The sequence below is a fragment of the Diceros bicornis genome, chromosome 8, assembly GCF_020826845.1.
Source record: "Diceros bicornis minor isolate mBicDic1 chromosome 8, mDicBic1.mat.cur, whole genome shotgun sequence".
Classification (NCBI taxonomy): Eukaryota; Metazoa; Chordata; class Mammalia; order Perissodactyla; family Rhinocerotidae; genus Diceros; species Diceros bicornis.
In genome coordinates, this window is record NC_080747.1 from 20,700,412 (window position 1) to 20,771,960 (window position 71,549).

Here is a 71,549-nt window from a genome sequence, read left to right on the forward strand (position 1 = left end):
AAACACAAGGGCACAGCCCAATGGTGGTCCTGACTAACCTTTAAAAAAAAAAAGGAGACAATGAAATAGAAAATTTCAAAGTGTGTTGTACATAGGAAAGTTGGTCATTGTTTTGTGAAATATTTTCTTTCAGTTGTGTTTGCATACATACGTAAATTGGGTCAGGATATAAAATGTATTTCTTACTGTGAGTCATGGTCAAAATACGAAAGTCATTGACCTAAGGGTGAGTGGAAAAGACCTGAGGACTGAGCCCTGGGGAGCTTTGATATGTAGAGGTCAGGAAGGGAATCCAACAAGAGACTCTTAAGGAGTGGCCAGCTCATGATGTAGGAGGAACATCAGAAAGAAGCTGAGGGATGAAAGCATTTCAAGTCGGGGAAGGGATCATGAGCCTCAAATGCTGTCACAAGGTTGAGTAAGATGACTGAGCACTGAGCATTGGGTTTAGCAACATGGAAAGCGATGGTGACCTTGACGAGAGCTCTTTTAGTGGCATACTGGGGGCAAAAGCCTTGTTAGAATGGGTTCAAGAGAGGATGGGATGGAGGAAAGAAGTGGAGATGGAAGATGGATGACTCTTTCAAGGAATTTTGCTAAAAAAGAAGAAAGAGAAATGGGACAGTAGCTAAGTGGGCGCTGTGAGGTCAAGGGGGGGTGGTTTCTAAAGATGGCAGAAAACCTGGCAAGTTGTATGCCAATGCGAAAGATTCTCATCGAGGGAAGAACTAAATGATGCAGGAGAAGGGAGGTCATGGTCGGGGAGACACTTTCAGAAAAGTCTTCCTGGAGCAGATGAGAGGGGAGAAGGTCTAGTAAGAGTTGTCTGTGACAGGAGCCAAGAGAGTTCAGCCGTGTACAAAGAGAATGCAGAGTATATGGGTATACATTCAGGAAGATCAGTTAATTTGGTGGAGGTATGGGAAGGTCTCTTCTTCTTTTTTTTTTTTTTTTTGGCAAGGAAGACCAGCCCTGAGCTAACATCTGATGCTGATCCTTCTCTTTTTTTGCCGAGGAAGACTGGCCCTGAGCTAACATCCATGCCCAACCTCCTCCACTCTATGTGGGACATCGCCACAGCATGGCGTGACATGTGGGGCATCGGTGCACACCCAGGATCTGAACCTGCGAACCTCGGGCAGCCAAAGCGGAGCGTGCTCACTTAACTGCTTTTGCCACCGGGCAGGCCCTTTTTTGTTGTTGTTGTTGAGAAAGATTTGCCCTGAGCTAACATCCGTCACCAATCTTCCTCTTTTTTTGCTTGAGGAAAATTAGCCCTGAGCTAACATCTGTGACCATCTTCCTCTATTTTGTATGTGGGTCACTGCCACAGCATGGCTGGCAAGTGATGTAGGTTTGCACCCAGGATCTGAACCCATGAACCTGGGCTGCTGAAGTCGAGCATGCTGAACTTAACCACTAGGCCATGGGGCTGGGCCCAGGAAGGTCTCTTCTGAGGGCTTCCATTTTCTCAGCAAGAATAGAAACAGTATTATCAGCCGAGGTGAGGAAGAAGGAATTAGTGATTCCCACTTACTCATGTAACAAAAAACAATCAAGTTCTCCAATGATTTGCAGCCTGCTACTGGAGCAGCCTGGCTGCCTGCCCACCTTCCTCCCCCTGACCTGCTGCAGAATGCTTGGACCTCCACTCTGTGGCTTTAACTCTGGCCTCACTTGGGGCTAAGTGTAGTACCCATTTTCCCATGAAAATCTCTCCCACGGGCTCCGAATCTGCCATTTATGCTCACCCACGCTAAACAGAGGTCACCAAAAAACGCGATTGTGGTTCCAAACAGAATGAAGGCAGATCTGTAGAGTCAGCCTGATACGGCTTGAAAAGTCTGCAACTACAAAATACTCCACGCCTTGGGCTCATTATTGTATGAATTGGGAAAAGATGCCCTCACGCTTGTTGGACACAGCCCCAGGTGAAAAACAAACAAAACAAAAAACCCCTATGGATGGAAAAATCAAAAACGAAGGAAATGCACCAAAACTGTCATACTGGCTATTCATTTATAGTCACTTCCCCCCTTTTTTGAAAATTCCACAATTTCCACAATGACTATAGATTCCTTTTTTTAGATTCCTTTTTTTTTAAAGATTTTATTTATTTATGTATTTTTCCCCCAAAGCCCCAGTAAATAGTTGTATGTCATAGCTGCACATCCTTCTAGTTTCTGTATGCAGGACGCAGCTTCAGCATGGCCAGAGAAGCGGTGCGTCTGTGCACGCCCGGGATCCGAACCCTGGTCGCCAGCAGCGGAGCGCGCGCACTTAACCGCTAAGCCACGGGGCCAGCCCAGATTCCTTTTATAATAGAAATCTTCAGTAATTTTTTTCTCTTCTTTTCCAAATCCAAGGACTGGATCAGGTTTTGTTTTTTTGTTGTTCATTTGTTTTTTGAGGAAGATCAGCCCTGAGCTAACATCCATTGCCAATCCTCCTCTTTTTGCTGAGAAAGATTGGCCCTGGGCAAACATCCGTGCCCATCTTCCGCTACTTTATATGGGACACCGCCACAGCATGGCCTGACAAGTGGTGTGTCGGTCTGCGCCCAGGATTAGAACCTGCGAACCTTGGGCCTCCGAAGCGGAGCGCACAAACTTAACTGCAAAACCACTGGGCAGGCCACCTGGAACAGGTTTTTAAACTGCAACTCAGGAATCCCAGAGCTCTGTCCTAATCTGCACCCTGCCCCCAGGTTATCCTCGGGCTGGAAGGAGCTTGAGAGGTGAGCGTGGGGGAGGGGGTCAGATCAAGCAATTCTGTTAACTGTTTGCACTGAAAAATCACTGAGCTGGATGATTTGTAAGGTTTGTTCCAACATAAACATTCTGTGTGTCCGTGTTACCTATAAATTGTTGAGGTGATGGCAGCAATGCGATTTCATCTGAACAAAGGTTTCCATGGAATTATACACAGGATGTACCTTAAATTCCTGGGAGAGAGGAGACAGCCTTGACAGGTTCCCTGGAAGATGGGATCAGTGGGTACCACAGTGCCTGGATCAGAAGGGGTTACTTTAGAAGCTTCTGGAAAGAAGCAAAATATGGCCAGACTTCCCATAAGTCTGATTTGTGCAGTGACCCAAAACTGGGAGAGGCCCACTTCTTGAAATAGGATGAGTCTAGGTTATGTTTGCTCCGCTGTGACCGCCCACTGCATTTTTCTATGAGTCACATTCAAGGGTCCCACCCCCCACAGATCAGAAAGAATGAAATAGCAGTTAAAAACGGCAAACTCCTTGCCCTTCCTCAGGGGTTATAAAACCTCTAGGAAGGGACAGAAAAAAAATCTCAATTTTATTGAGTTCCTTTAAGGACAAAGAACATGTATCGTTCCCAGTAACTAGGAGCTGTTCCCAGCATACAATCCTTTGGACACCTGCCCAGTGTAAACATGGATACATCATAGGGGCAAGGAGGCCCTCTCCACCCTCTGCCTTCTGTCATGGGAGAGACCCAAAGGGGCAACCACATCATCACGAATAGTGGGAAGGCACTGGGGGTTTTGGAGAGTTGGGTTGAGAATGTGATACCTGCAATCAGGTGGGCTCTTGGGGGCCTTCCTTCCTGAGATGAGCCACGTTCTGATGGAGGGGGAATTGGCACAAAGACAGGCCATGACGTCAGTGGTGTAACATGTCCTGTGTCTTTCATTCCTTTCACAAATGTCAATTGAGCTCTACTCTGAGCCGGGCACCCTCCTAGGTTTGCGGGACACAGCAATAAGAGACAAGCTCCCTGCCTTCATGCAGCATACATTCTATTGTGATCAAGAATTAAGTTCTAGGAAGAACTAAACTGATGCCAGGCAGAGGTAGCAAGCTGGCAAGCCGCTAGTGTGCTGCATTTGGCCTGAGATGTATTTTGTTTGGCTCCCACGGTTGGGTTTTTGGAGTGTTTTTAAAAAAATTGGAGCCAACATCTAAAAATCCGGAAATTTCACCTAATGGTCTTAATTTATGGCTTCTGAAATGTGAGAGAAATAGCAACACTGGCCCTCATTCCCAACGTTAACAATCAGCTGAAACTGAGCAGTGGCTGCCCCTTTTAGGAGGAAATAAGTGAGTCAGTTCACTATTCTGAGACTTGCGGTTACACCTGGCCTTTTCCACTCAAGCCCTATGGCTGCAGCCCTAGGCCATTGGCCAGAGTTCTGGCTCAGGCAGGTGTTGCACTTTTTCCGTGGAAACCACGCCCTGAGCCCCACTTTCACACATCCACTTTGATTTCATTACTATTCAACAAATATTCGCTGAGCAGCTACTGAAAACCAGACCTGTGCTAGGCAGCAGGGACACACAGAATAATAATGCACAGTGTTTGCACTTCCTCAGGGAGGGCTGCCTGGAGGAGGTGATGCAGGGGGAGGGGAAAGGTGAGACTAGAGGTATAGGCAGAGGCCACGGAGGTTCCGCTAGAGCAGAGTTTAGGTTCTTATGGGCCAGCAGTTCTCAAAATTGAGTGCACACTAGAACCACCCATACAGTTGCAGGACCACATCTCTAGACTTTCCAATCAGAAGATCCGGGGTGGGGCCTGAGAAGCTGCATTGCCAACAAGGTCCCTCGTGCTGCTGGGGTTGCTGGTCTGGGAACTACGTGTTAGGAACTATTTTGTAGATGATGAGGAGTTGTGAGTTCTCTGGCATTTCCTGCCAGCTGGCCTGGCCCTTACGTTAGTGTCCTGGCAAGTGTAAAACATCCTTGGCCATTAAGCTGTGTCTAGTCCTGCTGCTAGACCACTACCCCATGATTTAGATTCAAGTCTCCTGGCAAATTGTGCCAGTGCATGGAGCATGCTTCTTTAGAGACCACCAGCCCAGAGATTTGTGCTGCCAGAAAGCCAGGGATGGCTGGGCCACTCTGCTATGGTTTTGGAGTAGGGCAGAGGCCAGCTCTGAGCTGGGTTGGGGCAGGAAAAAATATGAAGAAGGGAGTCTACAGGTAGAGAAAGAATATGTTAGTTTCACAGAAAACCTCCAAGCTAGAATCTCACAGTGGGAGATGGTGCAGACATCAGTAACCTTTTGGGGACCTGTGGGGAGTGGCAATGTGTGCTCTTGCACAAACCTGAGAGTGAGCACCTCCATGAATTTCATGCTTTGGGTGCCTCTTGCCTCATCCTGTGCCTGACCCCAGACAGAAGCAAAAGCTTTGGAGCTAGGCAGACTGGAGTGAATCCCAACTGGTTGGGAAAGTAATGAACCTTTGTGGTCTGGATTTCTCGTCTCTAGAATGTAAACAATTAATAGAGTCACTGTGACGATGCAATAAGACAATGCATGAGGAGCTAGATTGAATGCTTGGAACATAGTGGCTGCTCACATATAACTAAAGATAAGAACCACATCTGAGTACCTACTGTGTGCCAAGCATTATATTTGGCACTGTGCATATATCCATTAAATTCCTTTTTATGACAACCCACTAGGCTAAGCTCTATGAGGACAGGGACCAGATCTTCACATAAAGCCTGACATATAGTAGGTGTTCCTTCAAGTCTTCTTGACTGGCAGCTGTAGGAGGGTCCCTGTTTCTAGAATGGAGCTGATGCCACTGGCCAGGGACAAGAGACAAGGGAGACCTCAGATTCCAGAGGAAAATAAAACACAATGATTTGTCACCCTAGGAGAGGTGGGAGGAGGAATTGGTTGTGATAAATTAAGCAAGTAGTGGTAAACAAAGAAGATAGCAGGGGATTTTAAGGGAACATTTATAATTTAAAAAAACTGATTGAAGGTAAAAGTTTGAGGTACTGAGGCCTGATTCATTAAATTGATAATTATATGTCATACCTACTATGTGTTCAATTTATGTGTATAGTGTGGTGGGAAGAGTTTGAGAGCCAGAGAGGCTAGGGTTTGAGATCCTGGCGTGCCTCCAGTTTTAACAGACCCATAACAAGAAAAAAATGGAATAATAGCTATTTACTGAGCCCCTGCTATGTACCACACACTATGATAATGCTTTATATTCATCAACTTACCAAATAACTTCTAAAATATACAAAGTTCTACAAAGTTTATTATTAGGACCTGTTAGTTATGACTCAGACAAAGCATTTACATCTCTTACGAGCACTAACAATCATTACTGTGATTGATATCCTGAGTGTCAGACCTCACACAAAGCACTCTACCCATAATATTGACATTCACCAATTTTGTAATGATGAGTCTGTTATATCTGTGACTATAACTCTCTAGGGCTTATTTGTTACCAGGCACCAGCACAGTATCTAACTGTTGCAAGCACTCAATAACTGCTACCATTACTATTCTTTGTGAGGCTTCTTGGGTTAATTTCACATAACACCATCTTATCTGAACACTCAAAACCACCTTTGGAGGTGGGTTAAGCAGGGGTTATCCTTTTGTTGAGAAATGGAGTGAAATTGCCCCAAATCTGAGGACTCAGGACCAGCACCAATTTCTTTAAAAAGCATTTACTTTTACAATCTCTGACTACAAAAGGCATTATGGAAAAGACAGAAGGAAAGTCCTGAGCATCTAGTTTGTTTCTACCTGATGGACACCATACATTTTTAACTGCTCTTCTTTCTCTCTTCTAGTTGGTGACTAGAAAATGAAAAACCAAAGTTGCCTTAACTCCAGCAAGTGTAGATCTATGTTTTGTTTCAATTTGAACCTCATGAAATTGGCTTTTTGAAAGTTTTTAACCTACAAAAAATGGCAATTTCATATGGTTCAACATACCATGCAGCACTTGCCTCTCTCCTGGCTCAGTCTTAACTTCCCTACATTTCTCTCTGCCTCTCATTTCCCACTTATTTTTAAATCAATTTTTCTTTGGCTATTCGTAAGCTGCCTTAAATCCTTTCTGGAGCAACATACAAATAGATAGAAATAGTCGCCCAATCCCACTACCAGAGATAACCACAAGGAATATGCTTGAGTATTGCTTTCCAGTATTTTTCTCTGAATACACTTGAATGTACAGTCATGTGCCATATAACCACCTTTCAGTCAATGACAGGCCGCATGTAGGACGGTGGTCCCATAAGATTAGTACCATATAGCCTAGGTGTAGTAGGCTATACCATCTAGGTTTGTGTTAGTACACTCTGTGATGTTTGCACAAAGATGAAATTGCCTAACAACGCATTTCTCAGAATGTGTCCCTGCCGTGAAGCCATGCATGACTGTACATATTTAGGCAAGGTTGAAAACAGCCTATAATTATGTCAGTCTGTGTTCTGTTCCTTTAGCAGTTCTCCATTTAAGCCTGATTCTTTGAAGTCTAGTGCTTTCTCACAACTAAGTAACACATTATTTGACGTTCCCTGAATTCAGGCTGCATTTGAGGAGACAGATTTTTGTCTGTGGGCTTGACTGAATAATTCTAAAATTATCAGCACTGCCATAGGGCCCCGGAGAAGCTCCTAATGAATGTAAAAGTTCAAAGTGGCTTTGTTCAGGTGTTATTTTTGGAGCCACCTTTTCAGGCTTTTATGGAACAATCCACTTTATACCCTTTTCCTGCAGCAGCTGCAGCCAGGAGAGCGCCAGGCTGCTTGCCCACTGGCCCCAGGGGTGGGGGCCCAAGCAAGCAGGCCTGGAAGGTGGCTGCCAACTCTCTGGGCCCAGCCTTGACAGCAGAGAGCCAAGCAGGCAGTACTAGCCACCCTCCTCTTTTCTTGCTTCAGTCACTGGCAGCTTCTTGCTACTGGGGAGTTTGGAAGGAACAAGGCAAGGCCAGGGGTTTTCCTCTCAGTTTGAGCGCCTTGGTTTTCCCAGGCCTGGTGACTCAGGGCAGGCACTGAGCCGAGGAAGAGAAACGATGGCCTAGGCTCCTGGGTGCCCTTCTCTCATTGCACAGCCATCTCCCAGGGAAGAGGGCCATCCTCTCCTCTCTGGAGCCTCTCTCTGCCACTTCCACTTTGTAAAGAACCCCAGCCCCGCTAAGTGGATTAGGAGACTGGCAGGAAGAAGCACCAGGGGGCCCAGAGGACAAGCCATGGATGCTGGTGGAAAGGGCGCTGGGCCAGGGTCCGAACACCCGAGACTATATTCTGGCGTCAGGATGAAAATTGGCAGTCCACAGACCTGCTTTTTTTTGGCCAGTAATTTTTTTTTTAATGGTAAATTTCACATAGAGACCTAGATATCTGGCTTTTCCAGAAAAGTCCAAAGATCTGATAGCATCAGTCCATGTCTCCTCAAGCCACATCTGGAGCCCTGGACAGGGCATTTCCTCTCCAGACTAACACAGAACATGATTGTCTTCCACCTGCCTGGCCTCCCCTGTGTGTTCCCCGCCCCTGGAGCCTGCCCTTAGGGAATGACTCCTGCCCCACTCTGTGCTCAGGCATTTTATCTGTTTCCTCACCAGCCAAGCAGGACTGATGGTGACCTCTAAAAGCAGCAGCACTGTTAAAAGATAAGATATTTCCTTCTCTCGCCCCTGGTGTGCCTTGTCCTTCCAAAGGCAGGAACATTGGGGTGGAGTGGAGTAAGTCAGAAGGCAGGGACATTAGGGGAGACTCTCAGGCTGCTGGATTTCCAGGGCATAGGTCTTTCAAGAGGGAAACAGTGTGAGAGGATACTGTTTTTATGGGTGAGGAGTCTAAAAGTCTTCCTCTGTTAGCTGGTCAAGTGTGGTGGGGGGGGCAGCAGGATAGGTTATAAAGCAGGAAGCGCTTCAGGAGGAGGGGAAGGCACAGTGTCATCCTGGTGCAGGCCAGGCCTCGCTGTAACCTAACCTCAAGTTGTTATATGTGTGAGAGTAGGTACCCAAAGGGGTAGAGTTAGTGTTATTTTAAATTTACTATGCATTTCAGCAGCTTTTCAGGTAAAGCAAATGGACATAACAGATAAAATTTTTTTTTTTTTTTGGTGAGGAAGATCAGCCCTGAGCTAACATCCATGCCAATCCTCCTCTTTTTTTTTTTTTTTTTGCTGAGGAAGACTGGCTCTAGGCTAACCTCTGTGCTCATCTTCCTCCACTTTTTTTTTTTCATATGGGACTCCACCACAGCATGGCCTGACAAGCGGTTCATCGGTGCGCGCCTGGGATCCGAACTCGGGCTGCCAACAGTGGAGCACGCGCACTTAACTGCTAGGCCACGGGGCCGGCCCCTGATAAAAATGTTTTAAATGCAATTCCAATCCTTGTCAATGTACAAATGCACATTTCGTAGAAGTTATTGGGGATGTGGATGGAGTAACCCGTTTTCTACATATTTAACGTAACAATATGTGTGTATACATAAATAGTATGTTGATACAATCCAACTATTATACCTTTGTGTAACTCTTTACAGTTCCAAAGCCCTTTCCTTATGTTATTTTACTAAGTTTTCATCATCTGTGAGTTAGGTAAGGCAGGTCTAAACGTTGCCCCAGTTAACAGGTGAAAACTGAGGCTCAGATTAGGTGGCCTGTCCATGCCAATGAGTGACAGAACCAAATGGATGGATGAATAAAAATTTTGAATTGTTTTTTCTAATTTTAAAATTAGTATGTATGGATATATATATATACACACATAACAATAAAATATTAAATATTACCCTCAGATTATCCGTGTTAAGGTTGGTACATATCTTCCAATCTCTTTTCTATCCATAGCTGTCCTCTGCTTTTTCAGTGGCACCCCACTGACTCATGATCGGTTCGATATAAAGATTTGGTTATATATGTATGAAACAGTAAAGATTGTTTAGCCTACATTACAGCATTATAACATCTCAATGTGAAAAAGGTTGTAAGTTTGAAGTTGTACATTCATTCAAGCAGTTTCCAATTGTTTGTGCCACCTTACGCATTACCTTTAGGAATATCTGAATACAAAATACTTTTCGGGGAGGCTCATAAGGCAGTGTAGGAGCTAAAGCAGAGTGGAGCACCATTTTTCAGCACTATCGTCACATTGGCAGCATTGTCTCCTGAGATAATGCACATACCCCTTTTTTTCATAGCTCCATCCACATTGGGTTCTATAAGGTTCACCTTTTTTTGGCAGTTGCACATAATGGGAATATGAGATGCTCTAATGGACTGTTGGGAGATCTTTCTGTGTGGGCCGGGGGCCTGGGAGTCACTCACAGCTCTTCCTTTGGCATCTCCAACCAGGCCTGTGGGACCCAGACTAGATGGAGAACAGAAGAAAGATTCAAGCCTCCTGGATGGCGTTCAAACTTAAGTTCAGAACTGTGAGTTCCTTCTTAACTTTAAATTATTACTTTATCTTTTGACTTTAATTAATTGAGAAGTAATTTTAAATAATGCTATCAAAAGTTATATATCTAATACCTTTAAATCCCTATGGTTAAAAATGTTTAAGTCAGGGGCCAGCCCGGTGGCGTAGCGGTTAAGTGCGCGCACTCCCCTTCAGGGGCCCCGGGGTTCACAGGTTCGGATCCCAGGCGCGCACCGATGCACTGCTTGTCAAGCCATGCTGTGGCGGCGTCCCATATAAAGTAGAGGAAGATGGGCACAGATGTTAGCCCAGGGCCAATCTTCCTCAGCAAAAACAGGAGGATTGGCAAGAGATGTTAACTCAGGGCTAATCTTCCTCACACACACACACACACAAAATGTTTAAGTCAAAAGTGAAATAATTAGGGAGCAAGTTGGACCCCAAATTCCAATCCCTCACCCCAGGAAGAAACCGTTTCTTTGGAGGTCTATTGCTGAAAAAAGTCATGCAACGATCTAATGAAGGGAATAAAAACAGGGTGACAATGGCTGCAGGCAAGGGAAATGCTCAATGGAAGAATGTCCACGTGAAAATCTGGAAGAATGATCTAGGCAGAGGGGGTGGCAAGAGCAAAGGCCCTCGGGTGGGAATGAGTGATGGAAGCAGAAAGAAGGCCAGAATGGCAGGGAAGCCACCTCTTCCTCCACACTGGACTCCTGTGAGCCCCAGAGTGACGATCTGGTCCACACTCATTACCCCAGACCCTCTGTATGGCACAAACTTGTTACTCTTATTCCTAACATAGTACGTCCTTGTAAAGTGGGATTTCGGTGCCAACGGCCTCGACTATTTAGAACTTAGCCCAGTACCGTGTAGTAAGAAAAAGTTTTCTGATTATCCAAAGTAAATATTATTAAGTCTAGGCAGTAAAAGATGCACATAAACAGACCAATCAGAGCTGTCAGGCTCACTTACTCCTGCTTTACACACTTTTATTGACTGTTAGTTGAATGGATAAATGAATGAAGTGAGCTATTTTCTTAATCCCCAACAGGTTAGAAATAGCAATATAATAATGATGGATGATGACCATAAAGCAGGGAGGTTACTGCTCGTATAGTTATAGTGATAACTCTGCAAGTGCCTGTAAAAGGCCCAACTGCTAACACTGCAGCAAGGGGAGTAGAAAAATTACAAGACATATATACACACACACGTATATGCTTGCATACATATATACATACACACAGACACACGCATGTGAAAAATCTAAAATCATAGTTGTCTGGGCCTATTTAGATTGAAAAACAGCTCTGAGGCACTTAAGGAGTTATAAGATTGTCATTGGATTTTGTAAAATGATCATAAGCCATCCGGAGGTTGTTGCATTCAGCTTGCTCCTGGCAGGAAAATCTATGTGTTCTATTTTGAAAGTTTATCACATAATTGGTGCTGGAGGAGGTAATTAACGATGTGACCACCAGGTGACCCTCAAGCTGGACCCAGGCGATCAGAGGCTCCTCGCTCCCTCCTCTGTCCCTAGAAAGTACATCCTGCCAACTATTCCCACAGTGGGAACTGTTCCAAGGACACAGCCTTGAGAGAATCAGGTGTTGGTGAGACCATCTGGGCAGTATACGTGACTAAACCCAGTTAAGGCCTCTATATAAAGTTTTAAGATTATGGCTGGCGGGTGCGGAAATCTACTGATCTTGCAGCCACCCGAGAAAACCCTCGTATGTAAGTTCCCTTGCTTATTAAACCTGCCACCTACCAATCTGGAGTGGCTTGCCTCTTTCTTTGGTCTCTCCTTGCCCTCCACGTAGGGGGGCCAGTTTACAAACCAACAATTGGTTAAACATCTAGTTTACCACTTAAGCATGCATTCCTGAACACTAAGATTTAGTTTGGGCTGGTTTGGGAATTTTATACAAGTGGAGTCAAACAGCATGAATCAAACACTATGTTTGTTTTTTTTTTGTTTGCTTGGTTTTTTTGTGAGGAAGATCAGCCCTGAGCTAACATCCTTGTCAATCCTCCTCTTTTTGCTGAGGAAGACTGGCCCTGGGCTAACATCTGTGCCCATCTTCCTCCACTTTATGTGGGATGCCGCCACAGCATGGACTGACAAGCGGTGCCTCGGTGTGCGCTCAGGATCTGAACCCGGGCCACCAGCAGCGGAGCGTGCGTGCTTAACCGCTACGCCACGGGGCCGGCCCCCAAACACTATGTTTGTGAGATAAGACTTATTCATTTAGTTCCATTTAAGAATAAATAAATTGTTCCTTTTAATTGATGCATATTATCTGACCACTTTTGACTACAAGAATGGCAATTTCATAATAGTATTTTATCGTATGAGTGTTCACAGTTAATATTCCATTCTATTAATGGAAATGGGACCTCTGAGCTGTTCTGGGCTGTGCTGCTATGGGCAATTTTGTGTATGTCCTTTGGTGAACATAGGTGCACATTTCTCTTGAGCATATGCCTGGGAGTGGATGTATATACACTGGGTTTAAGTTTCATTGTGGTTTAATTTGCATTTCTCTCAATAGTGATATTGAACACCTTTTAATGTGTTTATTAATTCTCCTCATCTGTGAAGTGCCTGTTCTAGTCTCTTGACCATTCTTCAATTGGATTTTTTTTCTTTTTTTTGCAGGGGAAGATTCGGCCTAAGATAATATTCGTTGCCAATCTTCCTGGTTTTTTTCCTTCTTCCCCCACCACCAAAGCCCCAGTACATAATTGTGTATAGTTGTAAGTTCTTCTGGTTCTTCTGTGGGAGCTGCTGCCACAGCATGGCTACTGACAAACAAGTGGTGTGGTTCTGCACTTGGCAACCAAACCTGAACTTTTAAACGCTAGGCCATCAGGGCTGGCTCTGGATTTTTTTTCTTGATATATAGGCATTTTTTTTTTTATTTTTCCCCCAAAGCCCCAGTAGATAGTTGTATGTCATAGTTGCACATCCTTCTAGTTGCTGTATGTGGGACACGCCTCAGCATGGCCAGAGAAGCGGTGCCTCGGTGCGCGCCCGGGATCCGAACCTGGGCCGCCAGCAGCGGAGCGCGTGTACTTAACCGCTAAGCCACGGGGCCGGCCTATATAGGCATTCTTTACATATTCTGAAATAAGCTTTTGGTCAGTTCTAGGTTCCAGATCTCTCCCTCCACTCTGATTTGCCTTTTCACTCTCTTTTCTTTTTGAGGAAGTTTAGCCCTGTGCTAACATCTGTTGCCAATCTTCCTCTTTTTCTTTTTTTTTTTTCCTCTCCAAAGCCCCAGTACATAGTTGTGTATCATAGTTGTAGAGTTGTATCTCTTCTTTGTGGGACACCACCTCAGCATGGCTTGACGAGGGGTGAGTAGGTCCATGCCCAGGATCCGAACGGGCAAACCCCAGGCCACCAAAGCAGAACGCTCGAACTTAGCCTCTATGCCACCGGGCTGGTCTCAACCTTTTCACTTTCTTAAAAGTATTTTTTATGGCTAATGCATCTTGTATCCTATTTAAGAAGTCTTTCCCTACCCTGAATTCATGAATATTTGTCTATATTGTCTTTAGAAGTCCTGTGATTTTGCCTTTCGCATTTAGATAAATTCCTCTGTCTGTAAGGTGCTAGGTAGAGGGTCAAGTTTCCTTCGTTCCCATTTGGATATCCACTTATTGCAGGCTATCTTGACCCTCCCCCTCTGCAGTGACGTTGGTGTAAATCAAGTGTCCGTATGCATTTCTGGGTTCTCTATTCTATTTCATTCCACTCATGGTACAAGTCCTTTGAGCAACTGAATAATCCTATAAGGAAAAGATAAGAAAATAGCAAAAAACTTTGCTGATTATGGGGGTGAAATTGATAACTGGGTTAAGATATTAACTCTGCCATCACCTACTAGTCCTTTAACATTGGGGCAAGCTGTTTAACTTCTGGGCCCCGTTTTCTGGCCTTTATGTCTAGCTCATGGTAGTATAAGGATTAATGACAACAAACGTAAAGTGTTTATAACAGTATTTGCACATGGTAAGCATTCAATAAAGGATCTTAGAAATCCTTATTACAAAATTTTTTGTAACTATGGATGCGGACGAATGTTAACTAGACTTATTGTGGTGATCATTTCACAATATACAAATATTGAATCATTATGTTGGAGACTTGAAACTAATATAATGTTATATGTCAACTATACCTCAATTAAAAAAAAAGTAAAATAGCTACTGATACACACAACATTAGGCTGAGTGAACAAAGTCTTTCACAAGAGAATATATACTATAGGATCACTTTTATATGGCACTTGAGAACAGGAAAAGCTAATCTGATGGAAAGCAATTAGAAGAGTTGTTGCTTCTATAGGAGTTCAAGTTTAAATTTCCTGGGAAGAGGCATGAGGGAATTTCCTGGAGTGATGACAATCCTCTATATCTTGATAAGGAGTTTGAGTTTCACAAGCTTATGTATTTGTCAAAACGTATAAGATGATACTTTTACAACTTGTGCATTTCATTTATGTAAACTTTACCTATAAAATAAACCATAAACAAAGATTGAACTCTGGTTAAAAATCTGCATGCTGAAGTACAAAGGCTGAAGTGAACTGATGCCTACAACTTTGAAATAAAGCAAAAATAATGGATTAATAGATAGAAGAATTGACAGATGGATAGAAATGTAATAAAGCAAATATAGTAAAAAGTCTATTACAAAATCTAAGTAGTAATACATGTAGATATTCAGTGTAAAAATATTTCCACTTTCAGCATGTTTAAAGATGTTTACAATAAAACTATAGATAAATAGAACACATGTACATATAATGTAAGTTACCCTATATATGTAACATATTATAAATAAATTATGAAGAAAATGTTTGGCCATGGCAATAAATTAAAATAGCAGTCACGATCTCTAATCTGCAATTTAAAAACATTTAGTGCCACACGCTAACCTAAATTGATATATAAAATCAATATTTTTATATTATCAATATTAATACATTTTTACAGTAAAAATATCAATGAGTTTGATTACAGGGTGCTGTCCAAGTCCCACTGGAGTGTCTGCATCTTACTTTATAAAAACAGATTTCTAAACTCTAAAACACACCTAGCCCCAGGGGCTTAGTAAGGGATGTGGACCTAGACCAGCTCACAGTTTTGTAGCCTTGGGCAAGACACAATGTGCCTCTGGGTGGGCCTCAACCTCACATTAACGATATCATTTAATCCAATCAATGCAACCTTAAAAGGCATAAATAAAATGCGCTGAATGAAAGTACCTTGGAAGTTTGTGTGTAAACGTAGGCTGTACATTTAAAGTTCTAAATGATGATAGTATTCCTTTTTTGTGTGTGCGAGGAAGATCAGCCCTGAGCTAACATCCATGCCAATCCTCCTCTTTTTGCTGAGGAAGACTGGCCTTGGGCTAACATCTGTGCCCATCTTCCTCCACTTTATATGGGAGGCCACCACAGCACGGCTTGACAAGCGGTGCCTCGGTGTGCGCCCGGGATCCAAACTCAGGCCGCCAGCAGCGGAGCGTGCGCACTTAACCACTACGCCACAGGGCTGACCCCAGTGGGATAGTATTCTGAACCTGAGGTGGAATGAAGACAGGAAAATATTCTGCAGCAAACTGTGTTCCTCTAAAGGGACAGATTCTAGAGCGACACACACACACACACACACACACACACACACGCCATCTCCCTTTCCTCCATTCTGTACAAAAAGTAATACAAAAACTACAATCTAAAACTAGAATCAAAGATATCATCCCTGATCTATTACTGAGATCCGTTTACATTAAAAAAAAGTCTCCTGATTGAACTAGTGTTTTGCCCATTGGACCATAAAAGGGAAACCTTTCTCTTTCCAAGTTTTTTGAAATTTCAGTCTGTCTATTAGCTCCTTGTTGGGAGTCATGTAAAGGCGATGTGAAAGCAGTTAGGTCCATGCCCCTAACATCAAAGCCCACAGTCACTGGGGGCAGGCTTGTTGGGATGAATATCCAATTAAGGCCTTCCCCTGTGAACCCCTGAGGTGTTATCCGCAGCCTGCTGGAGGGCTGGAGGAGGAGCCGAGCTCCATGAACACGTGCCAGTGGATTCCTATCACCAGTGGACTCTGCTTTAGAAGTCACTCTGTGGAAGGGTGCTTGTTGATCACTGTCTCCAAGGCTGGCTTTTAAGTCTAGCCCCACTAGCAAAACCATTGTCCCTCTAATAAGAACAGCTCAGGCCGACTTGATTTCTAAGGCCCACTCTCCAAGTGCTATGTCCTAGCCTTTGGACTGATGTGACCAACATGTGAGGCTGTGGAGTGACGACCTCAGAGTCCCCAGGTTCCACATGAGTCTAATCGAATCTTCCCACTCATCCTCTCCCAACACCAGAGGTTCCAGTGAAAACTAGTGGTTAACATGCACTGAGTGCTCATCGTGTGCCAGGTACTGTTCTTTGTGCTATAAATATTTTGCCCTGACAGAGAGGGCCCACTATTGGCATTTTACACACGGGCAAATGAAGGCAGAGAAAACAAGGGGGCAGAACAGGGAACTGATCTCAGGCAGTGTGACCCCGGAGTTAGTGTGCGTAACCACCGACTTCTCAGCCCCGGGGGGAGAGCCAGGCTCTGCCGGGTTCTGGAAGCCGTACTCCAGACTCCTTCCCCCTGACGGTGGAGAGAGCTCTTGGTTTTGGAATAAAACCAGCCTAGTTCCAATGGGGTGCTTCAACTGTTAGTTTGGGCAGCTAGGCAACTAGTAAACTCACTTTCCTCAGCTACAAAACCAGGACCATGTGGCAGAGAGAAAGGGCCTGGGTTTTGGAACAAGACCCAGGTTTGATCCCCACTCAGCAAATCCTGAGTAATCCTACGTCATGCCCCCTAACTGTAGCCTCAACTAGAAAGGAAGCGACTCCCCCCCCCCCCCCCCCCCCCCCCGAGGGAAGGCGTTTGTGTGCGCAATGCAGAAAACTCTGCCCCGAGCAGAACTGGGTAGCTGTTAGAATAAGCGTCATGACGGGCTCTCCCTGGGATAGGTCTTCTCACAGCCAGGACCGAGAAAGATGTGTGGAGACGCAGGCAATACACAGGGCAGAGCAGAAGGTGAAATACTGGCCATGGTTTGCCAAAGCCGGGACCAGCAGGTGGGGGAGAGGTTCTCCTGGTGAGAGCAGACCCCTCCCCTTCCTCAGCCTGGCTAATCCAGTCCTTTCTCGTCGCAGACCCAGGGATCCAACTGGCCAAGTGTCTAACTGCTGAGTCCGAGCTACCAGGGCAGAAAGCACCCCAAAGACTGATAAGGCCGAACAATTCTAGCTTTGTTTTGGAAGGATTTGTCCCTGACTTTCCAAATGGCCTTTATCTGTGTCTCAACGTCTCTGACCTCCTCAGCCTCAGAGGAGCTAAACTATAAGATGCAGGTTGATGGGCAGGAGAAAGCAGGGGACGGGGAGCCCCTCTAGGCTCCACTTGCTGGGATCCCCCGCAGCCCGCGATGAGGTGGGGGAGGGCGCTCCAGCGGGGGCCAGGGCGCGCAGGGCGTTCGCTGCCCTGAGGGCACCGGGGACCGTCTAGGTTTCTCCCCGCAGCCCGGCCGCCTGTCTTTCTTCGGCGCAGCAGGCGAGGTCACGATGGGCTCATTAAGCCGGCAGGTAGGCAGTGCCCCGGCGGCGGCGGCAGGCGGTCCTGGAATGTGCGAGGGGCGTGCTGACAGCAGCTGCCGCCGGCCTCTTTGCGCAACACCTTCGCTATATATACACCCGGGCCTCTGCGCTCCACCTGGGTGCCTCGCTCGGTCCATTACCTGCGCAGGGAGCGCTGGTGAGTACCGCCGCTGGGGCAAGAGCGCTTCCTTCCCTCTTTTCGCTCTTGAAAGAACCTTAATTTACTTAATTCTTTTAGATATTCCTCGATGCTGACCTCAAGGAACTTGGCTGGCTTTGGGCTGCGGAAGAGAAAAAAAATAAACCTTTCCCAAACTTTCAGATTTTTTTTTCTTAATATTACTGCTATTGCTATTATTACAACTCTTGTGACTGCTCTATTAACTACTGGCAGTGTTAATCAGCCACACTTGGGGATTCTAAAATTATAGATGTTTTGGGATTCGTGGTTTGGGGAGGAAAAATAGGGGAACATAGGAATCAGGACGACTGGGATCTTTTTGGTCACTAACTAGATGTGTGACCCAAGGCAGGCCCCTGTGAGCCCCTAGGCCTCAGTTTCCCCTCTTTACAAGAAAGGGGACAGAACCATCTCAGAGTCTTTGCTGCGCTGAAATTCTAAGTTTTTGTGGTTGCCCGGTGATGCGATGCCCCCTAGTGTGACTTCCACGTGTTCTTGTTCTTGCTTGCAGAGTTATTTATCTAAGGTGACTGGCTGCAAGATACCGTCATAGTTTGCTGGTCCCATCAGGGCAGGCGGCCATCAGCAAAGGGCCTGTCTCTGAGCGTGTCTTGGGAGAACAGAGCCTACAATTTCAGAGCCAGAGGGTACCAGAGCGCGCTGGGGAAATGGCTTACAAGATGTGCACAGGTGCAGTTGGGTTGGGAGGACCCAGCATCTTCCAGGACAGAAAGAGGAGGCACATGGTATGGAGTTAAATCAGTCTTAAGATTCCCCGGGGCACATGCCTGGACAGGCAGCTGGTGCTGAGATGAGGTGAGTTAGAATCTCTCTCTTTTTTTTTTAAGGAGGAGGCAACTTTCTCAAACATGTTGATTTCATGGAGGCAGCGTGTGGATTTCACCACTTAGAATCCCCTCTCCCTGTTTAGGCTCCCCAAGCGATTTCTGTGTTAGCTCTGCTTGCTCCGCCATGTTTGTCTGTCTTTCCTTTTGTTCCCCCTTCTGTGCCAGCAGTTCTCTAACCTGTTCTGTGTTGAGTGTTCTTGAAAAAGAAAATGTTGTGCCTTATAGGATTGACAATTGTTTCAGATTGTTAAGAGTGTTTAAATCCCTTGGCCAGAGCCAGCTGACCAGCTGATAAGGATCTCTTCTCTATTTTTGTAACTTTGCTGGCAAGAAAGGCATGCTTTGTCAAAGGCTGGGATGTTCAACAAATTGCCCCCTCCAAAATCCACTCCAAATCACTCAACCATCTCATTGAAAGTCCCCAGAGGTGGGAGGATGGCCGTCTGGGTTGTTGCTCTTAGACACAAAGCTGACATAAAAATAGCCTGAATTCAATTTAATGAAGAAAACAGCTTCTTGGGATCAGTGATTTGGAATAAACTTTTAATACCATTTTCAGCCACCTTCCACCTTGCCTTCCTCACACCACATCCCCGCCTCCACCCTGGGGACAATGGCACTATCAGCAGGGAGTCATCAGGATATCCCAGGGAATTAATTCATCCTAATGAATTAAAAAATGCAAGAGTGAAAAAGAGGGCTGCAAAAGGATTGGAATATGGTTAAGATGTTTATAAATTAACCCTTTTAAGCCTCCATACAATGCAAAATAATTAATACACTTGCAAGTTAATTACGGTATTTATTTTGAAATATCATAAATACAAATTGAAAGTGTGCTATGAGGGTGTGATTTGGTAATAGAGCCCTAGTTTAAATCTATAGGATAAATGTCTTTTTTTTTTTTTGGCTTCCTTTTTTGTTTTTTTTAGGAAGATTGATGGTGAGCTAACACATTGCCAGTCTTCCTCCATTTTCCTTTTTTTCTCTCAAAAGCCCCAGTAGATAGTTGTATGTCATAGTTGTACATCCTTCTAGTTGCTCTATGTGGGACGCTGCTCAGCACAGCTTGATAAGCGGTGCGTAGGTCTGCGCCAAGGATCCGAACCAGCGAACCCTGGGCCGTCAAAGCGGAGCACGTGAACTCAACTGCTATGCCACCAGGCTGGCCCCGATAAATGTCTTTTAAAAAATCCTATTAGTGCATCTCCCCAAAAGTCTAAACTAAAGCCATTCATCAGAGTAAAACCCAGGCCATCTGCTTCCCTGTCTCCTGTCCCACACACCTCCCTCCCACCTCCATATCCTTGGGAGATTATTTTACTTTGTGATGGTTAAAGGAAGCTGAAGAAAAGTAGCCATCGCCGTTTGGGGAATTTTTGACGTCTCTGTCATTCTTTCAAAGTATAAGAAAGTATTTCTTGAGCATATTGAGAACATCGGAGCCAGACTGCCTGAGTCTGATTTGTCTCTGAAGGCATAGTGTCTGTGGGACTTGAAGCAATTAATTTCTTTGTGACGCAGTTTTCTCTTCTGTAGAATGGGGATAACATTGGTACTTAAGTATATTTACGTACCAAAATACATAGGGGTCAGCCTGGTGGCATAGTGGTTAAGTTCACACGCTCTGCTTCGGCAGCCCAGGATTCAAGGGTTCAGATCCTGGGGGCAGACCTACACACCGCTCATCAAGCCATGCTGTGGTGGCGTCCCATATATAAAATAAAATAGAGGGAGATTGGCACAGATGTTAGCTCAGGGACAATCTTCCTCAAGCAAAAAGAGGAAGATTGGCAACAGATGTTAGCTCAGGGTCGATCTTCCTCAGCCCCCCCCCAAAAAAAAACCCTAAAAAAAAAAATACATAAAATGCATGTGAGGTTAAATGGGTTAATTTGTGTACAGGGCTTACAGCAGTGCTTGGCACAAAATGCTCAATAAACATTTGGCTGGCCACTGTACCAGAACTGTTTTGTGTGCTCTGGCTACAGAGGTCATCCTGCTTGTGCTTATGGAGGCCACCACCTGGTGGGAGAATGTGTGTGTGTCCCGGTCTCTCCGCGGGACACTGCCCCATGCTGCCTCCTCTCCCCACTTCTTCAGATGGCTGTGGGCTGCTGCTGTTCTGAGCACAGGCAGCCCCACAACAGGTCCTGGTTGGAGAGGCCCAAACAATGCTGAGTGTAGGGGTTGGGTGACTGCCAGGTGCCCTACATTTCCCTGCTACCCAGGTCTGAGAAGAGCCGAGAAGTTTCCTCTCCTTGGCCTGCAAGAGTTCCTCTTGGCAGTGGGTACACATGTGGATGCAGGAATTTGAGCCAAAAGGGTTATCAACACAGCCAGCTCAATTGCATGGACAGTGGTGGGGAGCAAGGGAGCAGATGTGTCATCATAGCCACTAATGTCCTGTCTGGGTGTTAAAAAACATCTTTCTGGGTATTAGTACCAAACTGCCAAAATGATGATTTTTCCTTTCCTTCTCTGCTTCTTCTGGCGGGTAGCAAGAGTGTGCTGGAGTACGGCCTTGGGGAAGGTGGGGAGAGGGAACAGCGAGATCAGGGGGATGAGAATGGTTCTGAGAAAGGCTTTGGAGGGGCCCAGAGGCTCCAAGACCCCTGGTAGTGCCCAAAGCCGCTCCCTAGGGAAGCAGGTTCCAGACAGGCCAGTGTCTGCCACACCCCTGGGAGCAGTGGCCTCATATTCAGGCTACGTCCGCTGTCCAGCCCATTCAATGCTGCCTCTCCTAAAAGGCTTGGCATATGCCAAGTCCAGGTCTCTGGTATGCCAGAAGCCTTTGTAGGAACTCAGCAGCCTGTCATTACAGCATTCTTGGCTGGTGTTTCTAGCCTCTGAGTGACCTGGCAGGAGTGACCCCTGAAGAGAGACCAACCTTGCCAGCTCTCCCAGAAACCCCGGGAGCCCCCAGTGAGCCTGGGCCTGAGGCCCCTTGGTGCCCTGCTGCTTTGCTGGGGCCTGGAGGATTCGTCCTCCCTTCGTCTCAGCACCTGGCTATGAGGTCTGTGGAAAGGGCCCCCAACTTTGGAACCAGCAATCCTGGGTTCAAATCCTGACTCCATCCCTAGGTAGCTCTGGAACTTTCTTAATTTCTCTGTGCCTCAGTTTCTTTGAAAGCTGGAAAGAACTTCTTTTTCATAAGAATCAGTGAGGTCACAGATCGCATCAGACACTCCCCCATCATAAAACAAACGGTAGCTCCTTTGTCGCACGTGCTTTGGGTTCATTTTTTGCACAAATATTTGCCGAGGGTCCGCTACTGTGCTGAGCACTGAGATGAAGAGCTTGAGGTCAAGGGCAAAGTGGAGTGTAGGCCACTCGTTGTTCACGATGCAATTCATTTCACAGAGTTCTAAGTGCTTACTCTGCCAGGCCCTGTGCTCAGGACCTCACCTACACTCGTTAATTAGTCCTACAACAGCCCAGTGAGGGAGATGTTATTGTCCTCATTTTTGAGATGTTGAAACTGAGGCTTGGAGAAGCTCAGGGTCACTCACAATGAGTGGCAGGACTCTGCAGACTGCGTGGTTTTCGCTCCTGGTGCTGTGTGCCAGGCACTATGATATCACCAGAGGCGGCAACTCCAGGGGCCTGGAGGAGCCCCTGAACAGCTGCCTAGTCTGATCATGAGGAGTTTGCTCCAGGACCCTACAGATCTGGACCTTTCTCCGGATCTGTAGGGTCAGCCTGCACAGAGTGCTGGGGCTTTGCTGGCCGGGAGGGCCGGGTGACTGAGGCCTTTGTGCTGCCCGCACTGCCGAGTATTGTGGTTGCGTGTCAGGTGCCCTGATTTCCTCTCTGCCCAGGTCCAGAGAGGAGCAGCTTGAGCTGGGGGTGGAGAGGACCAGGAGGGGAGTGGCCGGCGGTTTCAGAGAGCTCGGGGCTGGGTCAGCTGACTCTCCCTGCTGCCTGCCCGCCCTTCGAGGGGGCAGTGCTGAGGTGTGTGGCCCTGCACTTCCTCTCCTCACCTGCAGGCGTCAGCACAGCGAACACCCACAAATGATGGAGGAGGAGATGCATGGACCAGAAAATGAAGTGCTGTGAGAGGAAATAATTGCTTCATCAGGGAAGTGTTTATAAAGAGGAAATGGGCTTGTAACAAATGGTTGAACTCAGAATAGGGAAAAAAAGACTTCCAAGAAGGAGGAGTAGAGACATTCAATAAAGATTTGCCTTTGCTTTTTGCTGATAACTAAGTGAATGAGGATCTGGAGGTGAATGAAGCCAGCGTAGGCCTCACACCGAGTATGTATTCAAGACATTTAGCTTGTTGGATCCCTTGCCATCATATCCTAGTCCTTTCTGTTCGGTTTAGTGCAAATGGTTCTGCCCATCCCATTGTTTGTAGTAGTATAAACTACTTGGATGTTGGACCATGGGCGTGTATCTTTCTGTATTCACTAAACACTTTGTGTTCACTCCTTGAAAGAATGATTCTAATCAGTCAGAGAAATCCAGTCACCAAAAACATCATTTAAATAATAGGCAAATAATCATCCTTCTTACAACTCCTGCTGGTGAGAGTTTCCCCAATGGGGCTGCTGTGTCATCCGGGCTGCATGCCCTTTCTTGATACAGTTGCCCCACCCAACAGATCTTGGCCAACCCAACTTGCATATGGTGATGCGGGACAACCACTCATCAGAAAGATTCAGGCTGGAGTTGTTTCCTAGGCATCAACCGAGATCCAATGCGTTCCTTCAGCAAACCCTATATGTTGACTCCTCCATTCACAAACGTAAGGTGCCTACTGTGTACAGTCTACTGAGCACTGAAAGGAAAAGAGTAACAGATGGCTCCTGCCCCCCAAAATTTAAATCCAGTTTGGAAAGCAGTATGAATGTGTGTGAAATAGGAGAATAATTCTAGAGTTATTAAGATTATGAGAGAAAAAGGGATGGTAGAAGAGGTGGTAGAAATTTGACAAATTTTCAGATTTTTCCTTCAAATTTCCCCCAGAGCGAAGGCTGAGGTATGTGAACCTCTGGAGGTCTGTGAGTAGCCCAGAATAGCCCATTGCAAGCTCAAAGCAATTTATTTATTTTTTGATTTATATAAATCTTGCATGCTATAATATACCCCTGCTTGTTTTAGTTTGGTAGCTGATAATCACAAGGTTTACAATGTGCCAGGCACTATTATGAGAACTTTTAAAACAAAACGCAATCATCACAAGAATCTTTCCCAGATACGGTTATCCTCATTTTACATATGGGGACACAGGGAGGCAAAGGAACTGGCCCAAAGTCACACAGTAAATGGCAGAGCTGAGACTTGACAGACAGTTGGGATCTAAAGGCTGGTCTTTTAACCTCTAGACCAGTAGTTCTCAGCCCCCAAGGGACATTTGGCAATGTCTGGAGACATTTTTGGTTGTTGAAACTAAGGGTGAGGGGTGCTCCTGATATCTAGTGAGCAGAGTCCAGGGATGTTGCTAAATATCCTGCAAAGCACAGGCCAGCTCCCCCCAACAGCCAAGCAATACCTGGCCCCAAATGTCAGTAGTGCCCAAGTTGAGAAGTAGTTTGCTCCATATAAATATCACATCTCAAATATAAATCATCTACCAGTCACATTATTTAATATTCCTTTTCCCCAATCACGTGAGAAAAATCAGTGTTCCAGGAAGATATATTTATGTCATGGCCAAGGATGTTGGGGAATAAGGGCCCCAACATCACTGACAGGTAAGGCTGTGTTTAAAAACTGGCTCTGTCACTCACCTACCAGGTGACTTTGAACCAGTTGCTTCATCTCTTTGAGCTCCAGGTTTTCCTGTTTATAAACAGGGATGGTCATGAGCCCGTTCTTGCATCAAGATTGAAGGAGATAAAATGTGCCGAGCACTAGCACAGCACCTGGCACCTCTTTGGTGCTCATTAAATGGTAGTTGTTGTCAGAAATCAATTAAAAGATGTCACAGTGTGGTGGAGTGCTAGATGAGTCACACGGATAGCTCATGCCAGGAGCATGAAGGGCAAGACCCGAGAATCCTGGAGAACTCAGGGGGAGGGGGAGGGAGGACTTGGCCTGAGCCTAAAGGGGTAGAGAGAGATGGGGGGAGGGTCTCCTAATGGGGGAGCTGCCTGGGCAAGAGCAGAGGTGGGACTCTGGAGAGGATCCAGGGTCCTGATTTTAGGCCAGTGTGACCTGAGCAGAGGGATCATTTGGGGAAAACTGGGCAATAGAAGATGGGGAGTCCACACCATCACAGCTGTGCCTTAGGAAAGTTAACCTGTGGAGAGACACTGGGGCCCAAACCAGTTAAACAGGCTGCTGCATTGGTCTAGGCAAGAGGTGCTGAGGCCCAGCCTAGGGAGTGGCCCCAGGGACCAGAGATGGCAAACTGAGATGCTCCCAGGTAGAATCAGTAGGTCCTGGTGCTGGCTGGACTTGGGGGCTGTTGGAGATGACCTTGAGATTCTGGGAGGATGATAACAGGAATCACATAAGCAACAGAGTTCCACAGAAATGAGCTGGTCTAAGTCAGAGTGAATTTGAAGAGCTGACTGCTATGAATGGCCCATGAACGTTGAAGATAGGAGGCCTAGAGGTTCGAATGCTTTTGTACAAACATCTAGGGTGGGAGGTGCTTCAAGATGGAGATTGTGGAACCCTCACTTGCTCCTTGGATTCAGTAAATGGGACACTGACTTCTGCCATCAGAATGTTAAAGCATCTTTTCCATTTGCCTAGCACTGGCCCTTTAATCAGAATATCTCACTTTTGATGTTACTAATGCGTGACTCAGTCCTTCCAGGAGTGTTCCAGCTCACGTAGTAATTGAGAGGCAAGCACAGACTCTGGAGCCAGAGAAACTCTCAAATCAAGCCTGTGGCCTTGGGCCAAGCGGCTTTACCCCTCTGGGTGCTTCAGTTTGCTCATCTATGAAATGGGAATGGCACTAACCCCTCACAGGGCTGCTCAGGGGAGTGACGTGAACCAACTCATGGAACAGATTCTGTTCTAAGTGCTTTATAGAAATTAACTCATTGAAGCTGCCTGGTGACCCAATAGGTTATAAACTAATATAAACTCCATTTGACATAAGGGAAACTGAGGCACAGAGCAGTCAAGTGACTTGCCCCAGGTCACAGTGCATCTGGGGCAGAGCTGGAGTTTGGTTCTGAACCTCTATGCTGTGTAAAGTACCCAGCCTAGTACCTGACTGAAATTGAATGTTCCAAGATTGTTAGTTTCTTTCCCCAAGACACCGTGGCTGAGGATCGCTGTGTTAGGAGAGTCAGAGAGGTAGACACTTTACCTATAGTCAGAAACACACTGGGTGGGCCCTGTGTCTTCTTTTTAACCTTTGTGCTGTTTCGAACCCAAACTGGTTCACACACATGGCGGCCTTGAGCTGAGGTCAGAGTTCTCCCAGGTCAGCCTTGGTCTTTCCTCCGCAACCACCCGGCTCTGCCCTACTCCCCTGCCTGGGCCCCAGCCTTGTATCTCCTCTGAGCACAGCCCAGGAAGGAGCCCCATCCAGCAGGCCTTGAGCAGCAGGCTTTGCCCTACCTTTGATTGTCAGTATAAGAAGGCTTTTCATTGAGCCTGAGGGAGGAGTCCAACCTGTGACGGCATGGCAACTCCAGGAGGCGGGACAAGAGAAGCAGCCCTGCCCCTAGAAACCAGCCGAAGGGGACGCAGCAAGCACCAGCCCAAAGCTCTGGATTCAAACTGACCTGGGATCTTGGGCAAGTCACTTAGCGGCCTATTGTGTAACAGGCCCTGTGCTGGGTGCTTAAGCCGAAATGAAAGACCTGGTCTGTGCCTTCACGGAAGTGGTGACTGCTGGAGCCAGTTCCCTTTGATCACAGAAGTGTGTGTCATGCTGTGTGGTTGCATGGGGAAAGTCAAGAAAGTTCCTTGGGCTAGAGAAATTCATGAAAGCCCCTCATGATGGGACTCACAGAAGCAGCTTCTTTTAAAGAACTTTTTTTTTTAAATTTTATTTATTTATTTATTTTTCCCCCAAAGCCCCAGTAGATAGTTGTATGTCATAGCTGAACGTCCTTCTAGTTGCTGTATGTGGGACGCGGCCTCAGCATGGCCGGAGAAGCGGTGCGTCGGTGTGTCTCCGGGATCCGAACCTGAGCCGCCAGCAGCGGAGCGCGCGCACTTAACCGCTAAGCCACGGGGCCGGCCCAGAATCAGCTTCTTTTAACCCCTAGCGTCATGAACATGAATAACAGTAACAATACAGGTGTCCTTGAACCATCTTACCTTTGTGGGTTTGAGGGTCGGGCTACATCTTTTAAAAGAATTTGGAAATTTCCAACAGAAGAAAATAAAAATCACCCACAATTCCACTACCCAGTCTGAACCCCATGGAACATTTCTAGATCTTTATTGAGACTGTGCTGTGCATGAGACAAAAATGCCTTTTATTTATCTATTCATGTTTTGCTGGTAACCTTTTTTTTTTTTGTGAGAAAGATCAGCCCTGTGCTAACATCTGCCAATCCTCCTCTTTTTTTGCTGAGGAAGACTGGCCCTGGGCTAACCTCTGTGCCCATCTTCCTCCACTTTATATGGGACGCCACAACAGCATGGCCTGACGCGTGGTGCGTCGGTGTGCACCCGGGATCTGAACCAGCGAACCCTGGGCCACCGCGGCGGAGCGCATGCACTTCACAGCTTGCGCCACCCGTCTGGCCCCCTGCTGATAACCTTTTTAATAACATGCTGTCACACTGCATGGATGTACCATAGTTAATACTATACAATTTTCCTATTTTTATATTTCAACTCTGTAAATGACAGCGCAGCAAACGTCTTTTGGGTTTACATCACATTCATTTGGTCAACAAACATTTACTGGGCATTGTCAATGTGCCAGGCAGAGCTGCAGACCCCGAGGATGCAGTGAGGAACAAGACAATGTCCCTTTGTTGGTAGAGCTTGCATTCTGGTAGGCAGTAAATAGATCCATTTAAGAAAAATAAGAAAGGAATCTGACAGACCCAGGTTCTGGGAAGCCCTCTCTGAAGAGGTGATCAGAGAAAGGCAGGTATTTTTGATTTTCTGAGAAAAAAATATTCCTAGATTCCTACTTCCTAGAAGTGAAATGACTGGGTCAGAGATGTATGAAAACTGTAAAGCACTTGAGACATTTTGCCAACTGTTTTCCAGAGCTTCCAGCAGTGCTCATCTCACTGCAGCTTCTCCAGCATGGCATATTATACTTTTTTTTTTTGCTGATTTGATATCTCAGTGTTTTATTTGCATATCTTGGGTTACTAATGAGCGGAACTCTTCTACTTGTGCGTCCTCTTCTGTGAATCATTTGTTCCAGTCCTTTGGACTGCATGGTCTCATGTGTGTCTCACTCTTTGCATGGACTGCAAGGAGCGGGCTTCCAGGTGTGTCAGGAGCCACACGTCCTCTCTGTAACCGAGAAAGGCTTTGTGGAGAAAAGGAGTTATCAGGAAGTCTCTACTGCAGGCTAGAAAGAATGTGGTTCTGACAAAGGGTCATTAATGCAGGCGGCATGGCATAATAATAATTGCTACTACTTGTCAGATGCCTGCTTGGTGCCGGGCACATCCTAGGCATCACCATTAATCTTGTAACCTTACAAAGTATGAAGGATCATCCCCATTTTTTGGATGGGGAAACTGACACTTTATGCTCGGAGGCATAAAGAGGCTTGCCTAAATATACACCCATTGCTAAGTGGCCTCGAAGAGGAAACTGGAGGGGGCCCTTGGAGGATCATGAGGACTTGGTGTACCATGAGTTGATGAAGATGGATGGGTTCACATCCCCTTTTCAACTAAAGGAGAGAGTTGAGACAGAAAGAAATTAGAGAAATCAGAAGAGGTTCAATTGATTATTTAGGTTTGATGCTGGCATGAAAAAACACTGTAGGAAGTGGTTTGACTTAGTGGTGGCCTGGGTGAGTGGTTGAGGGAGGTCTACAGAAGACGAAACATGACCCTAAGATTCCACGCTTAGAAGGTATGAGCACGACCCCCCCCCCCCCCCCCCGCCCCGCACTCTCCTGATTCATTGCAGCTGCTGGTTCTCCCTGTCATGGTAACTGAGTGTGCCTCCTTTGAATGGCTGCTGCTTTAAGCTCTGTTTTCCCATCCACAGACCATGGCTCCTTGGCCTGAGGTGGAAAATGCCCAGCCCAACCCAAGTAAATACGTCGAAGGGGCCACTAGCCAAGATTCAGCTGCACCTGCAAAAGGCAAAGAGAGAGACCAAAGTAAGTGCCTCTCATCCAGCCCCAGACTGGCCTCCTGGGAGGACCCCAGGAGACACGTCCGACTCCTCCCTCATGGCCTTCATTGCTTGTTTGGGCAGATGACATCGGGACCCCTGTAACCAAGATTGAACTTCTGCCATCCTACTCCACTGTGACACTGATAGAGGAGCCCACAGAGGTGGAAGACCCCTGGGACCTGCCTGCGCTTCGGAATGCGGGGATCAAGTGGTCAGGTAAAAGTGAGGGCAGCTGGGCCAGGCTGGAGGGGACTGCCCATTGGCAAGGAATTGAGTTCCTATCTTCACAGTGTCACCTCTTTCGTGTCACCCTCCCCCTTTCCATTGTTCTCTGCCCCTTCAAACAAAGGTCCCAGCTGGGGATGCCCCCTGGCAGTCTTGGAGGCTTAGAGTCAAAGCCCGGTGTGATGACTGGGCATCTCTTGTTCTTTCTTTCATTCATTCAACAAAGGTGCCAGGCACTGGGGTGATAACCAGGCCAGACATGGCACCGGTCCTTATAATGCATTTTGTGCTGACCAGGCCCCGGGTACTGTCAAGGTGCCCTGGATAGAGCAGTGAACAGATGAGGCCCCTGCTCTGAGAGCTCCTGGGTGAGGGTCCCCACACCTAAACATGGCCACCAGGGTGGGCTTCCAGAAGACAGAGAAGGTACAGGCAGAATAGCCGGGTGCGAGCAAACGCTGCATTTCTTTTTCAGGTGCAGAATGTGAGGTCTGTTTGCAGATCACACAGCTGGTGTGGGCTGGGAAGGGAGCTTGGAGGGAGGGGGTGAGAACCACTTTAAAAGTGAGTGGAGGGGGCCAGCCCAGTGGCGCAGTGGTTAAGTGCGCGCGCTCCGCTGCAGCGGCCGGGGGTTCGCCGGTTCGGATCTGGGCGCGCATAGATGCACCGTTTGTCAAGCCATGCTGTGGCGGCATCCCATATAAAGTAGAGGAAGATGGGCATGGATGTTAGCCCAGGGCCAATTTTCCTCAGCAAAAAGAGGAGGACTGGCAGATGTTAGCTCAGGGCTGATCTTCCTCACACACACAAAAAGAGTGAGTGGAGAAGTCAGCAGCCAAGGATGTCGCATTCCGGGATGTATGAGGGCCCGGGCCCTCCCCAGATGGAGGCTGTGATTGCTACCTTGCAGCCACATTCTAGAAAATACTCTGTGCCGTTCTGAAGGTGCTTAGGAGAGCCGTTATCTCTGACCCCGCACTTAGATGGCAAGTGCTCTTAACGGCCTCACTCAGTGACCCTGGTTCGGCTGAGCCTGAGCCTCGTTTGCCTGTCTGTGCCCCAGACCACACTGAACCTCCCCTCCCCAATGCAAATCCTTTAGGGACACTTCACCACGGTTTCAACTAAATGGACGACATGGTAGTTGCTTGGAACACTGCAGCCACAGATGCGGTTGCGTCCCATCCCTAGGCCTTACATACAGAAGCTTACAGCCTCCTGGCCAGGAGCGGGGGTGGGGGAGTTCTGAGCTCATTGCCAAACTTCTCAGTGTTTCAGACACTAAAAGCCTTTGTTCCTTTCCCCTCCCCCAGAGAGAGACACCAAAGGGAAGATTCTCTGTGTCTTCCAAGGGATTGGGAAATTCATCTTGCTTCTGGGATTTCTCTACCTGTTTGTGTGCTCCTTGGATGTCCTCAGCAGTGCCTTCCAGCTGGTTGGAGGTATGGAGGAAAGGGTCAAAGTCTGGGGTGGGGGTGGGGGATTCTTAGTGAATTTGGTTCAGACCGTCAGAATGCAGCAAGCCCTCTCCAGCTGTAGCCTCCTGGAGTGTTTTAGGGCTGGAAGCCAGCTCAGAACATCTGGTGAAGCCTATGCCCCCATTTTACAGAGGAGAAAACTGAAGCCTATAAAAGGGCTATGACTGGCTGAGATGGCTTAGGCCAGGAGCCAGGGCTGGAGCCAGTTCCAAGCTGTCAACTCCTTGTGTTTGTCCACAAACCCTGGACAGGAAGCTGTTGGACATGAAGCCTTATCTAAGGGATCCCTGCTGTCTTTGGGCCTCCCCACCCGAGGAGATTATTGGAGAAGAGTGTTCTCTTAGGCCAAAGCAACCTCAAAAATCAAAGCTGAGCCTTTGCTGGAGAAGGACAGGGGTCCCCGGGCTGGGGGAATCTGCATCCATAGCAGTTGCCTAAACATCTCCCAGGACTGAGTGCAGCTATGCAGTGTGAGGGGGACCCAGAAGTGAAATCCTGTGCTTGGTCACCTTTTGTACCCAAAATGGGTGACAACAGTGATAGCCAGCACTTTGAGTGCCTGCTGGGTGCAGGCATTTTCAGGGGCACTGTCTCGAACATTCCTTCCCAAAGCTCTTCCTATTTACAGAGGAGAGGACTGAGGCTCGAAGAGATCATTGCCTGGCCCTAAGGTTCACAGTCTGTAATTGACATAGTGGGGTTCAAACTCAGATCCGGGTGACACAGAAGACCATGGATTTCTGCACCCCTTGGTGCCTCTCTTGAGAACTCAAATCCTTGTGACCTGGGAGAATTGGGGAGAAGAGCACTTGTCAGGGAGCGTGAGGGGTGGACTGACTTCCTGGAAGCCACTTCTGGTCCTCCGGCTCCAATGCAGCATGAACGAGGGCTTCACTCTCTGACTGTCACAGACAAGTCACCTCCACTCTCTAGGCCTCATTCAATTATAGGCTGGGGTTGGGGGCTGGAAGGCTGGATAGATAAGATCCGCTCCTGGGCAATAAATCTTCTAAATTGGGAATACATCCCAGAGACAGGAATTAGGGCATCAGGAGGCTCACTGGCACCCATCGGGCCAAGTACAGAGTCGAGGCCAGGTTCATGACCAGAGAAGGCCAGAGGACGGCTTGCTCATGGAGAGGTAGACGCTTAGGAGATTGAGGGGATAAGTGGAACAACGGGTGGGGAGTGGTGGGAGTAGGTCACAGAAGTGGAGACATGGCATCAGGGCAGCACTAGGAAGAAGCATGAGGAAGCAAGACGCCATAGGTACAAGCATGGCTGGGGGCTAGGCTCCCCAACCCACAGCCAGGTGGCCTTGGCTGGAGACTTCTGTGTACTCTGCATCCACCCAACCCCCATCATGTGCCATGGGTTTGTTTTTCAGGAAAGGTGGCCGGGCAGTTCTTCAGCAACAACTCTATCATGTCCAACCCCGTGGCAGGGCTAGTGATCGGGGTGCTGGTGACCGTCCTGGTGCAGAGCTCCAGCACCTCCTCATCCATCATCGTCAGCATGGTGGCCTCCTCACGTGAGTCCAGGCACCCACCCACAAGCCCAGACACAATCCAGGCATTTCCCTGTCCAGCTGGGGAGCCTGGGATTCACTCTGAATACGTGCAGGCTTGTCACCATTATCTTCCTATCTTGTCCAACTGTGATGTCTTGCACTTTCAATCCCAGGCAGCCTGCTGTTCCCATTTCCATAGCTGAGTCTGATAATAGACCCCAATGCTTGAAGAGTCAGCTCTGAATTATCTAGAACTGTGCCGTCCAGTCCAGCAACCACTAGCCACATGTGACTATTTAATTTTATTGAACCTTAATTGATTTTAATTTAAAATATAAAATTCAGTTGCTCAGTTGCACTAGCTATCTTTCAAGGGGTCAGTAGTCAAATGTGGCTAGTGGCTGCCATATTGGACAGTGTGGATATAGAATATTTCCATCCCTGCTCTCACTGTTAAGAATAAAGATCTCGGGGCCGGCCCAGTGGCTTAGCGGTTGGGTGCACGCGCTCCGCTGCTGGCGGCCCGGGTTCGGATCCCGGGCTTGCACCGTCGCACTGCTTCTCCGGCCATGCTGAGGCCGCGTCCCACATGCAGCAGCTGGAAGGATGTGCAGCTATGACACGCAACTATCTACTGGGGCTTTGGGGGAAAAAATAAATAAATAAAATTAAAAAAAAAAAAAAAGAATAAAGATCTCTCAGGGGCCGGCCCCATGGCTTAGCGGTTAAGTGTGCGCGGTCCGCTACTGGTGGGCCCGGGTTCGGATCCCTGGCGCACACTGACGCACTGCTTCTCCGGCCATGCTGAGGCTGTGTTCCACGTACAGCAACTAGAAGGATGTGCAACTATGACATACAACTATCTACCCGGGCTTTGGGGAAAAAAAAACAAGGAGGAGGATTGGCAATAGATGTTAGCTCAGAGCCGGTCTCCCTCAGCTAAAAGAGGAGGATTAGCATGGATGTTAGCTCAGAGCTGATCTTCCTCACAAAAAACAAACAAACAAACAAACAAAAAGAATCAAGATCTCTAATCACATCACACGTTGGTTTTGGGACAACTGAGCTTGCGGAGCTGGTGCTCCAAACTTGAACCTGCCTGATATTCCTAGTCTGCTGAAATGAGACAGACCCCCCGAAGGGGAACCAGTTTGAACTGGTTGATTTTCAGCCCAAACCAGCATTTTAGCCAAAATTAACTAGAATCTTTTCTGAGCCAAATTAGAAAAAGGTATTACTTCAAAATACATTATGTTCACGTGTCAGAACATTGTGGCAATATACTAATTTTGTTAAAAAGAGAAATTATACTGCTGAGAATCTGCCATAATAAATACACAAGTATTTAAACATTGTTTCCTAGTCTCCCTTCAGCTGGCCTCGCTTCTGTCACAGGGGGCAGAGAGGAATTTAGAAAGGCACCTTTACACTGGGATCCACAGAAGGGCTTCCTGGAGTCTGTGGATCCCCCAAAATTAGGTACTGGAAATTTTTTTGGATACACGCGCACATTTCTGTGGTGGGCTGCCCCAGCTTTTATCAGATTCACAGTGAGTGAGGTACAGACCCCAAAGAGGTTAAGAACTGCTTTAGGGAATTACCAGGCTGAATGAGGAACATCAGGAACACGGTCAGCTGCCTCACTAAACTTGCTAACTTGCCAACCTCCTCTTTCCCCACCCTCCAGTGCTGACCGTGCGGGCTGCCGTCCCCATTATCATGGGGGCCAACATTGGGACCTCAATCACCAACACCATCGTGGCACTCATGCAGGCAGGAGACCGGAATGAGTTCAGAAGGTAGGAGGCTCAGAACCAGCCTTTGCCACCATCAGGCCCATTGGTTTGGCCAGTTTGTTGTAACTCCCTTTAACTAGCCAGTGAGAGCGTGCTTGTCGTTCCTGGAGCTCGGAGAAGCAGCCGCAGTGGAGCACAGCTGGGGGCTGGGATCGCACGCCTACCAGCAATTAAGCTCAGCTTCCTGGTCTGCATGGCAGGGATAATAATGGTATCTATTACCACTGTGTTTTCTAAAGGATTAAACACAACCATACAGGTAAATGCTTAGCAAGGTGCCTGGCAAACCCTAGCTAGAAGCTTACCTCCAGCCTGGTGTAGTTAAAACAAGGCCAGTTAGGGTAGGCTTTACTGTCCCGCTTAGTCCTAAATAATTATAACCTCCAAAAGCTTCCATTTTCAGCTAACTCGACACATGCCACTTTTTCTTTATCTTCACTGCGTGCCAATAAAAGGCAAAACATAGGTTTCATGGATGTGTGAGATCTGAAAATGGGGCAGGTTGAATATAGGCAAAGGGAACCCTTTGCTTCCAAAAGGTTAATGTGAAAATTAAACACATTTCCCAGCCTCTCTTCTAACTGGTGAGGGGCTTTTTGCAGAGTTTATTAAAGTATAAAAGCAGTTACCAGCTTGTCCGCGTGATGCGCTCACTGTGCGGGTCAGGCAGACGGCGTTCAACAGGTTGGTTGGGGAGCCAGCACCGTCATCCCTAGTCCCTCGGTGAATCGGCAGGCAGCGATGTCCTCAGAGCCATCCACTTCCTCTGAGACACCGCTAACCTCCTTTGGTCCCTGATGCAATGTCCTGAGAATTGCAACAATATTACACATTATCCAGGGTGTTTGTGAATTTGATCTTCTCGAGAAGTGGAGTAGGCTTTTTTATGCCCCATTTGTTAATGTGGAAATGCAAAGAGGTTAAGCAACTTCACTGAGAGAATCGATCCAGGTTTTCTTATTCCAGATTTTGGGTTCTTTACACACTAATTTTTTCTGGATAACCTATGAAATATAAACATAAGATCTGTGAAGGTGCCTGCACATGGGAATATAATTGACCTAGCTCCTCTCGTGTGGGATGTTTGATTAGATTGCTGTTGGGGATGTGTATCTTTCTTTCCTGATGGTTTGGATTATGTCCTTAGATAGATTCCTAGAACGATAATTACTATATCAAACACCTGCAAAGCTCTTAAAACATTTTGCCAAACTACTAAGAAATATTTGTATCACTTTATATCAGCAGTATATGAAAAAGTCTTAAATCACCCTCTCCAGGAAGAATAAGTTACTTTTTAAAATATTAGCTAATATGGTAAGTGAAAATTTGTACTTGCAAGTAAATGAATCGCAAATAAATTTCTTTTACTACTAGTGAATTTAAGCATTATCCCTCACGTGTTTATTAGCCTCTGTCTGTTCATATCCCATGTCCCATTTGGTTTTGGGTGTTTTTTGACATGCAGATGTTTTTTAAAGGGAAATATTTTCATTGAGGAAAAAACTAGAGTTTCTTAGTCTGGAGGTAGATAGGATGGAATTCAGGGAGAATCTGTGAATCTTCTCAGATAGATGCAAATTGTAGTATATATTAGCCTTGTTTCCTGTGGAGACTGTTCAGATATTTCATCAGAGTTTCAAGATCTTAAAAAAAAAAGGTTGAGGAGACCGGTCCGCTGGCATAGTGACTAAGTTCGCAGGCTCCTCTTCGGTGGCCTGGGGTTCACATGTTCGGATCCCCAGCACGGACCTATGCACTGCTCCTCAAGCTGTGCTGTGGCAGCATCCCACGTATAAAGAAGAGGAAGACTGGCATAAATGTTAGCTCAGGGACCATCTTCCTCAACCAAAAAGACAAAGATTGGCAACAGATGTTAGCTCAGGGCCAATCTTCCTCACCAAGAAAAAAGGGTTAAGAATTCAGTGGTGTAGAGGGCTTTGATGGTTACCATCATACTGGTCCCCACCTTTCCAAAGGAAGGGTGTCTTCAATATGCATGATTCAAAAGTGGTCTTGATGCAATTCTTCCAAACAGTGGTCACAGAACTAATTATTATAACACATCTAGTTCCCTTTTTCCCAAGAGCAGAGCACTGAGTGCTGTCTGATCTTGTGGGAAAGGCTCTGCCAGACAGTGGGACGCAAGGATCCTGGACCCAGCACCCATGCAGTGGTCTTCAATTCCCCTGTGCTTGCTGGTCCCTCAGTTTCCTCATCTGTCAATGGGGATATTGATATCACCCACTTTGGAGAATGCTGTGAGAACAAAAATGACGTTGCACACATGTGTGTGCACAGATAGGTGACACCTGGCAGATGATACAAGTAATGACCTGCCTAGATTGGTACCCACTTGCTCCTTGACTAATCTGGCCATTGGCTCGGGGTGGGGTTCCCCTCCCATAGGGCTTTTGCGGGGGCCACCGTCCACGACTTCTTCAACTGGCTCTCCGTGTTGGTGCTCTTGCCCCTGGAAGCTGCCACCCATTATCTGGAGATCCTGACCGACGTGGTGGTGAAGAGCTTCAACTTCAAGAATGGAGAAGATGCCCCAGCACTTCTGAAAGTTATCACAGATCCTTTCACAAAGCTCATTGTCCAGGTACCCAGCTTCCTTCAGAGAGGGAAAGGAGCTAACTCCCTCCCCATTTCCCCCTACCGGCCTCAGTGCGGCAGAGATGGTGGAGAAGGATGATTATAAACACTACTCTGTGGCTGCCTCTGAAAAAGGCCAAGGGAGGCAGAACTTCCTCTGGATAGAGTCATTGGCCTTTTTGGTTTCCTTGGCTTCAACACGTGTCATCTTTATTGGGGTGGGGGCAGACGGGTGACAGTGCCTCTCAAGACTCAAGGACTCTCCATTGGACACTTGGGACCACTTTGTTCCTACTACTGACCTCAGCATCAGTGGGCTCACCAATAAAGTATTATCCTACTCCTAGCCAAAGAGGAAGTTTCCTGCCCTTTCCTTCCATCTCACCCCTCTGGTCACCAGAGTCTGTCTGTATTATTGAAATAAATGAAAGAAGGCTTTGTGGATGTTGCCTGGGGAGAAAGGGGCAGCTTCGAACTTGTCCATTCACTCTTACCTTCTGGTTTTCTCTGTCATTCACTCACCAGTGAATATCTTTGGGCTGCTTCCTAGATACCAGTCTGTTCTTCACACAGTCCTTTGTTTATTTATCAAGCACCTGCTGATGTCTGGGTGCCGTGCTCCATCCTGGGAGTGCAGATAGAGAGTCCCAACTCACTCCTGCAGGGGCTCACAGTTGGGTTCATGTCCTCAGAGCCCCTCTTAACAGCAACCCCCACATGTCCACCCCATATCAGTCCGGAGGACATGCTGACTCTTCTGTCTATTGCCTTTCTCAGCTGGATAAAAACGTTATCAACCAAATTGCGCTGAATGATGAAACAGCCAAAAACAAGAGTCTGATCAAGATTTGGTGCAAAACTTTGACCAACGTGGTAAGTTTCTAAGAACATTGCAGGGTGGGTGAATTCTTGGTGTCCATACTTTAAGCAAAACTTTTCATTCAAAGTGGGAAAGTGGGCAAATAAAAGGTAAGGGAAAAGAAAATTAGGGACTCCTGAAAAATCAAAACTGGCCAGTGAGAATCCTTAAGGAAATGAGTCCGTAAATGCTGGATGGACAGACAGAATGCAGTAGGACAGACAGACCCCCTTTTGCCCCATCCTGCACCACGGACACATTATTCCTGGCTTGTCATTATTTTCATGGCTCTTGGCTTATCTCTGGCTGCCTCTCTGTTTCCATTTATGGAAGCACCCATGGAAACAGCACACCGAGCTCACAGATGCACACACTGATGTGTGTCTCCCTCCTGTTACCCGCATTGCATGCCACTCCCTACCAAAAGTGAGTGCTGTGGACTAGATACACCCTTTCTCGTATTTACCATCCAGACTCAGATGAATGTCACCGTCCCCTCGCCTGAGAACTGCACCTCCCCTTCCCTCTGTTGGACGGATGGCGGCTCCACCTGGACCATCAAGAACGCAACCCACCAGCAGAACATTGCCAAATGTGAGTGGAACTCGGCAGAGCATCAGCTGCCCGGACGGGATGTCTGGGGTACTGATGGGGGTTTCTTCTCTGTGTGGAGCCCCAAGTGAAGGAAAGAAGGGCAATAAGATTCACTGAGCACCAACCCGACACTGGGCAATGAGCCACGTGCTTTCACAGTGGAGGAAACTAAGGCTTAGGGGTCAGGTGACAAGCATAAGATCCCACGGTAAAGGGTAGAACTAGCACTTGAAGCCCAGTGCCTCTGGCAGTTCCATACTGTCTGAGAACTCACCAGCAGACTCCAGAATGCTCCTCCGTGTGCTTCGGTATCCCTTTGACAGTAACTTTAGGGAGATGACAGACAGATTTGAAGAAGATGTGGGGCCCGCAAAGATCAAGTACATTGACCCTCAAGTCATGAGTCCCTACTGTCCAGCAGGCCCCGTTCAAGGCACTGAGGCTATAGTACTGGACAAGGGAGTGCGTCTACATGATGCTCCGAGTCTTTATGTATGATTGCCCCTGGAATCTTTTCCCACCTAGACATCATTAGTTCTTCTAATTATTCCTTTTATACCCATTTGTATATCTCTGCATCTCCTCCTCCACTCCATGCCCCCCACATTAATTCTGAGCAGTATACCTTGACACTCCAGGTGTGGTTTACCTCATAGAATCCAGTGAACTTATCACCTCCCAGGTTCTGGGTGCTATACATCCATTGGTATAACCATGTTTTGCTGGAGCCGTCATGGGGACACACAGGGACTTTTAAAAAACAAGAAGTTTTACAATTAGCAATAGTTCCTACTCTGACTTTCCCATCCTACTCCACTTTGCTCTTCATTTTGTTGTGAGTATCCTCAGTATCATGAGTAAAACACAGCATGGGATTTAGAGATAGAAGAACGGGGCGGGAGGCCTGGGCCTGCCCCTGCCTAGCTGTGTGACTTTAGATTTCACTTCATCTTCCCGCCTCATGAGATCCCATGGGCAGACCATAGCCTCAGGGCTACACTTGGCTCTAAGGGAGGCTGGGAAGTGTGATCTTTATTCTGGGCTGCCCTGTGACAAGCTAACAATCAAGATTCTGTTGCTATGAGACAGAAGGATGTTGGGGAATAAATAACAATCTGTGGACTTGGGGGGCTCCATGCCCTCCTAACAAGAGCTTTCCCTGCTCTCTTCAGGCCAGCACATGTTTGTGAATTCCAACCTTCCGGATCTTGCTGTTGGCATCATCCTGCTGATACTCTCCCTGCTTGTCCTCTGTGGCTGCCTGATCGTAATTGTCAAGCTCCTGGGCTCCGTGCTCCAGGGGCAGGTGGCTGTTGTCATCAAGAAGACCCTCAACACTGGTAGGTGCACTGTCTCCCATTCTGGGCCTTCTAGGGGATGACATCGCTGTGGCCACCCCAGGGGGCTCCTTGAGATTCTCATCTAGCTATGGCCTCTGCATGGGAGTTTCTTTCTGGATCTGACAAGCTGCAGAAGTTAAGATGCCATTCGCCCTTGAAATCTTCCTTGGTGTCTTGAGCAGGTACAAGCCTCCATCACAGGTTTACAAGGTCCTGAGAAAGAGCCATCTCAAATCCAGAGAGCTGTGACATAGGCCTTCCTTCCTGGCAGTTTTCCTATATGCTAAGGACTTTACTGGGTCTGTCAGGATCCCTTAGGAAAAGGATAACAGATTCCCACCCTCGTCCCCACTTCCCTCCTACTCTTGGGAAGAAGATGTGGTTCTGGATAAATACATCAGCATTGTGAGGCAGCCAGTGTGATTCTACCAGCTAAGAGGAGCTCCTGCTGAGCACGGCATCCTGGCCAATGAGAGGCAACCTAGCCAAGGACACCACAACCCCGTGAAATCTCAGTGAAACGGGGCCAACTGTATCTACCTCCTGGGGTTGTCATGAGGTTGTCGTGAGGGTGAGCTGAGTGGCTCTGGGTGCTCGCCGGGTGTGCAGGGCCTGATCCTGTGTCAGTGGTGCAGAGGGCTGGGTTTGTCAGACTTCCAAGCGGCTGCATTTCCTCGGTGCTCCTTTAGGTGGAAACAAAGGTGGGGGGTATGCAGTGTTGGGAGGCCAGGACTGGAGGAAGGATGGAGGTCCAAGTGCTCCAAGTGCCTTGTGGGAGGGGGGTGGTTATCTGGGTGGTGTCTTAGTCCGTTCAGCTGCTGTAACAAATGACCATAGACTGGGCGGCTTAAACAACAGTACTTTATTTCTCACAGTCCTGGAGGCTGGGAGGTGCGAGATCAGGGCACCAGCACGGTCGGGTTCTGGTGAGGGCCCACTTCTGATTTACAGATGGCTGCCTTCTCAGTGTGCCCTCACGTGGAGCAGAGTGGAAAGGCAGCAAGCTCTCTTCTGTAAGGGCACTAATCCATTCATGGGGGCTCCACCCTCATGACCTAATCACCTCCCAAAGGCCCCACCTCCTAAGACAATCACATTGGAGTTAGGGGTTCAACATATGAATTTGGGGAGGACACAAACATTCGGTCTATAACAGATGGGTTCAGCATGTTTCGCCTCTGACCTCCTGTGAATATGTGTTTTTGTCTTCATAACCACGTCCTTGGTTCCGCCATCTGAATATGCAGGGTGAAAGGATTCTAAAAATCCAATTTGCAATTTCAGACCATGGCATGGGGTGGGAAGGCATCTATACAACCTAACCTTCTAGGCCAGCACATGCCCCCTGGGTCCTGTGGAGGTGCCAGCTGGGCCTCCAACCCATGCCTTCTCCAGAAGGGTTGTAACAGATACATTTTCCTCCCGTCTTCCAGATTTCCCCTTTCCCTTTGGCTGGGTGACTGGCTACCTGGCCATCCTCGTGGGGGCGGGCATGACCTTCATCGTGCAGAGCAGCTCCGTGTTCACATCTGCTCTGACCCCACTGATTGGTGAGTCTCTCCCTGGCTTCTCCCTTTGGCTGCCACTATGCCACTACCATCTCCCATCATCCCTTGGGGCTGATGCTATGGGCTTTGTATTTTTCCTCCAGGTATCGGTGTGATAAGCATTGAGAGGGCGTATCCGCTCACGCTGGGCTCCAACATCGGCACCACCACCACCGCCATTCTAGCCTCCTTAGCCAGCCCAGGCAGTACTTTGAGGAGCTCACTCCAGGTCAGGAAATGCTGCATGGGCCAGGGCCTCTGTGGGTGGATTCAGCCCCATCCGTGGTATTGCAAGCAGATGGTTTCTAACAAGAGCCAAGCTTTTTCCTGTTATGTCCAAAACTGTAATGTGGAGGAGACAGATTTGCAAACAGTCAAAGCCATCTATTCCTCAGAGGGGTAGTGAGACTTCCATCACTAGTGGTTGTTTAAACAAAGGTGGGGTGGCCACTTGATAGCTGTAGAAAGAATATTCAGGAAGCATGGACACCACTTCCTGTCTCCTTGCCCCGTCTTGGGGAACTCTGCCTGGACATTGGGAGATCACCTGTGGCCTAGGCCTGGCAGTACAAGAAGAATCAGGGGGACCTGCCTTGCCTGGATCAAGCAAGTGAACTTGAGCAAGAAGGCTTTTGGCATTTGAATCCTTGTCCCTCCACTTGCACACTAAGTTACCTTAGACAGGTGACCTAACCTTCGAGCATCAATTCCGTCATCTGAAAAATGGGAACCATGATCCCTATCTCATTAGGATTATTATAAAGATCTGATGGGGTACTGTCTGAAGTTGTGGTGTCCAACAGAAATATAATGTGAGTACAGAATATAAATGTGAGCTGCCCGTGTAATTTGAAATATTTTAGTAGCCACATTTTTAAAAAGAGAAAAGAAACAGGGAGATCAATTTTAATAGTGTGTTTGATTTAACCTGCTGTCCTTTCAACATGTGATCAATAGAAAAAAATTGGTGAGATGTGTTACATTCTTTCTTGGACTAAGTCTTTGAAATCCAGTGTGTATTTTACACTTACGGCGCATCTCAATGTGGAGTAGCCACATTTCAAGTGCTCAGTTGCCACACGTGGCTGGCTAGTGGCTAATGTATTGGACAGGGCTGGTCCAAAGTCCCTAGCATGATGTCTGGCCCCCAGGGGGCACATATCGGAAGGTGGTACAGTGTGTGGCCTCTGGAGCCTGGCCACCTGGGTTTGAATCCCACCTCTACCATCTGCCACCTGTGTGACTTTGGGAAAATAGCACCTCATGGTGCCTCAGTTTCCTCCTACATCAAATGGGGACTAGGAAGGTTGTCATCTCCTAGGATATTTTTTGACGATTGAAGTAATTCACATAAAGTGCTTAGAATAGCTGCCTCGCACAGTGCGAACACTCCATAAACATCAGTTGCTGCTGCTATTATTTTTTAATTAGCTGTGACCATCCTTCCTGCACTCTCCCTTCCCAGGAGTGGGGCCATTGAGCCAAGAGAGCCAGCTATCCTGTAAGCCTTTCCTTCTGCCCCGCCAACTCTTAACTGCTCACCTGGACGCCACAGGGCCAAGACACTGGGTGTCAGTGGGCACATTCATGAGGTTCATTGTTAGATTTTGCCTAAAGGACTTCAGGATCTGAAAACTAAGCTGTGATTCAGTGGGTCACCTCCCTTGCCCTCCCTCCCCTTGCCCCCAGACATATAGTAGGTCCTCAGGTGATGCAGGTCTCCCTCTGGACTGAGCTATGAAGTCAAGGAAGACCCGTGACTCTCTACTGATGCCCACTAGGTGAAGCCCTTCTCCCCGCTCCCACCACACAACAGACCCATTCACCTGTCCAACCTCTTGTGTTTCAGATTGCCCTGTGCCACTTTTTCTTCAACGTCTCAGGCATCTTGCTGTGGTACCCAATCCCATTCACCCGTCTGCCCATCCGCCTGGCCAAGGGGCTGGGCAACATCTCAGCTAAGTACCGCTGGTTTGCCATCTTCTACCTGATCTTCCTCTTCCTCCTGGTCCCGCTGGCAGTGTTTGGCCTCTCCCTGGCTGGCTGGCCGGTGCTGGTGGGCGTGGGGGTGCCCATCGTCTTCATACTCCTTCTGGTGGTGGTCCTCAGGCTCCTGCAGTCCCGCTGCCCACGCGTCCTGCCCAGGAAGCTCCAGAACTGGAACTTTCTGCCCTTGTGGATGCACTCGCTGAAGCCCTGGGACCGCCTGATCTCCCTGCTCACCGACTGCTGCCGGACGCGCTGCTGCTGCTGCTGCCGCGTCTGCTGCCGTGCCTGCTGCCTGATGTGCGGCTGTCCTAAGTGCTGCCGCTGCAGCAAGTGCTGTGAGGACCTGGAGGAGGTGCAGGATGTCCCCGTCAAGGGCCCCCAGGCCTTCGATAACTTGGCCATGAGCAAAGAGGCCCAGGATGAGGTCCCCAAGTCCCAAGTGGTTGCCCTAGAAACAAAGACCACCTCCAGCGGCACAGCCTTATAGGGGCTTCCCAGCGGTGGGAGGAGGGGCCCCAAGTCCCATGTGCTCATGCTCTCTTCTGGTTCTACATGCTTTTGTCCACCCCATGAGGATTTGTCCCCCATTGAGAAATGGAGTCGACATCAGTCCGGACTCTCATTTCCCTTCACCCAGTGTATCAGCCACGTAGTAGTTTCATCTCAGCCCCTGTGCCCTGGGTCTTCCCCTCCCAGAAAACCACAGAACAACACTGAAAGAGAATTAGACAATGGAACCCAGCTAGAAGAGATGATCACACACACCCCTGCACACAGCTGGATTCGTCAGTAGGACTTATATTCAGACTCAAACCATCCTCTTCCAAAGGAAAAGCCCCAAGGGAGGAATTTATGGAAGGTTCTCAAAGCTGACATACATACATATATGCTTTTCTTTATTGTGATAAAGCTCAGACATCTCTTTTACCAAAGCCTGGCTTCAACCAAGAGCAGCTGCTCCCAGGCGTCCTTGCCCCAGACCAGCCCAGGTCAGGGGAAATGATGTATTTGTTTGGAGAAGACCACAGGTGGGGATCTTTCCCACTTCCCAGTGCTCCCCAAATCCCCTGTCAGGGGTTTCTCACCTGGGCAGGTATAACTGGCCCAGCAGTTTCCCCTCTGTGTCCTCAAGTTTCCAGGATGGGAGCCACATCTGAGCTACAGAGAAAGGTTCAGGACACGCTTTGGCTCACCTCTCGCTCCATCTTCCTAAGAGAGTGGTCCTGTTCCTGATCTGGGCAATGAGGATGAGAGCTAAGTAATGGCGAGCGTGTGAGGGAGATGGTTTATCTACCCAAAGGGCCTCGAGTTCTTCTTAAGTTGTCTGATTTAGAAGCCAAATTGCCATTGTGGGTAAAGCCTAGTGCCGCTCTCTTGGTCAGATAGAAAGCAGCCCTGTTGAGTCTTCTGGAATAAGATATGCAGGTTCCCTAAGTCCTCTCCACTGCTGCCGCCTGAATCCCAGGAAGCGCCTGATTGTGGAACAGCTCTACGTTTCTCTCTGTCTCTAGCCTCCCTGTGCGCGATGACTGTCTGAGTCAGCTTTTGGTGGTCAGCTTCCATCCAGCCATCCACCCAGCCATCCAAGCCAGAACCTCTTTCCACACGTTCTCCCATATTACCGTAGATAGACGAACTTTGATTTCCTTCCCCCTTTCTGTGCCTGCAAAGCTCAAAACTTTTCTCTGAGGGCGAAAAGCGAGGTGTGCTGGACTGCCCACAGAACTGTGGTCATCATGTAGCAGTGGAGGTCTGTGTGTGTCTGTGAGTCCAAGGGACATGCTCCCTCTTGCCCCAGATGCCTTCTCTGTGCCTTCTCGAGCCTTTTGTTGTATTTACACCTCCTCCCTCCACTGCTCCTCACCCTAAGCAATTCCAGTCCTCCCCAGAGACCGATCTTCGACCGAGTCTGGGAAAGGGAGGTTGGTGTAGCCACACTCTAGACCCTACCCTCCCCCATTTTAGCTTATAAGTCATCCTAACAGGTTGGGGAACCAAACTGAGCCCTCCCCGAACCTTCCCCCGTGTAAATACTGTTTCCCAAACAGAGCCATTTATACTCTATATTTATGGTTGCACACTTGTACAGCATTTTTCGTAAGTTATACAGTAAATAGTGTGATTTGTGTTTTATAGTGCTCTCATTTGGAAATGAGGCTGGGTTCTACTATGAAACAATAAAGAAAGACTGCCTTTGTATATTTTGTAATACCACCTTTTTAGCATGTCTCTGTAGCCATGCCCTTGCCACACACCCTGTAAATATGTAAGTTAAACCTGGGTGGGGCTGTGGCCCTCTTTGCACTCTGATTTTTAAAAATTGAATCTTTGTATCTGTGTTTACTGTATTTTTTTTACTGGTTGTGAGAAGGGAGAAATAAAAAATAATCAAACCCAAAAGGAATGCGTTGCTTTCAATTACAGGGAAATAGGGGCCTCCTTTATCTATTTCCTAGAAATGTGAGTTCTCTTCCCTCACTTAATGTCACTACCCACCACCCCACCACTAAGGCCAGCCACATAATTTCTGGCCATGACAGGTACCAAATATAAAGCTCTCCTTTCTTCTATGGTCTCATGATTTTTAAAAATTTGCTATTTAACGCTATTTAAAGTAAAAAAATTTAAATTATTACATGAATTTTACAGTTCATCTTTATATTGTATGACGCCAATTTAAAATTCAAACATAAGAGCTTCTAACTTGTACACAGAATGGCTGGAATTACACAACTCATATTTTGTATCTCACACGTGTATTTCATTCCTAACAGAACAGCGGAAACTGCACAAAGCTAACTCAGTTGTTTCTATTTTTCTTCTTGATGTGTGCACGTTCTACCTGTACTCTGTACCTTACCGAAAGTAAGGAAGCAGTGCAAGGAGGAGGAACTAGGGGCTGCCCTTTCCTTCCATGTCATCATTTTCAGCCGAAGTGGCTGGCTCGCACAGGGAAGTACTCGTGAGAAAGGATGTGATAGGGTTCCTTAGTGATTTCTTTTGTAGTGTTCAAAGAATGTTCTTGTTTGAATGAAAAGTATGGCCTCTTGGGGCTGTCAGTGCCCCCACTCACTCAGTTGTAGACATAACACACTCACCTTGTACTTGATTATGAGTCTTACCACCCTCCCTCTCGTGGGTCTACTGGAAGTCTGTACTCCTGGAGCATTGCCAATGCTATGTGTGAGTGAGGTGGCAAGGAACTATGGGCATATATATTGCCCATTCTCTGCTCAAGTGCCTGTTCCCTTGTCCCATCGGACTTCACTTACAAAACTAAGTTAAAAGATAAAATTATGAATTTTGGGACTCTAATAGTACAGCATTTCAGTGAAGTATGAGACCCTTCTTCTTCTTTTTTTTTTTTTTTTGGCGAGGAAGATTAGCCCTGAGCTAACATTTGTGCCTATCTTCCTCTACTTTATATGGGACGCCGCCACAGCATGGCCTGACAAGCAGTGCATCAGTCTGTGCCTGGGATCCAAACCTGTGAACCCCGGGCCACCAGCACACACACTTAACCGCTGTGCCACCGGGAGGATGAGGCCCTTCTGAGTGTGGGGTCTTATGTGACGGCATGCTCAAGAAGCCAGCCCTGCCCACCACCCCATGCCAGCCAAAATACAGTGTTAGGGAAGAGTTGATTTAAATTAAGCAATGTCTGCAGGAGGACTCTAAATTGATAGCACCTCTCTAGGACAGCTGGAGCATGTGCAGAGGGCTGTAGAGTGGGGCTGAATTATGGGTTGGGATCACTTGGCGAGCTGGGTTCCTCTCCTGGCTCCGTCATTTACCAGCAAACCTGTCAAGCTTTCTCAGTGTTAATTTCCTTGCCTGGAATATGGGACACAAACACATGGCTTCCTATGATTATTAAAATGAGTTGATGGTGCGTAAATATTTAGTTCAGGGTTTACTGTAAGTGCTTGGCATATAGCCGTAACATAGGAGACCAACAGGCATTGCATTTGTACAAGATACACTTCCCACACTTGTTGGCATTTTTCGTTCTCTGAGTATTTCCACAGTGAAATGCCAAATCAAAAAAGCTGCTATCAGCCAAAGCCACAGAGGCCAGAGCTGGGCTTGGATTCGTCATTGAGAGGAGCTGGATGGGTGTCATGTGACTCATTTGCACATGGAGCTGGGGTCAGTAGGAGGGCTGGGCTAAGAAGCAGCCTGGAGACAGGATGCAAAGAACACTTGGCATTTCGGAAACAAACCGTCCTGTTGTCCTCTAATGAGAGACGCACTTTCTAGTCCCAACCTAGGACGCAGAGGTGGGCATTGTTTGAAAAGGTTTTTACCTTCTTTTTGTCAATGTTAAAAATCCAATAGTTGTAGAGAGTTTACAACAGTTGACATTGTCGTTTGCCCCATCCCTCCCCGCACTCCTTTCTGGCTCCTCTGAAGCCACCCTTTTCAACGCTTTACATACTTTCTTCTGGTATTTTGCTCCATAAGCATCATATGATTATGATGGTTTTTCTTGTGCATCTATTCACCTATTTATCAGTAAACGAGGTTTAGCTCTCACACCATCCCCCTACTGCTGCCCGTTTTCCAAACCAATAGTCAATATTTACATTATTAAGATTACACAATTGTGATAAATTGCAGAACTAAGTAGTGGACCAACACTATTTTCTTTAATTGTTTTCACCAGTGCTATCAAATATCTATAAATATTTTTTTCCCAATTGCTCCAAACTGTCTGATAACCTTTTGTTTTATTTCTTTTCTTTCATTTTTTCTTTTTTTAAGCCTTTATCCTCTTGACCCAATATGGAATAGTGGTTCTGTCCGCCATTCGAGCAGCTTCATCTTGGGCTCTGCCACTCTCCTAGGATGGATACCTTGTTTTCTCGAGTTCATATTTTATTTACTCTCTAGTTTGCTTGGATTACCCAAGAAAGAGTACAAAAGAAATAAAATTTTTGAGTCCATGTGTGTGTGAAAATTTGTTTTATTCTCATAGCCCAAAAAAGCCCATCCCAAACTGCTGACCTATAGTATGAGCAAATAAAATGTTGACGGTTTTTAAGGCACAAAGTTTTGAGGTTGTTTGTTACACAGCACTAGGTAACTGATACAGAACCCAGCTGTTCAAAGTATAGAATTTTACTTATGTCTAATGTTTTATCTGCACCTCATTTCCTTTCACTTGTCTTTACCATGGTTCCTTTGGCTTAATTCCTTCAAGAATAAGTCTCCTATCTCCTGCCTAGAGTGGTGGAGCAGACCTACAGGTCCATCAGGGGTGCATTATTTAATTATTAGATTTGGCTTAATGTCATTGTTTGTCATATTTTCAGAATAAATCATCCTCCTCAGGTACTGTCTAACATATGGCCTGTGAGTAGAGTATAAATTATGCTGCCATGAAGCAGAGTTATGCCTTCTTATTTGGCTCAGGTTAATTACACAGGATCCAAAGGGGTTCTGGGATCTGCACGTTGGTGATAAGATTATAGTTTTACATTCTTTGCTTCATTGGAGTCTTAGAGAGTGAGTTGACGACATCTCTCCCTTCCCTTATAGAATTTGGAATCAACTGAAAAATAAGACACAGGGGCCAGCCCGGTAGCATAGTGGTTAAAGTTGCACACTCCACTTCAGCTGCCCGGGGGTTCGAGGGCCCATATCCTGGGCTTGGACCTACACACCACTCATCAAGCCATACTGTGGCAGCGTCCCATGTACAAAATAGAGGAAGATTGGCACAGATGTTAGCTCAGTGACAATCTTCCTTAAGCAAAAAGAGGAGGATTGGCAACAGATGTTAGCTCAGGACCAATCTTCCTCACCAAAAAAATAAATAAATAAAAATTAAAAATGAGACATAGAAGATAGACTGATGGAGGTGAAAATATCCGTTTTTTTTTTTTTTTTTTTTTTACTAAGGAAGCTGCTTGTAAGATGTGGCTTTTAGATCTTCAAGGCTGGGGGAAAACTTCCTAACATTCTACCCCTGAATTAACCCAATTTATTTACCCAATCACAGCCCTCCCCCATAGGAGTAGAACCTGCCCTGTGGTTACCACAGCTGACCAGAATAAATGGGACCCTGTGGTTTCCAAAGCAGAGCATGCTCCATTTCTTCTCCCAATTAGATAAGTGGGAGGCCCAGATCGTGATCTCTGTGGAGGCTCCAGGGAGGTTGAAGATCCTCCCTAACACTCTAGTTGGGGATGGAGGGCTGCCATCCACAGCTAACAGCATTCGAGGCCCCTAGATAGGTGTTTTCCATGCATCACTTCATTGACCGTCATCAGAACCTGAAGAGATAGGGTTATTTATTTCCATTTAATGAAGCAGATTCAAAGAATTTAGCTGACTGTCCAAGATGACAGGATTCAAATCCAGAGCCCAGTGCTCTGTCCATTGAACCATGGTACTTTGTGACTCACTGACATCAATATTATAGTGCAGGCTGTAGATATATTGGAGTTGAAGTGTCAAGGCATTCCAAAAAGAAGAAGCTTAGGCAAAGGAGGTGGAACAGTTCAGGAATAAGGAATAAAGGGCACGGGACTCAAGTCTTATCCAACATGATAAACACGTGCTGAACATCCACCACTTTCTGTGTCAAGCTGCCAAGGGCTGCTCCCTAGTCCTCACAGGTGCCCTGGTCCTTCCTCCTCACCACTGAGTGCAGTATGTGTGGGACATGAGTCAAGGCAGGCAAGTCACTCCCCAAATATCCAGTGCTGAGGTGAAAAGGGAACCGTGTTCTCACCACACACCACTTCAGAACCAGACAAGAGCCTCGAGATTTGCTGGTGGAGGGAGGAAGGTGTCACCTTTCTCCTCCCTGGAATGTTAGTCCCAAGTAGCCAATAGGGGGGCTTTGCTCAGGGGACTACGTACCTCCCTTGCCGTGATCCTACCCCTGGCCCTCACATTCTGTCTGAAAACTGTGAGGGAACCTTGTTCCTTCTTTGATCTTCTATCACCCTCACTTTTGCTCCCCAAGAAAAAAAGAGAAAGGAAGATATTAAGAATCTAGATGTGGTGGAGGGAAGACATTATCAGGAAGCCTTTCTTTAGACAGAGTAGGAATTTTGGGCAGAAGCAGGCTCAGTTGTTGGTGGTCTAGGCTGAAGCTGAGCAATGTCAGCTGTGACCTTTAACTCCTATTCCCCACCTCTTTATGTGTTTTTCTCCGAACACCCATTCAAGATGGGCATGCTTCCTCCCTCACGTAGGTCCAGCGAGGTGGCTTCAGTGGAACCCTCAGAGAGTGAGGTAGGAGTGCTCTGCAGTAGGGGACATGATCAACTGCTACACAGCTTATGCCCGAGAGAAAAATGGCTGGTGGCAGAGGAAAAATAGGCTGTGTTTGAGAAATGACTGCACTCCACTCTGAAAGCCAGTTGAATGATGTCCAGGATGGTTCACTCACATAGCTGCTGGCTGGGAGCTCAGCTGGAGCTGTCAACCAGAGTGCCTTAGTTCTTTTTCATGTGGCCGCTCCATGTGGCTAGGGCTTCACAAAGCAAGGTGACTGGGTTTAAAAAGGGCGTGTACCAAGAGTGGGAAAGAAGAAGCTGCAGAGCTCTTAAAACCTGGCTTCAGCAGTTATACAGCATCATTTCTATTGGTGATTCTATTGACCATTCAATTGGTCAAGGGAAGGGCAGTCCCAATTCAAGGGGAGGGGAACAGACTCCACTATTCTACAGGAAGAATGGCAAAGAATTTGCAGCCATCTTTAATCCATCACATTGGATTTGTGACTTAAAGTGATCCTATGACCTTTTTCTAACCTAAAAGTGCCTAGAAAAATTGTGAGTTTTTATGAGGAAGCAAAGAAAGAACTTTCCATTGGAAAAATTTTAAAGATCAGTGAGGAAAAAAAGTTGCATTTTGATTTTATATAACTAGTCATGTTTATTTAATTTTTCAATTATGATCATAAAAATAATTATAAAATAACATAACATTGAAATACATAAAACAATATACAGGGAAAATTTGATAGAAAAAATTCATAAATGGAAAAAATTTAGGCCTAATTAAAAATTTCTTAAATTTTTTTATTACGAAAACTTTCAAACAATGAAAAAGTAACAGAAAAGTATAATGAATTCCCGTGTACCCTTTACTAAGCTTCCACAATTATCAACTCAGAGCCAGTATTTTTTCACCTAAATCCCAACCTACTTCCTCCCTTCCCATATTGTTTCCAAACCAATTTCAAAGATTATCTAATTTCATTTATAAATATTTCAACCTGCATTTGGAAAAGATAAGAATGCTTTAAAATATACTGAATGGTGATGAGTGTTAACTAGACTAATTGTAGTGATCATTTCACTCTATATACATATAACAAGTTGTTATGTTGTACACCTGAAACTAACATAATGTTATATGTCAATGGTATCTCAATAAAATAAAACATTTTTTAAGTACTTAAATACCATTATCCCATGTAAAAAAGTTTCTTAAGAGTAGTTGGACCGTTTAATACATCTCTGTTTGACAGACCTGGCAGGCAAAAATAAACAGGAGTCCGGAGCCGCACTGTCCAACACAGCGGGGGGTGCCATACGTGGCTGCTGAGCAGTTGAAATGCGGCTACTGTAACCGGAAAACTGAACGTTTAATTTTATTTAATTTAAATACAATTTTTAAAATGATACTTGATTCAGTATTGACAATTTTTTAAGAGTGTTTAGAACAACGTGAGTATGTAAAGCTACTTTTTCCACTGTAAATTTTATGGAATCTAAATACAAGATCAAGTATTTCCGGTGACAATTTATCGTCTGAATTGAGATGTGCTGTACACGTAAAATACACATTGGATTTTGAAGAACTAGTATGAAAAAAAGAATGTAAAATATCTCATTAATATATTTTGTATTGACTACATGTTGAAATGATAATATTTTGGTAATAGTGGGTTAAATAAAATATGCTAATTAAAATTAATTTCACCTATTTCTTTTTACTTTTAAATACGGTGGCTAGAAAATTTTAAATCACATACGGTGCTCACAGTATATTTCTATTTGACAGCACTGATATAGAAAGTCTGAATGATATGATCAATGAGGTCAATTTAACAGATAAAAATTGAACTCTCTTTTTCCACAAACATGAAGCTTTTCTAGAACTCATAGATCACTTTGAAATTGATTAGATATTGTTCGACACAGAAAATTTCAATAAATTCCCCAAAGCAGAAGTTATTCAGAGCACTCGCTAACCAATGTTAATGACACAACTAAAATCAACAAAAAGACCTAACCCTATGAATACATTGGAATTCTCTCCTAGATAATTCTTTTGTTAAAGATGTGACCAAAATGCAACTGTAGGATATTTAGAAAATAGCAGTAATGAACATACTACCTAGTAACCCTGTAGGATCCTGACAAAGCTGTAATAAGAAGCAAATTCAAAGTAGCAAATGCTTTCATTATTAAACAAGCAAGAATGAACAAGAAAGAAACAAACAAGTAACTGAACGAAACAGTAAGGTCAGGAAGTTAGAAAACAAAATAGCTTAAAGGAAATCCAGAGAAAGAAAATAAAAAGATAAAACAGAAAGAAACCGAATTAGAAAATAAGAGAGAAACAGTCTTAGGTTTTTAAAAAAACAGTAAAATAGATGACATTTCTCTTGCATAATAAAGAAAAAAGTGAAAAACTCAAATACACAATATTAGATACATAGAAATAGTCCACATTTACTGAATATATTCTGTGTCCCAGGCACTATGCTGACACATTACCTGCTCTAGCTCATTTCCCAGCATCATCATGAAGTATGAAGTCTTATCATCTCTATTTTTCATTTTCTTCATTTCAGGAACCAAGCTCAGAGAAGTCAAAGTAACTTATCTAACTAAGCTCATAGGAGTAAGTAGTAAAGTGGGGACGTGAACCCAGGTCCCCCAGACCTTACATCCTGCCATTGTAAATCTCTACACCAAACTGAGTAGAGGATAAAATTACAGATACAGAAATTTAAAAATTCTGGGTGTAACTCAGTGCTAATACATTTGAAAATCTTTACGAATGGCGTGCTTCTCAAGTAAAATATAAGTTACCAAACTTGAATCAAGAAGTAGATAACCTAAACAAAGAAATGGCCGTGAAAGAAAGTTGACTGCCTCCACAAAAAAGGCTGGGCCAACTGATTACAAAAGAAATTGTTTTAAAAAAAACCTTTAAGGAATAGAAAATTCCCATGATAAAGAAATTGTTCTAGGACAAAGAACAGAGGAAACTATGGATTGCATAACAATTCAATTTATAAAGGTAATTGACACCAAATTTAAAGAAAATGTACAGACAATGTTCGCTTATGTACATAGAAACAAAAATTTTAAACAAAACTCCAGTAAATAAGCCCAGCAGTATATAAAATACCAAAGCATGTTATGTCAGAAACGTAAAGATGGTTTAATATGAAAAATCTACTCATAAAATTCACATCAACATCTGTCCTCTTGATAGATATTTTTGCAAAATTTGATGAATTCCAATGTCCATTTCTGAAATATATTTTTTAAATAGCAAACTTTGATTTAAAAAACACGCTTTCGGGGCCGGCCCTGTGGCATAGCGGCTAAGTGCCTGCGATCCGCTGCTGGCAGCCAGGGTTTGGATCCTGGGCGTGCACTAACGCACCACTTGTCAGGCCATGCTGTGGCGGCATCCCACACAAAGTGGAGGAAGATGGGCATGGATGTTAGCTCAGGGCCAGTCTTCCTCAACAAAAAAAAAAAAAAAAGAGGAAGATTGGCATAGATGTTAGCTCAGGGCTGATCTTCCTCACACACACACAAAATAAATAAATAAATAAATTAATTAATTAATTAATTAAAAACATGCTTTCTTTTCATGACAAAGAACATCCAACACCTGACTGGTATAAATAAGAGTCAACACCATACTTAAGAATTCAACATCAATGTTTTTGAAACACCAAAAGCATTCCCATTAAAATCAGAAACAAGGCAAAGATTCACGTTACCACCACAATTATTTGCCATTACTCCGGAAGTTTTAGCCATTCCTAAATAATAATGCAAAGAAAGATCCCATTCACAATAGCAACAATGCTATTCACTACCCAGGAATAAACCTAGAAAGAAATACGGAAAAAGAAGGACTTAAAATTATATATACAATATAATCTTTACTAAATTAAAAAGAGTTGCATAGACAATGAGCAACATTTTTTATACTTTCCTAAACTTTCAATTTAGCATGAGCATACATTTTATGATCAAAAAAAGATAAACAGCAACAACAAAGAAAAAATTCCCTAAAGAGAGAGTTGGCATAGAAAATGTGATGAGTTTGCAGTGTCAAGAGAGAGAGGGAATTTGGGAAAGGGATTGACTTGGAACCAAGGTGCATACTCTCTTCTCCCAATAACTTCTTAGGAAATCCTACTTCCTGGAATATGTCTTCATTCACCCAGAGCTGAACGCAACTGTCTTAGAATGTTGGAGTTCAAAATCCTCATTGAGTCAAGCTGAAACTCGCCAGCAATTTGATGGCTGAAAAAGACACCAGAAGACAAGCATGCTGTGTGATAAAAATTTTCCCTCTGGTTAAAGTCCTCAATTCCAGATAGCACACACATTGGGCTTCTGGGGCCCCAAGGCCTTCTCATAGACCAACTCTTCTCAATGAAGACATGGTCCCAGCCAAGGGCAACAAAGCGTCTCTCTAGCCAATCTTTTTTTCCCAGAGCTTTTATATTTGAGTTTTTTCTTCATTTAACTTTTCAAACGTTGCTATAGTTGAATATTCCAACTTTACGTTTTACTTTCATTCTCCTAGGATCAACCTGGAGAAAGGGAGACAGAGGTAAGTTGTTTGTGTGTGTATATATGTGTGTATACACATGTGACTATATTCTCTGGATATTTCCTTTAAATTCACCCTCTCTAGGATAACAGGGATCCTGGTTCACTCCTGTTAACTTTTGAGGGTCTCTAGGAGTGCTTGCACCTTCTGGCTGCGACTGGTCACCTTTGGATCCAATCTGCACCTTCTGTTCCCTGCCCATAGCTCCTGCTCATCGCCTTACTGCTCACTTTACCCTTTCCTTCATGCCCTCAATGCACCAAAACTGAGCAGTTTAAAGTCACAGGCTTTCCTAAAAACTTGAAAATGTCATAGGGTGGACAACACAACAAGGAAAGCTTGAATCTCAACTCAGTGTGTTGGCCACATGTGGTCACCCGGAGTCCCTTCCTGTGTGGCTTTCTCCTTGGCCCACCTGCCTGGTGCTCAGCCAGCTCCTTCCTCTCAGATCTCAGCCTCATTTCAATTTCCCCTCCCCCTCCCCGCTGGCCCAGGGACCCTCAGACTCCCTGTATCCCTGGTGTCTACAGAGGAAGCCTCGAATCAATGAACATCCCAGCAACACAAGGCGGGCACACTTAACTTTGCTATGCGGAATGATTGAGCTCTTTCTGCAAAACTGCAGATGTCCAGGCCAAGCCTTAGCATAAGCACTGAAGAAATTTTTCCCTACAAAAAGCAGTCCCCTGCACCCTCCTATTTCCAGGATGACTTCTGTGGGCCGCTTGTTCCAGTAGCATTCTTAACTTTGCAGGACCTGCTCAAATGTAGAACCCCAGGCCTCAACCCAGAGACGGCAATTCAGTAGGTTGAGGGCCAAGAATGTGCATTTTTAGAAAACGCCCCAAGTGATTCAGATGCAGGTGACCCTCAAATCATGCTCATAAGAACTCCGCCTCTAGCAAAGGGCAAAAATTAAGACCCTCTTTAACACAGCTTGCCAAGTCTTCCCTTTCTCTCTCCCTCTCTCCCTCCTCCCTCTTTCCCTTCCTTCCTTCCTTCCTCTTCTCCTTCTTCTCTTTCCCCTTCCCCTTCCTCCTCCTCCTTTTTCCCACGCACACAAAAATGTTAACAGTCATTTCTGGGTGGTAAGAAATATTTATAAAGAAAATTGTATATTTATTATGAATATATAAGAAAAATAAGAAATAAATTAGAATAAATATAGATATAATAAATCATAAACAATAATACATATAAGAAATAAATAAGAAATTAGAAATAAATAATAAGAAGAAGAATAAATAAGAAAAATATAATGCTTATATTTATATTTTTCTGCCCTCCTCCCAATTATTTGACTGTGAACTTCTATTATTTTGTCACTAGTAAGAAAATGTAATAAAAAAAAGAAAAACGCAAATGATCCCTGGGAAGCAGTTCGGTAGGAAACTGAATTTGACCCAGGAGTCTTCCCTTGCTCAAGGACAAGGCTTTATCTCCTAATATCTTATCTGAGTAACTAGGGGGTTGTTCCTGTGTCTCCAAAAAAACTTCCAAGTGACGGTCGGTGCTCACCAAGGACAGGCCTGCTAAGCTCTGAGCTGGGAAAGGGAAAAGGTATTCGAGGTTAAAGGTCTTCTGTAGCTCAGATCTCAGAGTAAGACGGGATCATTTCCCCTCCTTCCCTCTCTGCCTCCCACTCTCCTGCCCACCCCAGTGTCCTGGCCCTGGAGCACCTGGTGATTCTGCTCCCACTCCGCGTGCTCTTAGCATGAAGGCAAGACTCTGCTCATCAGTGCTCTCACCTGTGAAGCAGGAAAGGATTATTATAATCCTTTCTTCAGAAGCGTGTTGGGAGAATTAAATGAAAATGCTGTGAAAGTGCTTTGCAAATTGTACACCAGGAGTCACTCCTGCAGTCATGCATTCTTCCCCAGAACCTTGGTCAATTCTACCTGTATCGAGAAGTGCACTGGGCATGTGGGCATAGACAATGATGGCACATTCCTGCTTTCAAGGACCTCCAACTGTACAGAGAGAGAGACAGACAAATAGACAAAGCCAGAGTTCAAGCTTTGGCTGGCAGGAGGAGTCGATCCCACCTGAGAGCAAATCCCATCTCCTTCTTAGGGGGGTTTTAGGGTGACCTGAGGCAGGTTCTTTAACCGATGCGACCCACAGCTCTTCTGTCTCAGAAAGGTGAAGATATCTACTACACAGGGTGGTTGTAAGGATTAAAGGAGATTTCCCCAAACCTCAGGTATCAACATCTGTCCTTTAAAACATTTGCTCCAGCTCCCTGCAACCTCAGCCATTAGTTCATTAACATTGCCACCCACTTTTCCTTCATCCTAAGCAGCAATATTTGTGAAATCTTGGCTTTGGTGTGTGAGTCCTATTTTTCTAATGAATGTTAAAACAAAGGCATAGCTATTAAAATTTTAAAAGCTTATTCAGGTCAGAAACATTTCATGTGCCCCCAGGTGTATAAATACTACATTTAGGGAAATACTGAGATTTGTAATTAAACCATGTAGGGGAGAAAGACAAATCCTCTACCCTCTGGGTCCTTCTGGCTGGACTATAAATTAAATTGACATGAGACAGAATAACAGGAGAAAATCAAACAAAGCTTTATTACATGTATACATGGGAGAGACGCAGGAAAACTGAGCAACTTGCCAAAATGTCGGAGGCTCTTATCTTAAATACCATCTTCAGGTAAAGACAAAGGAGGATGTTGGGGGTGGGGGAGTCAGTTATGGGAGATTACCAGAAAAGCACAGTAAACAAAAGTAAGGTTATTATGCAGATTTAAGTCCTTGCCTTCTGCATTGACAAGAGTTTCTAGAGATAAGATCATCCCCTCTTCTTCCTAGTACAGAGAGGGAGATACCTTTACAGATGGACATTTCCCTAACAAATGTAAACGTCTCTCACAAAGGATAACTTCTACTTTTCGGAACTTCTCCCACGTCTGCAGCTTTTAAAAGTAATAATCCTCATTAGCCTAAAATAATCCTCATGCCAAAGAGATACATTTTGGGGTGGCCAATTCTGATCCCCTCAAACCACCTAACACGTTGCTTGGTGCGTGGTAAGGCTTTAATACCCACGATTTTATTGATTCTGAGAAGCTAAGTACAGAGTAGGTAAGAGACCTAATGTCGAGGAGGTGGGGAGGAGAGGAAGAAAGGCTTCCCAGAGGGGGTGATATCTGAACACAGCACTGAAGCCTCTGCTGTCATCAGGTTGGTGAAAGGGCTTGAGGACGAGAGGAAGAGAAAAGGGAGGTGCTTTTCTAGAAAAGGGAACAAAGGCCAGGATAAGAACAGGATCTTAGAACATTCTAGGAATTGCCTGCAGGGCAGCCAGACTGGGCTACTTGGGGAAGCATGTGAGAGATGAGCTTGGAGGGATAGATAAGTGGGCTCAGATAAAGATGGAGGGTGTGCAAGCTCTCTGAGGAGTTTGGACTTAATCCTGACGGATATGGGCAAACATGAGGAGTCACATGTACCCGTTTACAGCCTAAGAAGACCTCAGAGAACTATTTAGAGTGGCTTCAGACAGAAGGCCCATAAGGCTGTACCAAGGCTGCTTGATAAATCTGTAAGACCACCTCTCACGCTACCAGTTCTCACCCCTTTGTTCCCTAATCTGTGGCTTCCAAATAAATCAGCCCAGACGGACCTATGAATTTATTTCAGCAGAAGTGAGCACTTTGCTTCTGATATCAGCTTCTACTTTCCCAAAGAGCTGCGACTGTTACAACCGTCTTTTCCCCACCTAGTGGTGACAGCCAGAATCCCAGGAGCTGTCTTGAATGCCTTCCTCTGCCGCACCCTCCACAACCAGGGTCGGCAGGCCTATCAGTTTCCCCCTTTCAATCCTGATCCAATCTTGTACCTCCTCTGCACCCCACGGCCCCTGCAGTCCATAATGTTTTCATCTCTTGGCTCAATGCTTTGTAATGGTCTCCAAACCAGTCTCACTGCTGGTTCATCTGGATTCCTAGATGTAGGTAGCTACACGATCCTAAGCAAATCCCTGAATCTTACTAAGTCTTGGTTTCCTCATCTGTCAAATGGGGACAGTGTATTCATATATCTGTCTCATAGGGTTGTTGAGGGGATTACTGCGATACTGGGTATAAAGCATTTTCTATACTGTGTGGCACATAGTAGAAGTTCAACAAGGGTTTGGTGTTATTATTATGGCCTTCCTCCACCACCTCCTGCCCCCCACCCCCGCCTCCATTCAGTAATCTACAGCCACCTAAAATTGGCTCTCTGGTGTTAGTCTCCTGCCTCCTGCACTGGGTTCATGGGAGTCTGTCCCCTGAGAGTCAAATCTGCCCTGTGTGTGTGCAGATTGCTGAGCCAGGTGTGGCTGAGGATCAACAGGGAGGAGGCTGGGGTGAGGCAAGGACACCTGGGGCACAAAATTCAAGGAGGTGCTCACTCTCGGGGTCATGCAAGTGCTTCCTTAATATTTGTGCCCTGGTTCCAAAAATGAGATTGCAATCTGTTCTGTTTTCCTCTAATTGAGTGGTTCTTTACACAGAGAACAAGACTCTCCAGCTGTTGGTCAAAAACAAGCAAGCTCCAACACAGCCTTCCAGGTACCCTAAGACCCAAGAGGGTAGGAGGGAGAGGGGAGATCCCAGGGGAGGTTTAGGGTTACAGTGATACCAGGTGAGGGGAGTACTGGGGAGGACATGAGTGTCAGTGTCCCGGGCACCTAGACTGCCCAGGGACAGAGATCTGCTGTCAACCCTGAGTAGATACAGGCCGGCTGATAGTCTGGCATCTTTCAGTGTTAAAGCATGGATCTACACTTTCTCCCACCCCCAGCTCAACCTTCCAGCAAGGGAGAATTCCCTCTCTTACCTCTGGGTTGGCCCTGGCCCTAAGCTACTAAAGCATATGCTGATGAGCGGAGGTCATTCTTCCGTGCCCCAACCCGCTTTAGGTTGCTGATTACACAGGCAACTCTGGATCCACTGGGCGGGATATTGGGGTTTTGGGGGTGGTAGAGGGCAGAGACAAGGCATCATCCTATCAGGGGGCGATGCAGCAGACACCTCTGTCTTGAATCCCTCACATCCAGCATGAGTGGAGGCTTCTCTTCCAGCGCTGGCTGTTGCAGTGGGCGTGGGGTAGGGGTGAGCTGGAAGTAGAGGACAGAGAGAGGTCTCAGATTTCCCAGGCATCTGTCCCGGCCAATATTTTAGAACTCCTTTCAAATTAGTGGCTTAACGTAGCAAGGTGAGACCACATCAGTCTGGTTCCCATCCGGTGCTTGGGATTAATGTACCAAGAAAGGAATCAAGGATGCGGCCACGACCAATTAGACAGTCAGCAGGAAATACCAGTCGGCAGGGTTTGCACCCCCCAGCAGAGCTTTCCCTTTGCCCTGTGATCCTTCCTTCCGCCTTCACCTCTCACCTCATTCCCCTCTGATGGGCTTGGCCCAGAGAGAGACTTTGAGAGGGAAAGCAGTACAATGGAGTAGGAAGCTTACAAGTTTGGGTACACGCCAGTCTGGGTTTGAGCTCCAGATCTACCACTGTCCATCTGTAAGCTGTTGGTTAAGTGATTTAACCTCTTTGAGCCTCAGTTTTCCCAGCTGCAAAATGGGAACTCAGAAGACGGAAAGGATGAATGTGGTAGTCCCTGAAAAGTACCTGATAAGTAGATTGCACTGATGCTGGTTACACCCAGCTTAGTTCTGTCCCACCTTTTTTCCAAATGAAGTGCTGTTGATTTTTCATAATCTTAGTAGTTTGCATTAGAACTTTTTGAGGAAGCTTTCTAGTGGGTTCCTTGGGCAAGAACTAATCATAACAGCGACAGATAACATGTATGGAGCATTTACCACGTGCATGGCCCTGTTCTAAGTACATTACACGGACTAGCTCATCTATTCCCCCAGCAGCTCTGTGAAGCAGGAACCACTGCCGTCCTTATTTTACAGATGAGGAGACACCCACGTCTCCTAGAGAGCGTACTCACCTGTTTACTCCTGCTGGGTTGGCTGTTTGTTAAAGAACGGCTTTAGCCATTCTCTCACAATTTTTAAAAAAATAACTTATTGAGGCAAAATTCCTATAACGTAAAATTAACCATTTTAAAGTGAACAGTTCAGTGGCATTTAGCACATTCACAAAGTTGTGCAGCCACCACCTCTATCTAGTTCCAAAACATTTCCATCACTCCAAAGTCAAACTCTTTACCCATTAAGCAGTTTCTCCCCATTATACCCTCCCCCAGCCCTGGCAACCATCTCTCTGTGTCCTCTCTCTGTGGATTTATCTCTTCTGGATGTTTCATATAAATGGAAACATACAATATGTGATTTTTTGTTTCTGGATTTTTTCATTTAATATAATGTGTTTAAGGTTCATCCATAATGTAACATGTACCAGTACCTTTTACAGCTGAATAATACTCCATTGTATGTATACAGTCACCTGTCGATTTACAGGGATACACTCTGAGAAATGTGTCATTAGGTAGTTGTGCGAGTGTCATAGAGCGTACTTAATCAAACCTAGATGGTATAGCCTACTGCACATCTAGACTATATGGTATTAATCTTATGGGACCACCATTGTATATGTGGTCCATTGTCAACCAATATGTCGTTATGCGGCACATGACTGTATACCACAATTTGCTTATCTGTTCATCCGTTGATGGACATTTGGGCTATTTCCACCTTTTGGTTATTATAAGTCCTGCTGCTACGAATATATGTGTGTGTACCATTTACTTGTTTGAGTCCTTGTTTTCAATTATTTGGGGTATACACCTAGGGGTAGAAATGTGGGGTCATATGGTAATTCTATATTTAACTTTTTGAGGAAGTACTAAACTGTTTTCCACAGTGGCTGAACCATTTTAGATTCCCACAAACAACGTAGGAGGGTTCCAATTTCTCCACATCCTCATCAACACTTATTTTCCTTTTTTTATTACAGTCATCCTTCCGGGTGTGCAGTGTAACTCATGGTTTCGATTTGCAGTTCCCTAATGATTAAGGATGTTGACATCTTTTCATGTGCTTGTTGGCTATTTGTATATCTTCTTTGGAAAAATGTCTATTCAAGTCCTTTGCCCATTTTTTAATTCAGTTGTTTGTCTTTTTTTGAGTTGTAAGTGTTCTTTATATATTCTGGACACTAGACCCTCATCGGATACAATCTGCAAATATTTTCTCCCATTCATAGGTAGTCTTTTCACTTTCCAGATAATGTACTTGGATGCACAATAGTTTTTAATTTTGATGAAGTCCAATTTATCTATTTTTTTCTTTTGTTGCTTGTGTTTTGGTGCCACATCTGAGAAGCCACTGCCAAATCCAAAGTCATGAAAATTTACCCCAGTTTTCTTTTTTGTTTTTTGGAGGAAGTTCAGCCCTGAGCTAACATCCGATGCCAATCTTCCTCTTTTTGCTGAGGAAGACTGGCCCTGGGCTAACATCCGTGCCCATCTTCCTCCACTTTATGTGGGACACGGCAACAGCATGGCTTGACAAGCGGTGCGTCAGCGTGCGCCCAGGGTCTGAACCCTGGGCTGCTGCATTGGAGCGTGCGCCCTTAACCGCTACGCTACCAGGCCGGCCCAACCCCAGTTTTCTGCTTAGAGTTTTATGATTTTAGCTGTTATATTTAGGTTGTTGATCCAGTTCGAGTTAATTTTTTGTATACAACATGAGGTAGGAGTTGAACTTAATTCTCTTGCATGTGGAAATTCAGTTGTCCCGGCACCAATTGTTGAAGAGTCTATTCTTTCCCCACTAAATGGTCTTCCCCTTACGATTTTAATTTTTGTGGAATAGGCATGAAGACAGTTAAAGAACAGCAGGGCACCCCAATCACTGGCTGGGAACAAGCAGAGCTATCAGAACAGGTTGCTCAGCATGTCAAACAGAGGATTAGGAAGAAAATTTCTAGAGCTACAGCCCTGCATATAAGTGGGGGTCCTGCTTGCTCATTATGGTTTTATCAAACACAAGTTGAGACCCTTTCAAAACGATTTGATTTATAAAATGCAATGAAAAGAATAAATAATGCAAACCACTGTGGTAACGTCCAAATCCCAAATCAGAGCTCAGTGCACGTAACACATCGACAGGCAAGGCTCACCTTCCTACAAGGAGGCCACGTAATTCCATCATTTGAGCTGTTTACTTCCTCTGTTTGCTTTTCTAATATCCCTGAATGTGAAAAACTTTATCTAAGCTGGTAATTATGGTAGCGTTTTACAGTTTTCAAAATGTATTCACATTCTATTGCAGTGAATGCTTAACTGAAATAAAACCTCACTCCAATTTGAGATAGTCAGTGAACTTGAAATTGCAAACAAAACACTTGGGAAGGACTCCACATTTATCATATGTATGCCACACCAGATTTACTGCTGAACTAAGAGAAAAGAAGATTCATGTTTTCTAAGGTTTTACTGTATGTGAGGCACTCAGACAAACGCACAACCTGTGTATTCTCATTTAATCCTTGCAACAGCCTGTGAAGTAGGTATTCTGACTCCCATTTTACAGATGTGGAAACTGAGGCACAAGGAAGTTAAGTATCTTGTTCAAGGCAGATCTCTAAGAAGTGTAAAGGCCAGGACTCTAGCCCAGATGGTATGGTTTCAAAGTCTACACACTCTCTTTTAGAGACTGAAATATCAGTGGAAACAAAGTTTAGTTCAATTGTAATGAAAAATGAAAACAAACAGAGGTTGGCCCCATGGTGTAGTGGTTAAGTTTGCAAGCTCTGCTTTGGTGGTCCAGGGATTTGCGAGTTTGGATCCTGGGCACAGACCAATGCACTGCTTATTAAGCCATGCTGTGGTGGCGTCCCATATAAAGTAGAGGAAGATGGGCACGGATGTTAGCCCAGGGCCAGTCTTCCTCAGCAAAAAGAGGAGGATTGGCAATGGATGTTAGCTCAGGGCTAACCTTCCTCACCAAAAAAAAAGAAAAAAGAAAATGAGCCAAAAATGACCCAACTAATTGAAGCTGGAGCTTCCCTTGCCTATGTATATTTAAGCTGATTGAGCTGGAATATCACACTGGTCTCCAATAAGCTAGACCAGAACTCACATTTTATAGAATGCCAGAGCCTGTTTGAGAATCATTTGACTCTCTTATTTAAAATTGATGATTTTAAGAGGCATTCATCTTTCTCCTGCCCGCAAACAGACACCAAGAGATATTCAGAGCTGGTTGTAATCTGGAGCTGTCAGTTCTCACTCCAGGTTCTAGAAGTTTTGGATTCTAGCTAGTTCTGTGTTCTAAATCTCTAGAATCCAGAGGACTCCAGACATATCTACCCTTTCCCTCTTGACTGCTTTTGCTTTTAATCCTCCAGGGTGAGAGGAAGAGGGGGAGGAGAGACCCATTGCCAGGGGTCCCAGCGCAGCAGGCCAGCTGCTGGGATTTGAACGTAGCTTCACCCCTGGAGGCCAGAGTTGCTGGGAATCTTGTTGGAAGTGCAAGCATCTAAAGCTGAGTGATCATGCCAGCCCCAACCTGAGGTGCCGAGCAGAGCCAGCCACACACAGCAAGTCTTCAACTGTACATTCTCATTGATCCAGCCATCCTACTTCTGAGAATTTATCCCAAGGGAATTAGTACGGAAACTACAGACTTGGCTACAAGGATTATTTTTTCTCAAAATTTATTATAATAACCAAAGATTATAGATAGCACAAATATCCCACATGAGGGGATTGGATAAACCAAATAATACATCCATATAATGAAATATAATTCAGCCATTAAAAGTATGGTAAAAAAAAAAAAAGACTAATTTTTTTTATTGTGAAATTTTTGTTGTACGTTATTGTTTATCAGTCACCGTATAAGTGCATCCCTCCACCCCTTGTGCCCACCCCTCCACCCCCCTAGCCCCTGCTAATCACCAAACAGTTGTATCTGTGCGTGTGTTGGTTTATCTTCCACATATGAGTGAAATCATGCCCTGTTTGTCTTTCTCTTTCTGGCTTATTTCACTCAACATAATACCCTCCAGGTCCATCTGTGTTGTTGCAAATGGGATGATTTTGCTGAGTAGTATTCCATGGTATATATATACACCACATCTTCTTTTTTTTTTTTTAATTTTATTTATTTATTTTTTCCCCCAAAGCCCCAGTAGATAGTTGTATGTCATAGCTGCACATCCTTCTAGTTGCTGTACGTGGGACACAGCCTCAGCATGGCCGGAGAAACAGTGAGTTGGTGCGCGCCTGGGATCCAAACCTGGGCCGCCAGCAGCGGAGCGCTTGCACTTAACTGCTAAGCCAGGGGGCCGGCCCTATACCACATCTTCTTTATCCAATCATCAGTCGAGGGACATTTGGGTTGCTTTCATGTCTTGGCTATAGTGAATAATGCTGCGATGAACAAAGGGGTGCATAAACCTCTTTGGATTGTTGAGTTCAGGTTCATTGGGTAGATATCCAGTAGTGGGATAGCTGGACCATAAGATATTTCTATTTTTAATTTTTTTGAGCATTCTCCGTACTGTTTTCCACAGAGGCTGCACCAGTTTGCATTCCCACCGGCAGTGGATTAGAGTTCCCATTTCTCCACAGCCTCTCCAGCATTTGTTGCTTTTTGTCTTGGTGATTATAGCCATTCTAACCGGCGTGAGGTGATATCTGAGTGTGGTTTTGATTTGCATTTTCCTGATGACTAGTGATGTTGAGCATCTTTTCATGTGCCTATTGGCCATCTATATATCTTCTTTGGAGAAGTGTTTGTTCATTTCCTCTGCCCATTTTTTGATTGGGTTGTTTGTTTTTTTTGTTATTCAGTTGTGTGAGCTCTTTATATATTATGGAGATTAATCCCTTGTCAGATATACGGTTTGCAAATATTTTTTCCCAGTTACTGGGTTCCCTATTCATTTTGATCTCAGTTTCATTTGCCTTGTAGAAGCTCTTTAATCTGATGAAGTACCACTTGTTTCTTTTGTTTCCCTCGTCTGAGTAGACATGGAATTCAAGAAGATCCCTTTATGGCTGACGGCGAGTAGTGTACTACCTATATTTTCCTCCAGGAGATTTATAGTTTCAGGTCTCATCCTCAGGTCTTTGGTCCATTTTGAGTTAATTTTTGTGTATGGTGGAAGAAGATGGTCTACTTTCATTCTTTTGCAAGTGGCTGTCCAGTTTTCCCAGCACCATTTATTGAAGAGACTTTCCTTTCTCCACTGTATGTCCTTAGCTCCTTTGTCAAAGATTAGCTGCCCATAGGTTTGAGGTTTTATTTCTGGACTTTCAATTCTGTTCCATTGATCTGTGTGTCTGTTTTTGTACCAGTACCATGCTGTTTTAATTACTGTCACTTTGTATTATGTTTTGAAGTCAGGGATTGTGATGCCTCCAGCCTTGTTCTTCTTTTTCAGGATTGCTTTAGCTATACGGGGTCTTTTGTTGCCCCATATGAATGTTAGTATTCTTTGTTCTATTTCTCTGAAGAATGTCCTTGGGATTCCGATTGGGATTGCATTGAATCTGTAGATTGCTTTAGGTAGTATGGACATTTTAACTATGTTTATTCTTCCAATCCAAGTGCATGGAATCTCTTTCCATTTCTTTATGTCATCATTGATTTCACTCAGTAATGGCTTATAGTTTTCATTGTATAGGTCTTTCACTTCCTTGGTTAAATTCACTCCTAGATATTTTATTCTTTTGGTTGCAATTGTAAATGGGATTGTCTTCTTGAGTTCTCTTTCTGTTAGTTTGTTGTTGGTATATAGAAATGCAACTGATTTTTGTAAGTTGATTTTGTACCCTGCCACTTGGCTGTAGTAGTTTATTATTTCTAATAGTTTTCCAATGGATTCTTTAGGGTTTTCTATATATAAGATCATGTCATCTGCAAACAGTGAGAGTTTCACTTCTTCGTTGCCTATTTGGATTCCTTTTATTCCTTTTTCTTGCCTAATTGCTCTGGCCAGAACCTCCAGTACTGTGTTGAATAAGAGTGGTGAAAGCAGGTACCCTTGTCTTGTCCCTGTTCTCAGAGGGAAGGCTTTCAGTTTTTCCCCGTTGAGTATGATGTTGGCTGTGGGTTTGTCATATATGGCCTTTATTCTGATACGGTACTTTCCTTCTATACCCAATTTATTGAGAGCTTTTATCATAAATGGATGTTGGATCTTGTCAAAAGCCTTCTCTGCATCTATTGAGATGATCACATGGTTTTTATTTCTCGTTTTGTTAATGTGGTGTATCACACTGATTGATTTGCGGATGTTGAACCATCCCTGCGTCCCTGGTATAAATCCCACTTGATCGTGGTGTATGATCTTTTTAATGTATTGCTGTATTCAGTTTGCCAATATTTTGTTGAGGATTTTTGCGTCTATGTTCACCAGGGATATTGGTCTGTAGTTTTCCTTCTTAGTATTGTCTTTGCCTGGCTTTGGTATCAGGGTGATGTTGGCCTCGTAGAATGTGTTGGGAAGTGTTCCGTCTTCCTCTATTTTTTGGAATAGTTTGAGAAGGATAGGTATTATGTCTTCTTTGAATATTTGGTAAAATTCTCCAGAGAAGCCATCTGGTCCTGGACTGTTTTTGGGGGGAGGTTTTTGATTACTGTTTCAGTCTCTTTACTTGTAATTGTTCTATTTAGGTTCTCTATTTCTTCTTGATTCAGTTTTGGGAGGTTGTATGAGTTTAGGAATTTATCCATTTCTTCTAGATTGTCCAATTTGTTGGCATATAGTTTTCATAGTATTCTCTTATAATCTTTTGTATTTCTGTCGTATCTGTTGTAATTTCTCCTCTTTCATTTCTAATTTTATTTACCTTAGCCTTTTCTCTTTTTTTCTTGCTGAGTCTGGCTAAGGGTTTGTCAATTCTGTTTAACTTCTCAAAGAACCAGCTCTTTGTTCCATTGATCCTTTCTACTGTTTTTTTAAATTTCAATTTCATTTATTTCTGCTCTGATTTTTATTATTTCCCTCCTTCTGCTGACTTTAGGCTTCGTTTGTTCCACTTTTTCTAATTCTGTTAGGCATAGTTTGAGGTTGCTTATTTGGGCTTTTTCTTGTTTGTTAAGGTGGGCCTGTATTTCTAGGAGTTTCCCTCTCAGGACCGCTTTTGCTGCATCCTATATGAGTTGGTACAGTGTATTTTCATTTTCATTTGTCTCCAGATTTGCTTTGATTTCTTCTTTAATTTCATCAATGATCCATTGGTGGTTTAGTAGCATGTTGTTGAGTCTCCACAGCTTTGTCACTTTCCTGGTTTTTTCCTTGTAGTTGGTTTCTAACTTCATGGCATTATGGTCTGAAAAGATGCTTGTTATGATTTCAATCTTCTTAAATTTATATAAGCATGCCTTGTTTACCAACATATGGTCTATTCTTGAGAACATTCCATGTGCACTTGAGAAGAGTGTATAATCTGCTGTGTTTGGATGGAGTGCTCTGTATATGTCTATTAAGTCCGTCTCATCTAGTTTTTCATTTAGATCCATTGTTTCTTTATTTATTTTCTGTCCGGATGATCTGTCCATTGATGAGAGTGGGGTGTTAAGATCCCCTACTATTATTGTGTTGTTGTTAATATCTCCTTTTAGGTTTATTAATAGATGCTATGTACCTTGGTGCTCCTGTATTGGGTGCATATATATTTAAAAGTGATATGTCATCTTTGTGGAGTGTCCCTTTTATCATTATATAATGCCACTCTTTGTCTCTCATTACCTGTTTTATCTTGAAGTCTACTTTGTCTGATATTAGTATGGCAACACCTGCTTTCTTTTGTTTGCCATTAGCTTGGAGTATTGTCTTCCATCCTTTCACTCTGAGCCTGTGTTTGTGTGTAGAGCTGAGATGTGTTTCCTGGAGGCAGCATATTGTTGGGTCTTGTTTTTTAATCCATCCCACCACTCTGTGTCTTTTGATTGGAGAGTTCAGTCCATTTACATTTAGTGTAATTATTGATATATGGGGGCTTGTTGTTGTTATTTTATCACTCTTTTTCCGGTTCTTTTGCATTTCTTTTGTTTCTCCTCCCATGTGTTTCTGACTACCAATGCAGTTTGGTAGTTCTGTATGGGGGTTCTCTTAGTTTTATCTTTCTTTATTGTGTGTGATTCTGTTCTGATTATTTGGTTAGTGGTTGCCATGTGGTTTGTATAAAAAATCTCGTGGATGTGATAGTCCATTTTTTGATGGCCTCTTATTCCCTTAGACTAAGTCGATTTGATCTCTTTCCTCTTCCCCTTCTATGTTATTGTTGTCACATCTTATTCCTTCTTGTGTTGTGAGTTTGTGTTTAACATGATGAGGTTATATCTATGCTTGGTGCTTACCTTCCCTTGATCTTTGTTTTTTGTTTTTGTTTTTTATTAATTTTATTTATTTATTTATTTTCCCCCAAAGCCCCAGTAGATAGTTGTATGTCATAGCTGCACATCCTTCTAGTTACTGTATGTGGGACGCGGCCTCAGCATGGCCGGAGAAGCGGTACGTCGGTGCGCGCCCAGGATCTGAACCTGGGCTGCCAGCAGTGGAGCGCGTGCACTTAACCGCTAAGCCACAGGGCCAGCCCAATCTTTGGTTTTATAATTAAGTGTTTGCTAATCTATTTTGATAGAAGACTGCAATTTTTCTGGTTTTGCCGACCTATTTTCCTCCTTGCTCAAAACTTTGAATCCCCTTTCTCTTTTCCTCCTCAGGGATGAGGGCCTTCTTGAGCACTTCTTGTAGTGGGGGTCTTGTGGTAATGAACTCCCTTAGCTTTTGTTTATCTGGGATAGTTATTATTTCTCCATCATATCTGAAGGATATTTTTGCTGGATAGAGTATTCTTTGCTGAAAGTTTTTGTCCTTTAGAATTTTGAACATATTGTTCCACTCTCTCCTAGCCTGTAAAATTTCTGTCGAGAAATCGGCTGAGAGCCTGATAGGAAATCCTTTGTATGAAATTTTTTTTGTCTAGCTGCCCTTAATATTTTTTCTTTGTTGTTGACTTTTGCCAGCTTTACTACTATATGCCTCGGAGAGGGTCTTTTCATGTTGATATATTTAGGAGATCTATTGATTTCATTCACTGGTATTTCCAGCTCCTTCCCCAGGTTTGGGAAGTTCTCAGATATTATTTCTTTGAACAAGTTCTCTGCTCCTTTTCCCCTCTCTTCTCCCTCTGGAATACCTATAATCCTTATGTTGGATTTCCTAATTGAGTCAGATATTTCTTGGAGGGTTTCTTCATTTCTTGTTAGTCTTAGTTCTCTTTCCTCCTCCATCTGGAGCACTTCTGCATTGCTGTCCTCAATATTGCTAATTCTTTCCTCCATATTGTCAGCTCTGGTGCTTAAGGCTTCCAGATTTGTCTTAATCTCCTCTATTGTGTTTTTCATCTCTAAGATTTCTGATTGGTGTTTTTCTTAGAGTTTCAATCTCTTTTGTGAAGAAACTCCTGATTTCACTGAATTGTCTGTCTGTGTTTTCTTGTATTTCATTAAGCTTTTTTTATGATGGCTATTTTGAATTCTCTGTCATTAAGGTTATACATTTCTGTGCATTCCGGGTTGACTTCTGGGTGCTTGTCATTTTCCTTCCGGTCTGGAGATTTAATATATTTTTGTATGGTGCCTGTTGGTGTTGGCTTATGTTTCCTCATAGTGAAAATATATGGTCGCAGTTTCCTCTTGCTGCTGCTGGGTGGGGGTCAAGGGCTGTGTATTCTGGCCTGCCTCAATCCGTGGGCACTCTTGTCGGCCCCTGGCCGATCTACAGTGTGGCTGAGCGGCGGCTGCTGGGGGGGAAGTGTGGGAACAGTTGGAGCTGGAGCGCAGATGGGGCTCGGGTGTGGGTGGGTTGAAGCAGCTGCAGCTGAAGTGCCGCTGGGACAAAGAAGCTGGAACTGGAGTGCACTGGGACAAACAAGGAGGAGCTAGAGCGCCGCTGGGCTGAAGAAGCTGGAAGTGGGATGTGCTGGGCCAAAGAAGCTGGAACTGGAGTGTGCTGGGCCAAAGAAGCTGGAACTGGAGTGCAGTGGACAGAGGTTGCTGGCACCAAGTCAGCTGGGGCCTTCACACAGGCCAAGCCAAAGCAGTTGGAGCCAGGTGGAGGGGAGGTGGTCAAGCCAAAGGAGCCAGGGGCAGGTCACGGTGGAGCCAGGGAAGCTGGGGCCGTGGCTTGGTCCAGCTGGAGCAGCTGAGGCTGTGGCATGGTGGGAACTAAGCTGCCACTGCCTCTGGTGTGGGGGTGCAGGCTTGCCCCGCTGCTGGTGGGGCTGGGCGCCTGGGGGCCGCTGCCTCTGGGGACAGGGCTGAGCTGAAGTGTCGCTGTGCTGAAGCGCCAGTCGGGCTGGCTGGGTAGGGGAGGGGTGCTTACTTTCACCTCCCCCATCTCAGAGGTTTCTCTCCTTGCTGTCGCTCTCTGATCTCCTGAGGGGCTAGCTTGTTGAAACTACCCTTGCAACAGTTCTGCTCCCTCTGTAGGGTGATCCCCTCGGGCTGTGAGGGGTCTTGGAGAGCACCGTTTTTCACAAGGTGAGCTGCCCCTCCCCCTCCTCTGAGAGCCACATGGTCTCAGTCTCTGGGTCGCAGTCCTTGGGGAAGGAAGGGAGCTCCTCTTGCCTCCTTCCACTTACTCTGGAGATTCAAGAACCTCAGTCCTCGGGTGTACAGCTGCCTGGATGCCTCAGACGTCCCCTGTGTTGTGTGA

At 45.4% G+C, this 71,549-nt stretch overlaps 1 protein-coding gene across 2 annotated transcripts; it reads left to right on the top strand.

The window, feature by feature from the left end:
• The first annotated feature begins 17,939 nt into the window (after positions 1 to 17,939).
• On the top strand, positions 17,940 to 45,449 carry SLC34A2 (solute carrier family 34 member 2). 2 transcript variants are annotated; one of them, XM_058546832.1, is made up of 13 exons: positions 17,940 to 18,001; positions 28,990 to 29,104; positions 29,203 to 29,337; positions 30,660 to 30,788; positions 32,212 to 32,355; positions 34,022 to 34,133; positions 36,540 to 36,735; positions 37,506 to 37,601; positions 38,061 to 38,181; positions 39,354 to 39,521; positions 40,955 to 41,071; positions 41,173 to 41,297; positions 42,918 to 45,449. In XM_058546832.1, exons 2-13 carry the CDS (start codon positions 28,993 to 28,995, stop codon positions 43,542 to 43,544), a joined length of 2,082 nt encoding a protein of 693 aa, XP_058402815.1. In that variant the 5' UTR covers positions 17,940 to 18,001; positions 28,990 to 28,992; the 3' UTR covers positions 43,545 to 45,449. The 2 variants fall into 2 exon arrangements, with proteins under 2 accessions (XP_058402815.1, XP_058402814.1); XM_058546831.1 differs by lacking the exon at positions 17,940 to 18,001 and adding an exon at positions 18,024 to 18,841.
• Positions 45,450 to 71,549: the final 26,100 nt, after the last annotated feature.

Bases quoted from the DNA above. Each gene is read 5' to 3' on its own strand.
- SLC34A2 (XM_058546832.1), top strand. From the start codon at position 28,993: ATGGCTCCTTGGCCTGAGGTGGAAAATGCCCAGCCCAACCCAAGTAAA. The intron at 39,522-40,954 runs GTAGGTGCACTG...CCCGTCTTCCAG, and splicing joins CAAGAAGACCCTCAACACTG to ATTTCCCCTTTCCCTTTGGC. The intron at 41,298-42,917 runs GTCAGGAAATGC...CTTGTGTTTCAG, and splicing joins CTTTGAGGAGCTCACTCCAG to ATTGCCCTGTGCCACTTTTT.